General features: G+C 37.2%; 4 protein-coding genes and 1 pseudogene across 4 annotated transcripts; 1 reads left to right on the top strand and 4 right to left on the bottom strand.

Moving 5' to 3' along the window:
• The first annotated feature begins 5,347 nt into the window (after positions 1 to 5,347).
• On the top strand, positions 5,348 to 6,298 carry LOC115525539 (olfactory receptor 52E2). The gene has a single exon (XM_030332775.1). It carries the CDS (start codon positions 5,348 to 5,350, stop codon positions 6,296 to 6,298), a length of 951 nt encoding a protein of 316 aa, XP_030188635.1.
• A 28,083-nt stretch (positions 6,299 to 34,381) lies between these two features.
• On the bottom strand, positions 34,382 to 35,329 carry LOC115525752 (olfactory receptor 52J3-like). Its single transcript, XM_030333114.1, has one exon. It carries the CDS (start codon positions 35,318 to 35,320, stop codon positions 34,382 to 34,384), a length of 939 nt encoding a protein of 312 aa, XP_030188974.1. The 5' UTR covers positions 35,321 to 35,329.
• Positions 35,330 to 46,128: 10,799 nt separating this feature from the next.
• LOC115525721 (olfactory receptor 52J3) lies at positions 46,129 to 47,073 on the bottom strand. The gene has a single exon (XM_030333032.1). The coding sequence runs from the start codon at positions 47,065 to 47,067 to the stop codon at positions 46,129 to 46,131; it is 939 nt and encodes a 312-aa protein (XP_030188892.1). The 5' UTR covers positions 47,068 to 47,073.
• A 5,565-nt stretch (positions 47,074 to 52,638) lies between these two features.
• LOC115526262 lies at positions 52,639 to 53,585 on the bottom strand (annotated as a pseudogene).
• A 17,472-nt stretch (positions 53,586 to 71,057) lies between these two features.
• On the bottom strand, positions 71,058 to 72,002 carry LOC115525971 (olfactory receptor 51G2-like). Its single transcript, XM_030333410.1, has one exon. The coding sequence runs from the start codon at positions 71,997 to 71,999 to the stop codon at positions 71,058 to 71,060; it is 942 nt and encodes a 313-aa protein (XP_030189270.1). The 5' UTR covers positions 72,000 to 72,002.
• Positions 72,003 to 72,089: the final 87 nt, after the last annotated feature.

Here is a 72,089-nt window from a genome sequence, read left to right as displayed (position 1 = left end):
ATGAAGACCCTAAAAGCATTAACTAAGCCACAACAGGTCTAACTTTTGTGATATTATTCGTTAGTTACTGAGGAAGAAACAAAGCAAAAGGACTGTGTGGGACCATACCTGCACCGATAAAGTTTTTATTTTTCATAGAATAAGTAGATCGACTTGAAACATTCAAGACACAGTATTAGCATCTGCTTAAAGTTATTGATTTACAGGGGTGCCTGGGTGGCTCAGTCAGTTAAGCATCCGACTTCAGCTTGAGTTCGAGCCCCGCGTCCGGCTCTGTGCTGACAGCTCAGAGCCTGGTGCCTGCTTCGGATTCTGTGGCTCCCTCTCTTTCTGCCCCTCCCTTGCTTGCACTCTGTCTCTCAAAAATGAATAAATGTTTCAAAAAATTTGAATTATTGATTTACAGTGTTTACAGAATTTCATTACAAAATTTTATGTTAATTTTGCCTTTTGTGTGTAACTCAAAATTTAATCACAATGGTGAAGGTCAATAAAAAGAATTGAAAGAGTAACTGATTACACTTATGAACTGAGAAATAGGTTGGTGCGGTAAAACAGAGGGAACAACTGAAAAATAAATGGAAAACAAAATTATGAGGTTAAATTGTCTGACCAATGCCACTTATCTAATTAAGTGTAAAGAGCTACCAGTAGAACAGCAGTGTTCTGACTTGAGAGCCCTGTTCTTGAACACAAAATTATACTGTCCCCCATAGTGAGAGAATGATCTGTATCAAACATCGTGTGCTTTAACACAGAGCAAGTTACCAAAAGGTTAATGGAGACTCACAAAGTAACCAAGAAACCTTAGTTTTTCCTGCCTTCATTTCCTTAGAAGTCATGTCTTTCCATTCATGACTCAGGACTAGATTAGAAAATAGACTCCTCAGAGACTTTGTGTTTTTTATAAAACTGGTACTAGGGGATTTTCTTCTTTTTTTTTTTTTTTTGATGTTTATTTATTTTGGAGAGAGAGAGACAGAGCATGAGTGGAGGAGGAGCAGAGAGAGAGATACACACAGAATCTGAAGCAGGCTCCAGGCTCCAAGCTGTCAGCACAGGGTCAGACGCTGGGCTTGAACCCACAAACCATGAGATCATGACCTGAGCCGAAGTCAGACGCTTAACTGTCTGAGCCACCCAGATGCCCTGGGGATTTTTCTATTGAAGGCTCCTCACAGGCAAAGAGCAGCACCCTCATAAAGACTGAGCAGGTTGAGATAAAACAGAGACAGGATTCTATCCTGGTGCTCATTCCGGTGAGTCTTCCCCATCTCCCAGCTCACAGAGCCTCCTTATGTCACAGTGATGGCTGAAGGGAAAGAGAGGGATAGGAAAAGAAGAGACAGGAGATAAGTTTCAAAGAAGAAGAATAAGGCTTGAAGCTTAGAGAATGAATAGGATCATGGTCAGAAAGGGCCATATAATTTTAGTAAAAGCATTTGGATTTCAGCCTGAATACACTCAATGTGCATTTTAGAAAAAATCACTCTGCCTGATATCCATGAAATGATGGATAACTAGTAACTTTGGAACATGGTTCGGAGTGTTTTAAAAGAATAATCTATTCTAAAATTAAGGGTTTAATTTTGAAAGGTTTATTTACACTTATTTCTATTTCCTAGATGAAGAAACTGAGGTATAGCAATGTTATAGCTCTTGTGCAAGGCTCACACAGCTAATAAGTAATACTTTATTTACTTTTCTTCAACTCTAGAGTGAATAAGTCATGAAGCTGGTTTCAACACAATTAGTCTCACTACAGAGCTCATGCTCTTCAGCACTAGAAAGCACTGTGCCATAATCAACCCAAGAAATGATGGCTGGAACTGTTCCAGTGAGGATGATGACAACTGTACTGATTTTCAGGATATTTTTAGAAATAGAATCAATAGAGTTTTTTTTTTTTTTAAGAGGTGGAGAAGGGAAGAGGATGATGCTCATATTTCTAAATTGGTCAAATAGTTAAATGGTAATGACATTTACTGATATTAGATAAGAGTGAAAGTAAGATTGAGTTAAAGTGGGAGTCTGGTAGAGACAGGTTTGGGGATTCAATTTTAGGAATATTTTATTTGTAATATTTTGGCAAAAGAAGAGCGAAAGTAATTGCCAGAAGAATTTGGTTTTGAGAACCTGAATCTGATAAATTCTGAGCATTAGCAACTTTTACTTAGGATTTTTCATTGTAAAGATAGCTATCAAAGCAATGGATGTGAGTGGGATTGTTTATACAGATTAAAGTGGATGAGAAAGAGGAGTAACTACAGCTGATGGTTAAGGATCACCAATAGTTAATGAATGGTCAGAAAAATGTCTTTAAAGGAAAATGAGAAGATGCAATCCAGAGAGATGGAAAAACATCAGAAATGTTTAGTATTATAGCATTTATCTTTCTGCAGATTACAATAATGCAGTTACAATGTTTTATATTTTAGTTACAGATGTCAGGATGTGAGGCAGTGTTGGCATTTATAGGGAAGCATTTGACCTTGATACTGAGAAGTGGTACGTACATATGAATCAGAATAATAATTTTGAGAAATTCTACTCTGTATTAACTTTAAGAATAGATTGTATGATTAGATCAAAATGTTGGTGTAGAGTTTCTTTCACTATTGATAGGATAGTTCCATGCATTTATTTATAGAAATTTGTTTCTCTTGCATATCTTTGTTTATAAACATTGCATCAGATTATATATAACATTTTTTATTATGCATGATTGCACAGATCTCAATTTTAAAATGTCTCAGAACAGTTTCTGACACATAAAACACATTCTGTAGTATTTATTTAACAAATGAGTAATGCATACATTAACATGAAACTATTAACAAGAAGATTAGAAAGCAAATTAGTCTGACCCAGGAATTATTTATTATTAACCCCTAATATTTATTACCATTAACAATTTATTAATTATTAATCACTTAAATATTAACTTCCTTGATACAGTAGACTCTGCACGTTTGGTAAGTAGTTTACATTTTAAATTAGATACAGAAATGTAAGCATGAGTGACGCTTGTAATAATGCTGTAATACAAATCTGTATTAGATCCTATAGGAGCACAGAAAGGATCAAGTAAGTCATCAGCACCTTGTATATGGATCTTAAATATGTCTTGAAGGATGCTTTTCAAAAATTTTTGATGGAACTTTCCATTATTGTTAATGCACTTTTGTCCATGAGAAGCTTAGATATAACACTGATGTTTTTATCAATTCAAACACAAGGGAGTCAAGAAGATATCAGGGTATTCCTATGGTAACATCAGATGCATAACATATCTCTGGGAAGGGGTAAAAATTCAAGATGCCTTAAGCACATGATTGTAGGTATTCTTGGCTTGGAAGATAAGAATCAAAGTTACTAGTAACCCTTCCTTTAACACATCCATCTCACTGTAACTTTGCCCCACTTAAACTTTTGTAAATACTAAAGACCTCGTCAACAAGTATAAGACTATCTTTGCTATTCTTTCCCATGTTTATATATTCACGTTGCCCTTGGGGTTTTCCAAAATTTTTTCTTTAATAGTCACCTAAGAAAAACTATTTAATGTCCACAGGAGCATAAAGATTTAATTGTGAGAAATCAGATCTTATTCCTGTCTCCGTATTCCTTATTTCCACTTTAGGTTTTTGTGTCCTTTGTCTATATTTGTCTTCTAGTTGGTTTATTCACACCATTTTCTGACTTCTTATCTCATATTATCTCATACTGCATCATTGTGGAATACAATTGTATGACCAGGGAGACATAGTTTCCCTTATCTTATTTGCAATCACAAAATATAGTACTATTCTCTTAGAAAAACCAGAGGTAGCTTATTTTTACCCTTCGCAATCATATCTACAACTAATGCCCCGAGTAAATTCCCCATTAACTGAGAAACTGTTCTATATGTGTATACTGGAAAAAAGAAAAACAGCCTTTTTTTTTTTTTTTTTTTTTTTTTTTTTTTTTTTTTTTTTTTTTTTTTTTTTTTTTGCTAATTTCCACCCTTGGGCTTCACGGAAACACTTGCCTCTGACTGAATTCTACTTTTACTCCTTTTGTCCATTGTCATACCTTTTAAAAGTATTCACAATTTCACTGTTACGACGTAACTTTACAGAAATAGCCTCTATTCCTGTTGAAACTGCCAGTTTCCTGGCTTTGCTCTTCACATTTACCATCCATATTCAACTGCTCATCCCATACTTTATCACACTTTTTCTGTTTTTTTCCTCCTCCTTATGTCAGAGTTTTCATCATGTCCTGCTTTCTTGCTGAGGATGAGGTCACAATTAGTATTGCTGCCATGGAATCTCCAAATAATCAGAAAAGAGACTTTTTATTATAAAATAATTACCCATATGAATGAATAAATATTTTGGAAATACTGCCCTGTCAAATGCTATAAACAAGCTACATGAAGATGTGTAATACATTTAGGGAACTTAAAAAATGATTGAATTATCAAGCACCTAATTATCCAATATTCCTGTTTTTTTTCCCTCTCACTAGTTTTCTTATTGACATTTTGACATGTGTCTTCGACTCCTAAAGTCACAATTGCCTTAGCTAAAAACAAAAAATAACAATTTTATACAGACAGATGTCGTGAGTTTTAAAAAAGATTTATAATTTGTAGGTATTTGTATGTGTGTGGAGTATTGTGTGCGCATGTGTGGTTGTAGTGTATATAAAAATAGTTGAAGCACATCTTTTCCTTTATTTCCGTTTGCTATTTTCCTTCCTAACTTAATTTTCCAGACCTTCCACTGAAAACATTTTAAACTTCCCGCAAGCCACTTAAACTCTGATCATTAGATAAGTTTTATGTAAAATAAGTAAAATTAATGTTCTTCTTGAAAGGCATTTTTATTTAAATATTGGAGATGATTTTTGCACAGATTCTGACATAAAGCCTTGTAAATAATGGATAGCACCTCACTAATTAGTATCTGATATTACTGTTTTCACTATTATTCCCAATCATATTTTGTAAAAATTATTACTAAATACTAACAGATGAACCAATTTAACCATTTGAGGTAATTTTTAATATTTTGGCATAAAATCGATGCACCTGTGTGTTTTTTGTGTAGTTATTGTTCATCCTGTGTGTTAATCCCGGAGTGTTGTCAATCAACTGGAATTAATTTCCGTCACTATATTTAGAAGCTAGCAAAATCCTAAACTGGTCAAAATTGAAGGGGGATTCTGTTGGCAATGATGGTGATAATGAGAAAAAGTAGCTAATTAAGTGTTCTTACATTATCTTTAGGTCTCTAGTGATACAGAGAACTATCTGGGTCAGCATACATTTCTGAAGGCTTAGGCATTACCAAAAAGAATGTTCCTTCTCAATGACACCCAGTTCCACCTCATCTCCTTCTTGTTGCTGGGGATTCCAGGGATGGAAACATTGCATGTCTGGATTGGCTTTCCTTTTTGTGCTGTGTACATGATTGCCCTCATGGGGAACTTCACTATCCTGTTTGTGATCTGGGTTGAGAGCAGCCTACACCAGCCTATGTTTTACTTCCTGGCCATGTTGGCTGCTATTGATTTGGGTCTGTCCACAGCTACCATCCCCAAGATGCTCGGGATCTTCTGGTTCAACCTCAGAGAGATCATCTTTGAAGCCTGCCTCATGCAGATGTTTTTCATTCACAGCTTCACACTTATGGAGTCAGCAGTCTTGTTGGCAATGGCTTATGATCGCTATGTGGCCATCTGCGATCCGCTTCGATACAGCACCGTCCTCACCAACAAGATTGTCTCTGTGATTGGTGTTGGTGTGTTAGTGAGGGCATTTATTTTTGTGATTCCATTTGTGTTTCTTATTTTGCGACTGCCCTTCTGTGGGAATCATGTCATTCCCCATACCTACTGTGAACACATGGGTCTGGCTCGTCTGTCTTGTGCCAGCATCAAGATCAATATTATTTATGGCTTATGTGCAATTTGTAATCTAGTATTTGACATCATAGCCATTGCCCTTTCTTATGTTCAGATACTCCGTGCCGTTTTCCGTCTTCCTTCCCGTGAAGCCCGACTCAAGTCCCTCAGCACATGTGGTTCTCATGTTTGTGTAATTCTTGCCTTCTATACACCAGCCCTCTTTTCCTTTATGACACATCGCTTTGGCCATAACGTCCCCCGCTATATCCACATACTCCTGGCCAATCTTTATGTCGTAGTGCCACCAATGCTCAACCCTGTCATCTACGGAGTCAGAACCAAACAGATTTATGACCGTGTGAAGAAAATAATATTAAAGAAACAAGGAAAGGAAAAATAATGACACCTAATGCACGTGTGGTTCAATATGAAATTTCATGAAACTTGAATTAGAGAAATTCCTTCTCACAAAAATTATGTTAAAATATATATCTATATTGGCTCTGTTCAGTAAGTATTTAAATGCATTTCATTTCCACCTGCTTTTCAGACCACTTCTCAATATCCATTGCTGCAAACTCTTCGTCCCTTAAAATTTCATTTAGCAGGTCATGTGATTTTCTCTATTCATTTCAATATCTGATTGATATTCATATATCACAAGTTTTGAATGCATCCATTGCCACTAGATTAGTTGATGTTTCATGGAGCTTCTTTCTTCTCCAAATATAATGGTTTTCTGAGTGTATATTTTCATAAGTGCAGGATGCTGGGGACATAATGGTAACTATTCCACTTTACCTGACTTTATGAAATTTACAGAGTTTAAACTTATAAGCAAACTCAACTTACAAACGTCCTTCCTTTTTCTTTCAGCCTTTTAAGATCTTGATATTTAATGTTGTCTCCACTTAGAAATATCAAAGTATTTATATTTAACTCAGTCTGACATCTTTCATATTTCAAATACACTACTAATTTCATGCACATTTAACATAATTATTATTTTTCTAGTAATTAAATCTCAGATTTACTTATTGTCTTTTACCTCAACCTGAGATATAAATATTTCACAAAGATTTTCTTCTGTAGAATTTTTTAATCATTACCATAAGTCTCATTTGCTTTGCTTTGATTTTATACATAATTTCATAGTTATTTTTGCCATTGTCCTACACATGCCCACGCAACTTATCAAATTTTAATCTAAACCAGCAGTCTTACTGCTTTCTATTCATAAAGGGTCTTAATAAAAATTAGTCTCTTTTTCTACTTTCTGAGTTATATATTATTGCTGGTTTAACTTCTTATACATTTTGAAATTTACAAACATAGGATTATTGTTTTGGAAAGTCAATATTCATGTAAATATTTCCAAATATTTACCACTTCTATTGTTATTCATTCCTTATTGCTTCTTTGAATTTCATCTGTAATGATTTTACTCATGTCTGAAGAATAAACTTAAATATTTCCTTGATACAATTTTTCTGGTGAGGTGTTTTCTTTTCTTTGCCTAAAATAACTTTGTTTCATTTCATTTTAAGGTTGTTTAGAGGATATAGGATTATAAATTAACTGGGAATCTCCCCAGTCTTATGGAAATTTGACCAAAACTGTCTATATTTAGCTTGCATAATGTGATTTTTAAAGGTGTACATGTTATGATTTAATATATAAATATATATTTGTTATGAAATGATTACACAATCAAGTTAATTCATACATCCATCACCTCACATACTAACCTTTTTTTGTGGTAAGAATACTTAATATTTACTCTAACACATTTTAAGAATACAATACCATGTTATTAACCGTAATCATCATGCTGTACATTAGATCCCACCGCCTAGTCATCTTCTAATTGAAAGATTTTACCCTTTATCATTATCTCCCTCTTCCCCCCCCCCCCCACTCCCTAGCCACTGATCTACTCTCTGGTTCTATGAGTTTGACTTTTTTTAGATTCCATATAAAAATGAGATCTTATAGTATTTGTCTTTTCAGTGTCTGACTTATTTCACTTAGCATAATGTCCTCTAGAAAAGATTTCCTTCTTTTCAAGACTAAATAATATTCCATTGTTTGTATATACCACATTTTCTTTATCCACTCATTTGTCGACATATATTTAGGTTGTTTCCTTATCTGGGCTACCATGACTAGTGACCCAGTGAACACAGGGGTGTACTTATTTCTTCAAGTTACTGATTTCATTTCCTTCAGATATTTACCAAGAAGTGGAGTTGCAGGATCAGAGTAGTTCTATATTTTTATTTATTTTTAATTTTTTTCATGTTTATTTATTTTTGAGAGACAGTGGGACAGAGCCCGAGTTGGGGAGGGGTAGAGAGAGAGGGAGACACAGAATCTAAAGCAGGCTTCAGGCTCTCAGCTGTCAGCACAGAGCCCTACTCAGGGTTTGAACTCATGAGCTGTGAGATCATGACTTGAGCTGGAGTCGGAAGCTCAACCATCTGAGTTACCCATGTGCCCCATATTTTTTTGAAGAAACTTCATACTTTTTTCTGGAATGCCTGTATCAAAGATATTATAGTAAAGTGGTTAAATTTAAGTATAGTGGAGTCAGAGTGTTTGTATTCCATACCAACTCTACGAATTCCTCACTCTATGTCTTGGGGAGGCTACTTAACTGATCTAAGTGTGCTTAACCTACCTAAGCAATTCAGTAAAGGGAATGTTACTACTTTCTACCTCTTACAGTTACTATGGGTATTATACCTCCATGTAACAAATGCATGTAAAAACATGCATAAATACAATATAAAGTCACTAAACAGAAGTTGGTATCATTATAATTTTAAAATCACACCAGTGTGGTTTTGTCTCTGCTTTATATTCAGAATATCATGAACGCACCATCTTTTACCCTTCTCACATAGACAAATGTATTGATATCTAAAATGGTGTTTCAGAGATTCACCCAATAATTATTTGCTTTACCTCTATGTTACACGTATGATGTTTTACTCATTTAATGTAATCAGAACAGTCAGTACATCTTACTTTTATACTACATTTAATCATATACAACCTTCTGATATCATTGATATTTTATTATATCACTGCCAAATATTTTAAAATCAGAGAAAACATAGAATAATATATAAAAACTTGTACATCTTCCAGCCAACATAAAACTTAAAAATTACATGCAAACTAAGATCATTTCTGTACCCATCACCCTCTCTTCTTTTCTAGGTGTAACCACTATCCTAAACTTGATGTAAGTGATTGACATGCAGCCTTCATTTTTTTGAAAAAGTGAGAGATGCATTCACAAACATATAGCTTGGTGGGTTGTTTTTTTTTTTTTTTTTTTTGAGAAAATTGTATAAAGGAAATCATAATGAATGTACATTTCTGAAGCATCATTTTCCACACAATATTTTTGGTTTGAGATATATTCATATTTATATTTTCCTGGTGTTTATCACTGCATCATATATATACAGCAAGTTTATTTACCATTATCCTCATATTTCATTTATAGGCTATTTTCAATTTTTTAAGCAATGTAAGTTTCTCATCCTTTAGGGGGCAATTCTAAGGTGTGTTTAGTCCTTCAGAGACTCTACTACAATATATTGTTGCCCACAATGGTAACCAGCACAGCAATTTTATAGGAGTTTTTGTCTTTCTTATAGTAGTATTCCACTTCATTACTGTGCTTCCTGGGATCAACGTCCAGATTAACTAAAGGCTCCTAAACCCTTGGCCAAGACAAAGGAGCCCAAGGTAAGATACGGGTATTAACACATGACATTAATTTATTAATAAAGCAGGATTGTTCGATGAAATATGGATCTAATTCTCTCTCAGGTTTGTCTGTGTGTATCTGTGTGAGTATGTGTATGTGTATCTCTCTCTCTAAATGAGAAGCTAATTGTTCTACAATCATTTAATTATTAGTCCATCGTTTTCCCCACTGACAGACAACATAGAAGTGTTATGTATGTATACTGTATTTTGTATGAAGTAAATGGTTAAAATTAAGTGAATCCCTTCAGTCTCAATATGTGGGAGGTAAAATTGTTCTTCTTATTTTTATTTCTGACTATGTATTCTCTTCTCTTTCATAAATGATAATTTAGCCGAGAATCAGTTTTGAAATTGGCAATTATTTTTCTCCAGAATAGTAAAAACAGTATTTAATTCCTGCTATTTTTGTTGTCTTTAAGAACTTTATATCCAGTCAGGTTGTCTTTCCTTTTTTGGTGTCTGAATTTTCTTGTTTATTTGTCCTTTTATTTTCTCTTTATCTTTGATCAATTGAAACTTTAATTTATTTGTGTGATATAATTTTATATTATAGGTTGTAATTACATATTATATTATATATAATAGGCTGGTAACTATTACATACTATTACTATTATACTATTATACTATTACTATACATCAAATAAACTATTGATGCAAATACTTATAATTATTTTTGTAATTAGAAAGTTCTCATTCATAATATTTTTAATATAGCTCCTTCATCCTATTTTCCAGTTTCTTTTTTAAAAAATTCTATAAATACTATTTATTCTTAATTTATACTCCAATTATGTAAGTATTATTCAACAACCTCTCATTGTTTTGCTCTTTTATACTATATCTTTAGTGAATTATTCAGTATTGTTTGGAAATTTTCTGTAGTTATTTCTTAGGATTCTCACTTTTTTATTTGATTTGTATTCAACAATTATAAAGTTCGACTATAATAATCACATGACTATAATAATTTACATGATTCTCCATTTTTTAGTTGGTTGTTTCCTTTTACTCAGTTATTATAATATATATTTAAAAATTTTAATCTTTTGTTTTTGAAGTTGAGAGATATAAATATTTGAAATTGTTTCTCATTTTGTTTGGTTATTTCTATTTTTTCTGGACTGATTTTTTTTTCTTACTGTGAATGTTTTAGTTGACTTTATGTGTTGCATTTTATAGGTTTGAAGATCCCTCTTAAGTGGGATATTTCCCTATTTCCTTTTACTCTCTTTTTAAAATCTCTTTTTTTCCTACTTCCTGTCTCACTTGCTCACTTTATCCTCTCTCCTATAAATTTTACCGTCATTGTACCTACAATCAACTCCTGTCCAGAAATTTTGTGATGGTCTCTACCAAGAGAGCTTCAAGGCAAAAATTTGTCTTCTCATTGGAGCTTCAGGATATCTGAGAGGCAGTGACCAAAAGGTGCTTGGTTCATTTGAGTTCAGAGGTTGACAGTGTGATTTGCAAACTATGCTCATACACCTTCATGGAAGTATGAGCCCCCAAAAATTATCCCTAATAGTTTTTTTTCAGTTTTCATTCTGATGTAGTAAATCACATCCCAGACTTGACTTCCAATAGTAGGGTTTGTTCTAACTCTGGTGGAATGTTTTTGCCTTTATTAGCTCAAAGGAGTAGATATTTCATCTTATTCAGTACCTCTTTTTTCTGAAGTATTTTGTATTTTGTTTTTTTCGTTGTTTTTTGTTTTGTTTTGTTTTTACTTTTTGAGGAGTAACTTACATATAGTAACATGTATAGATCTTTTGTGTACAGTTCCATGGATTTTGGCAAGTGAAGGTACTTATGTAGCAAATGTAAATCTAATTATGCATATTTTTATTTCTCCAGGAAGTTCTCTTGTCTTATCTCCCAAGATAGACAAACATGATTCTGATTTCTATCACAGTAGGGTTGTGTCATCTGTTCCTGAACTTTAAATACATCGAAGCAAACTGTATATAGATTTTTCCTTTTAGCTTATTTCACTCAGAAAAGTGTTCATTTTTAATATTTATTATGTTGTAGTATGTACAGTAATTCTTCTCTTTTTTATTGCTGAGTAATATTTCATTGGATGAATATACCCTGATGTGTTTGTCTGTTGTTCAGTGAAAGTTTATTTGAATTGTTTCCCCTTTGGCAGTAGTATTGTGAATAAAGTTGCCATGAACATTTAAATATTGGCTTTTTTGTGGGTAAACGTTTCCATTTCTCTTGGTAAAATGACCAAAAGTGGAATTTTTGGGTACAGGATAGGTGTAACCAAAGGTATATTTAACATTAGAATACTTTTCACCCCCACCATCAACTTAAGAGGTTTTCGGTTGCTCCCTATTTATATTGTCACCACTTCATATTGTCAATATTTTATTTTTTTTAATTGTACCAATCTTGTATGGCATGAACAGGCATTTCATTAAGGAGTTAATATGTATTCGCCTTACAATTAAAGTTTCTAGGCAGGTTTTATTATATTTATTGAATCTTACATATCTTTATGAGTACATATGCAAATTTTTCCTTACCTTTTATATTGCTTTTTTCATTTCTTAATAAGTAAATCATAGAAGATCTTTATATAGTGAATTTACATTACCTTTGTCAGAACTATTTATTGTTAATATGTTTTTTCTGTCTGTGATTTGCCCTTTAATTTTTGGATAGTTTTTTTTTACAGAATAAAATAAGAAATCTTTTCCTTCCTCAAAGTCTCAAATACATTATCTTATTATGTCTTCTAGGGACCTTATAATTTGAATTTCAATTGGATTAAGAGCTTGGATTTATCTCAAGAAATGCTCAGATTCTGCATTTAATTTGAAGGCACAGTACATACAGTAGCCTGATATGTTTGATGTAGATGGTAAGAGAAAGAGAGGGATCAAGGATGAGTTCATGTTTTATTTTTCTTAGGATATTAGAAATAGGATAGTAATGATCAATAATGAAGATGTGTTATGTGTATGTGTACAGGAGTGTTATGTACAATTAGGAACCTTGTCATTCATTCATTCATTCATTCATTCATTCATTCATTTATATTTTTGAGAGAGAGAGTGCTAGTGAGTGAGAGGCAGAGACAGAGAGGGAGGGAAGGAGAGAGAGACAGAATCCATCAGAGGCAGAAAAAATTACCCCAGAGACAAAGAGAGAGAAAAGCAGGGCTCACCCAAAGCGGGGCTTGAGCTCACCCAATGCGGGATTCAGAACTGTAAGATCATTACCTGGGCCAAAGTCAGATGCTTAACCTACTGAGCCACCCAGGCGTCCCTTAGCTTTTATTTATGAATTAAGTTAAAAAGTGACCAGAAAAAATTTCAAGTATAAGAAATGATTAAACAGTACATATTCAATTTTACTTTGTTTTAATCTTTTTAATTTTTATGGCTAAATGATATTTTATGAAAACAAAAATTATATATGTTCAACATTAAACATTTTATAAAATTAAGAAAATTTCCAGAAAAATAAACTCACTGTCTAGAGATAAATAATTTAAAATCTGGTATATTTGTGAAAATTATAGTTTCTTGATGTTTTGCATGTTGCACATAATTTTATAATTTTCATTTTTTTCCACTTAACACTGAATCATGAAGAGAGTCCAATGCAAGTAAGATATATTAAAGTAAATCTTTAAATGTTATACATCTTATTCCATTATAGCATAGCTGTAAAAATTAAACTATGGAATCACATTGGCTGGCTTGGGATACAGGCTCTATGTCTTACTAACTGTGTGACCTTGGGCAAAGTGCGTCATGTCTGCATGTCTCATTTTCCTGAACTCTTAGAAGATAAAAATAGCACCTGAACCATAGGATTGCTACAATAATGAAATCAAATAATATATGTAAGTATTTGAACTGTGTCTGATACACAGTGAGAGCTTCAGAAGCACTAGCTATTATACAGTTTTGAATAATGTATTTCTTTATTATTAATTCAACATTTAAGATCATATTGATTTCAAATACAGTTTTGATACCCATTCCTAAGTTTGTGGGCACCTCTCTCTTACTCTTGACTTCAAAATGCATCATTATACGTTAAGGATATTAGAGTATCTACTAAAAAATACAGCAGGAAAATTTTTCCAATTAAATTTGGGAATAATGTGAAAGCAATAATGTTCTGTCAGGTGCAAAAAAAATCAAAGCTTCCAGACAATGAAAATAATAATAATCTCTTACAATATTTTAAGTCCATGCTATGTATCAGGTGTAGTATTAACCTTTTGTTCATATTATCTCTTTTCCTCCTAATAAGTATAATCTACCTCCATCTTACACATGAGAAAGCAGAGTTCTAGTGTTGCAGAACTAGTTATTATAATTAAATATCAAATTATTTAACATAGAAAATAAATAGTGCATGATCTGATGTAAACCAGCTTTGGCCCCCACTTCAATCTCTGTATTAACCACACTGTTCTACCTTACATATGAATCTGTAAACCTAAATCAGAGATTTAGCAAATCTCTATGATCCTCCTCATGTGTTCTCTTCTTGAAATACTTTCATATACCTACTAAGAAAGTAGTCCTTGGGAGCAAATACCAATCATTAGCTTGTATCTGAGCATGTATTCGCTTCCTGATTAGACATACAGTAAAATCTTGCATTCCAAGTAACTTGTTCTGCAAGTGTTCCACTAAATGAGCAAATATTTTTTTTTTAATTTTTTTTTCAACGTTTATTTATTTTTGGGACAGAGAGAGACAGAGCATGAACGGGGGAGGGGCAGAGAGAGAGGGAGACACAGAATCGGAAACAGGCTCCAGGCTCTGAGCCATCAGCCCAGAGCCCGACGCGGGGCTCGAACTCACGGACCGCGAGATCGTGACCTGGCTGAAGTCGGACGCTTAACCGACTGCGCCACCCAGGCGCCCCATAAATGAGCAAATATTTCTAAAAAATTTTAACTTGATAAACGAGCAATGTCTTGCAATATAAGTAGTACATCATGCTAAATGTCACATGATCACAACTGAGCCAATGATTCTTGAAATTCTCTTTGATATACAAGTGCTTTGGATTACAAGCATGTTTCTGGAATGAATTATGTTTGCAAACCATGGAGACTCAGTATCATTTTGTAGCTCTATATGTTTCACTTCCAACATATTTCATTGCAGATATTCTGTGTTTTCTTAGCAAACACACAACCAATTTTTGTAAGGCAAATTACTTTTACAGCCAAAGTATACAAGTGGTATCAGGAAACAGGACATTGTTCTTAAAGGGAGGAGAGACATTTGATAGAGCCAAATGTGTTCGTCATTGGCTTCTGAATGAATAGTGTTTCTACAAATGATCTACTGTTAGTGAGGTGGCTATGTATTTATTTTTAAACATAATGAATTTCTAGTATGTGTAAGAATGCATTTTACTTCTGCTTAGTTCCCCAGCCTTCTGCCTTTACTTACACTTCCCCAAAGGCAAGGGAATTAAAAGCAAAAATGAACTATTGGGACCTCATCAAGATAAAAAGCTTCTGCACTGCAAAGGAAACAATCAACAAAACTAAAAGGCAACCGACAGAATGGGAAAAGATACTTGCAAATGACATACCGGACAAAGGGCTAGTATCCAAAATCTATAACGAACTCACCAAACTCCACACCTGAAAAACAAATAATCCAGTGAAGAAATGGGCAGAAGACATGAATAGACACTTCTCTAAAGAAGACATCCAGATGGCCAACAGGCACACGAAAAGATGCTCAACGTCACTCCTCATCAGGGAAATGCAAATCAAAACCACACTGAGATATCACCTCACGCCAGTCAGAGTGGCTACAATGAACAAATCAGGAGACTATAGATGCGGGAGAGGATGTGGAGAAATGGGAACCCTCTTGCACTGTTGGTGGGAATGCAAACTGGTGCAGCCGCTCTGGAAAACAGTGTGGAGTTTCCTCAAAAAATCAAAAATAGATCTACCCTATGACCCAGCAATAGCACTGCTAGGAATTTACCCAAGGGATACAAGAGTGCTGAGGCATAGGGGCACTTGTACCTCAATGTTTATAGCAGCACTTTCAACAATAGCCAAATTATGGAAAGAGCCTAAATGTCCATCAACTGATGAATGGATAAAGAAATTGTGGTTTATATACACAATGGCAATAAGAAAGAATGAAATTTGGCCTTTTGTAGCAACATGGATGGAACTGGAGAGTGTTATGCTAAATGAAATAAGTCATACAGAGAAAGACAGATACCATATGTTTTCACTCATGTAGATCCTGAGAAACTTAACAGAAGACCATGGGGAGGGGAAAGGGAAAAAAAAGTTAGAGAGGGAGGGAGGCAAACCATAAGAGACTCTTAAAAACTGAGAATAAACTGAGAGTTGATGGGGGGGAGGGAGGGGAAAGTGGGTGATGGGCATTGAGGAGGGCACCTGTTGGGATGAGCACTGGGTGTTGTATGGAAACCAATTTGACAATAAATTTCATGTTAAAAAAAAAAGAATCAATAGGAAAGAGATGTTTTTAATTAGCTAGCACAATAAAGCATATTTCAAATGTAAAAAAAAAATTACTGCAGGTCAGGTCAAAGAGGTTGTTGCCAGTTTTCTCCTTTAGGATTTTGATGGTTTCCTGCCTTACATTTAGGTCTTTCAATCATTTTGAGTTTATTTTTGTGTATGGTATAAGAACGTGGTCCAGGTTCATTCTGCATGTTGCTGTCCTGTTTTTTCAACACCATTTGCTGAAGAGACTGTCTTTTTTCCACTGGATATTCTTTCCTGCTTTGTCAAAGATTAGTTAGCAATACATTTATGGTCCATTTCTGGGTTCTATATTCTGTTCCATTGATCTATGTGTCTGTTCTTGTGCCAGTACCATACTGTCTTGATGATTACAGCTTTGTAATACAGTTTGAAGTCCAAAACTGTGATGCCTCCAGCTTTGGTTTTCTTTTTCAGGATTGGCTATTCAGAGTCTTTCCTGGTTCCATACAAATTTTAGGATTGTTTTTTCTAGCTCTGTGGAAAATGCTGGTGTTACTTTGATAGGGATTGCATTGAATATGTAGATCGCTTTAGGTAGTATTGACATTTTAACAATATTTTTTCTTCCAATGCATGAGCATGGAATGTTTTTCCTTTTTTTGTATGTGTCTTTCTTTCCTAAATTTCTTTCCTAAAGTTTCCTATAGTTTTCAAGTGTATAGATTCTTCACCTCTTTGGTTAGGTTTATTCCTACGTATTTTATGAGTTTTGGTGCCATTGTAAATAGGATCGATTCCTTGATCTCTCTTTCTGTTGCTTCATAATTGGTGTATAGAAATGCAACTGATTTATCTACATTGATTTATATCTGTGACTTTGCTGAATTATGGATCAGTTCTAGCAGTTTTTTGGTGGAGATTTTTGGGTTTTCCACATCTAGTATCATGTCATCTGCAAACAGTTAAAGTTTGACTTCCTCCTTGCCAATTTGGATGCCTTTTATTTCTTTTTGTTGTCTGATTGCTGAGGCTAGGATTCCCAACACTATGTTGAATAACAATGGTGACAGTGGACATCCCTGCCATTTTCCCAACCCTAGGCGGAAAGTTCTCGGTTTCTTACCATTGAGAATGATATTACTGGTGGGTCTTTTTCATATATGGCTTTTATGATCTTGAGGTATAATCCTTCTATCCCTACTTTCTTGAGGGTTTTTATGAAGAAAGGATGCTGTATTTTGTCAAATGCTTGTTCATCTATTGAGAGGATCATGTGGTTCTTATCCTTTCTTTTATTAATGTGATGTATCACACTATTGGCAGATATTGAACCAGCCCTGCATCCCAGGAATAAATCCCATTGATCATGGTGAATAATTTTTTAATGTATTATTGGATCTGGTTTGCTAGTATCTTGTTGAGAATTTTTTCATCCATGTTCATCAGGGAAATTGGGTCTTAGTTCTCCTTTTTAGTGGGGTCTTTGTCTGGTTTTGGATTCAAGGTAATGTTGGCATTATTTATTTTATTTTAAAGGTTTATTCTGAAAGAGAAAGGGTGAGGGCAGAGATAGAGGGAGAGAGAGAAGCCCAAGCAGGCTACATACTGTCAACCCAAGCCTGGAACAGGGCTCAAAGCCACAACCATGAGATCATAAGCCAAAATCCAGAGTCAGACACTCAACTGACTGAGCCACCTAGAACCTGTTGTTTAAATGCTTAAGTTCAAAAGCTTTGGGTGTTCTGGAAAATGTTTTAATCCATAAATACAATGATATGGGGGGGAAGGGAGGGATATACTTGAAATTAGTATATTATATAATGGTAGCACTGATTTCAGTTGAGCCTCTTCATTTTAAGACATTTTTGAGTATGTCCTATGGTTCAAAATGTGTGCTTCCTGTCAAGAACATGGAGTGTTAAGACAGGAGGCTGGGATAGATAAGTTTCATTACAATAGCAACCATGTTACAATACATAAATGCATCAAAGTAACAAGTTGTACACCTTAAATTTACACAATGCTATATATCAAATGTATTCCATAAAAAAAAAAGACAGGAGGCTAAAAAACTAGGAGTTAATCACTGTTGGGCAACAAAAAGTTACAGACATGGCAACGAAAGGTTTTCATCAAATAAGTCTTTGGTTTAATCTAAAAAATCTTCTTTATTTAACTTAAAAAATGTTTATACAAAGTTATAAGATGTTGTGAAGATTGAGCTATTTCTATGTTTCTCTATACATACATAAACGTTGTGGTCACAATTTGTTTACCTTCTGCAAATGATAAAGTCAATACAAGTAGTAGTTACACAAATGACTGTTAAGGGATTTTTCCTCCTTGGCTGTTAAGGAGAACCTAAGTTATTCCAAGACCTGGGGAATAATAAATATCTTTGTTAAAATGGATCTTCCATTTCTCACAGATATATTCTAGAGTAGCAGACAATATTAAAAAAAAAAAAACTAGGAGAAAAGGAATACAAAGAGACTCAGATGTAGATTTAAGTAGGTAAAAAAAGAGAGAAAGTAAAATTTCTTGAAGATTTAGAGAGAGAGGAGGAAATCGTGACAGGATACTCTCCTTTACATACCAGTTTTATTTGGAGTGATCATTTAAAAAAATTATATGAAATTGTATTTACCTGTTATTTTAGTCTAATTTATAGACAGCCCTGTAATGTTAAAGAAACTTTCACTTACTTATATCTGTATACTCAAAATGTAGTACGGAGCTGAGCATATTGGGTAAGAGAATTTTTAACACATATTTTAAGAGATTTTATTATTTGTTTGGCTTTTGGTGTTTTGTTTTTTTTAATTTAGAAAGATGCAGAGACAGCATGAGCAGGGAAGGAGAGAGAGGGAGAGTAGAGAGAATCCCAAGCAGGCTGTGCACCATCAGCACAGACCACAAGATCATGACATGAGCCAAAATCAAGTCGGACACTTAACCAACTGAGCCACCCAGGCATCTCATTAAGGGATTTTGTTAAACTGAAGTATAATAAACATACAATGTTATATTCGTTTAAGATGTACAATATAATGATTCAAAAATTCTATACATTACTCATTGCTCATCACGGTTAAGTGTACTCAATGTCCTTCACCCCTCCACCTCCCCTTTGCAGCCACCACTCTGTTCTCTGTATTTAAGAGGCTTTTGGTTTTATCCTCTTTTTCTTTGTTTGTTCCTTTGTTTTGTCTCTTAAATTCCACATATGGGTGATATCATATGGTATTTGTCTTTCTCTGACTTATTTCATTAAGCAGTATATTCCATATATATTCCATTATCTTTTCTCCTTTCTTCCCCTCTGTCTGTCATCTTACCCATCGGCTGGGGAAGTATGTAGCAGACTCACCAAAGTGTGCACCATAAGCGATTCTGAGCCTGTCGTGATCTTTCTATTTTCATACGTACTGAAATAGGGAATGGAGTTTTTATCCTTCATGTGATGCTCCCCAAAGGAGAGCCTCCAAATGAAACTCTCCAGGGCCTCATCTCTGAAGGACAAGAGGGCCCCAAGTTCCCTATTTTGAGCCAGGTCCTACACTGGGTAGAAACATCCACCAGGAACTTCTGCTCTTCTCTAGGGACAAAGATTCCAACTACTCAGAATCAGTGCAGTGATGTGCACCTGAGCCTATGTGAACCAACTATATTCCTTGCCTGAAAGATAAGTCATAACACATCAGGAGAACATTTAGCGCCCTAAAAGCCAGTATTTGAATCTGATCAAGCCCAAGCAGAGTGGATTCTAGTTGCAAGGTCATCCACTTACAGACTGTGTGATTTGAGCAAGCTACTTATTCTCATTAAGACCTAATACTCTTTTTATACGGAGAAGGGGAAATAAAATGGTATCTACTTCATATGTTTCATGTAAAGTAACAGGCAGTGTCCCTGGTAGTATATCTTTTACACAATAAGCATTTAATAAATGTAATAACAACTAGAAAATTCTACTAACTTTGTGAATGTTGCCTATTCATTTTATTTCAAACAAATTCCCTCATGATTCTTCACAAAGTCAAAATAAACTCGAGCTCCCAAATGCAGTTTAAGGTCCCAGCATGTAATTCTCTGCTGCTCTTCGCCATGTAGCATGCAGCTTTCTTACACTTCTCACGAGGGTCTTCCTGATCTCCAGTATCTCCCAAATGTATCATAATTTCAGACTTCTGTAAGCTGCTTTTAACAATTCTTGGTATACAATATTTTTTAATATTTTTTTGAGGGGGTGGGGCAGAGAGAGAGGGAGACACAGAATCCGAAGCAGGCTCCAGGCTCTGAGTCGTCAGCACACAGATGGGATCATGACCTGAGCCGAAGTTGGATGCTTAACTGACTGAGCCACCTAGGCACCCCATTATACAATATTTGAACACAGGAAGACATATAAGTAGGCTGTGCATTAGGTGGTCAGCGCAAATAATAAGACATGGATTAGAATGGAGGCATGTTATGTACTCTTCTCTCTCATTTCCTCATCAGATGTAACTATTACTGTCCCAACTTTAGTGTTTATTGTCATTTAACTTTTTTTCCCCACTTTCTTACACATGAAAAAGTTCATAAACAAGTGGGAACCACTGGTTGGAATTGACCAAGTCCTTGTTTATGTTCCCTAAATGCCAAATTCTGTTAAAATATTGTTCAACTGGCAAAACAATCTAAAGAAAATCTGACTTATCTCTTTAACTATCTTATGTGAGGGTTGACAGACATAATTTTTAAAGAAAAAGTGACCACAAATGCCAAACTTTTTAGATTCTTTTTTTTTCTTTTATTTGCTCCTGCAGCTTCTTAACAGCCATGAGAGCTCTCTGATCCTTTCAAATGAAACTTTAACATTTAATATGTTATAGAGTTTTTTCAGTTATTCCAAAACAGTGTTAATTAACCAAACTAGGTGTTCGTCATCAGAAGAACCACTAATTTTCAAATCTTGTGATGTTTTTCTTTATATTTTTATGTACTTCTAAATGTGTATTTAATGGAGCACCTGGGTGGCTGAGTTGGTTAAGCATTCGACTCTTGGTTTTGGCTCAAGTTATGATCTCATGGTTTATGAGTTCAAGCCCTTCATCAGGCTCTGCATTGGCAGTCTGGAGCTTGCTCTGGATTTTCTCTTCCTCCCTCTGCTCCTCCCCCCTCAAAATAAATAAATAGACTTAAAAAAATAAAACATTTATTTTTTTTATTGAGAGAGAGAGAGAGATCACAAGTTGGGGAGGGGCAGAGAGAGAGGGAGACAGAATCCCAAGCAGGCTCCACGCTGTCAGCACAGAGCCTGATGTGGGGTTTGATCTCATGAATAATGAGATCATAACCTGAGCCAAACCAAGAGTCGGAGGCATAACCAACTGAACATGGAGCCAACCTCATGAACATTAAACCAGAATGTACCCAGCCAGGAATGTAGAGAGGGCCAGATACATGGCCAGAAAAAACATAAGATTCAAGAGGATTCTGTCTATCCATATCATTATCTGAGATGTTACATTGAAAATAAGAGCCAAAATGTAAATGCAACAGAAGGGAAAGGAAATCCAGGCATGGACAGTCTCAAGCCCTGGGATGCCTAAAAGAACAAAGTGCAGATGATGGAGATGGTTACATTTTTATGGGGCATTCTGGAATTGGCTGAAATAGGAGGAGATATGATTCATTCCTAGAAATAATTAAAAAAAGTATAATTTTTTCAAATGCTTAGTTCATATTTTAGTAGAGTGCAAGAGAAGGCAGTGATATTGTTTTTTGTCTATTAAAGAAAGGAAAATTCTTGACACTGAACACAGTTTGAATCTAAGAAACCAAAGTTTTATGACAACTAATAGCATAGCCAATGCCAAGAAATGATAAAATATCCTCTGAAGTTCTGAACTAAAATAATCTGTATTCTGGTACTTTCTGTTGAGCGAAGATTGGTATCTGGATTCATATAAAATGTAAGGACTTCCCCAAATGAGCATGTTAAGGACAAAGACAACAAATCATTAAGACAGAGAAAGACCGATGTGGGTCCCCAAGCATAGCCACACTAACATAAAGAAACATCATATGCCAAGTAACTTAAGTATGTTGCATTTGATACTAATGTTCATGTGAATTCCAATTCAAAAATCACCTCAAAAATCAACAGGTATCCTCATGAAATTACCCAACAAACATTCATAGATAAACACCGTCAAACAAATCTTAAACTGAAATAGATACAGGAAGGTTTAACTAGTAAAAACCAGTCTCAGAGCCAAAATATTTCTTATGACAGCGATGTACATCCCTTTGTTCCTGGGGCGATGAAAGAGCATAAGGAAACAAGGAGGACTTCAGGTTCTTCCCTGTTTCCTATATCTAAGGAGAATATCTAAGAAAGACCGTGCTCAGAGGAGGTGAAAGAAAGATTTGAGGGAGGTACTGATCATGGAAATAGCTCTTCCAGGTCAGGGTGAGGTCATACATTCTTTGTCTTTACCCCAAGCACTATCCATAAGGACAAGGATATTTTCTGATAAGGTAAGTTTTTTAACACAGAAAATCAGACATAGTGAGAAAAGACAAGAAACCTGGAGAGTGAGGAAAAAACAGACTAAGGACATGGGAACATGGAGATGGGTAGAAAGCAGAGAATAAATGAAGCCAAGGGCTGATATTTTTTAAAGCAAAAATTAACAAGCTTCTGTCAGGACTGATTAAGAAGAAGGGAAAAAAAATGAAAGGGAAAAGGAGAAAGACAGAATATGGTTTCTCCATGTCAGGAATGAAGCAGGGTATATCACTCTAGATACTGCAGACATTGACAGTTCCATAAAAATGAAAATGACCATGTAGATCAAATGGACCGATTCCTCAAACTCTACAAATTGCCACATCTTATTAATATGAAATAGATCATTTAAATAGCCCTAGAACTATCAAGTCTCATTTTTAACCTGTGCCTCTTCTTAATTAGCCAGAGTGAAATCCTGAGCAAAAATGATAGCATCACACATGGTCTGCAGACAAGACTATATATTGCAGTATACTAATGGTATCACTATACTATTAGCAATAGGATCTTTGCTGTGAAACCTCGTTCTGAGTGCTTACTTACTACGGTCACTATGATTCCAATGGTCTTGGTAGGAGTTCTTTAGAGAACAAAGCTTGAGTCAGTAAAATTCCATGGAGTAAAATCCGAGAAAGGAGGAGTGGGGTACAAGGGAAAGATGAAGGGAAGGAGGAAAGTCACTTTGAAGGTTTGTTCTCTAGTGTGTGGTTGTTCAGTGCAACTGATCTTGTAGTGACCTTCATACACCCCTACACTGACTAGTGACATTTTGCTTCTCCAGATATTAATGTTGGTTCAGGACCAATGTCTTATAATCACCCAAGATTCTCGCTATTTCTCTTCCCAGTGCATAGTCTTGATAGTAAATGATCACATGTCCCTTTCAGGAAGACTAGTGTATAGTCAGCTGCTCAGCAGGATCCTTCTTCAAGGGGAGATAGCCCACTTCAGTGGGCTCCAGGCTTCAGAGCTGTCTCAAGATTGAAATCAGGAAGAACAGTTTGACAGAAAAAATTCCTGACATCATTCCTACTTGCAGAACTTTTCCTGGTTTCCTAGGTTCTCCTCAGGAATATATTTCTCACAGCCGTGATGAGGAGAGTGTTTTCTAGGCCCTCCAGGATAGACTTAGGGGCTGACTGAGCAGGTATGCATGATAAATAAACTCTAACATTCTGTGTTCCCTGAAGTCTTTGGGAACTTTTTTTTATGGTATTTTTCAGAGAAAGTCTGGCATTTCCATTCATTTTACTGAGGACCATCTTTGAGAACAGGTTTTAGTCAATCATCTAACTGTTGTAACCACTCCCAAATACATTGAATCCAGAATCTCTATTTAATATTCTCATATTACAATTCAGCCTCATACTGTGTCACATTTCTTCTACTCAGATCTAGTACTCAGAGTTCAGTACCACACATGATCCCCAGGCTTCTATCTGTATAAAGTGGCAAAATCTTACAATTCTTTTGGTTAGTATATTTTATCCCCTGGAGCCTGCTGGCATTTAAGTCCAGTTATAGACCTAGAATTGTACTTTCCCACACAGTAGACACTAGCCATATATGATTATTGAACATCGGACATGTGACAAATTCAACTGATGGGATGAATTTTAATATTTAATATAAATATAAAATATTTTTCAATTCAACATAATTTCTTATGTTGCATATTATTTTAGCCATTGATTATTTAGTACAAAAAATAGTACAAAAAGATTAGTACAAAAAAAGATGTGCTTCAAGTGTTAAATACTGGATTAAGAAGACTTACTTTGATAATTTCAATGATATCAAATATTTAATTGATAGGTATATTGATTTTATGTTTAAATAATTTTTGAATAATATTAGGTTAGATTACATATTCTATTGAATTAATTTTACTTTTTTTTTTTAGCTTTCATAACATAGTTAATAGAAAAATTACATAGGTGACCCACATTTTATTCTTATTAAACACCATTATTCTCAGAAACTGTAAGAAGCGGTGGGAACTTTTCATGGCTGAGATTAGGAATCCATTTCAAGTCAGCTACCTCAGGGGAGGTTATTACATTTATTTTGGACAGAGGGAGACTATCTAACTGAGACAAGAGAATAAGAGCTGCTTCTAATGGTAAAAGGGGGGTTGGCAGGATTCAGGATTTGCTTCATTGGAGTCTACCCACATAACATCATTCCAATTTTTGGAGTTCTATTTCTTTCCAATAAACGACCTCGTAGAAGATGATTTTTTTTTTTTTTTAGCATAGTCAAAAATGCTTTATTTCCTTACCTGGACTTCAGCTGGGTATTAAAGCCCTGAGTTCATTGTTGTCTTTATCCAACTTCTCTGGCTTATTTATCATACAAAAAAATCAAGTCTCTAATGTACTCATTCTTATTAAAATCTTTGGCAGAAATACTTGGACACTCAAAAAGGTTTGCCTCCTTTAAGCCCTTGGTTACGGAGAATAATAATACACATAACAGTTTTGTCACTGCATTCTACAAATGACCAAAGTCTCTTTTGCCAATAGCAGCAGGGGCCTTGCTATCCTAAGGCTCATTGGATAAGGAACTAATTCCAAATTCCATCCTTAAGAATTTGTTATCCAGGAACCACTTTTGGTATCTATGTCACTAAGGTTCAGAACTACTAAGAGTATGAAGAATAAAGAATTATTATAGGAGTTAGCTGCGGAGGGGAAGAGCCAAATGACAGAACAGCATGGAAGCTTTTTGTGTGTCTCACATCCATGAAATACAGCCAGACTGACACTAAACCATCCACACACCTAGAAAACTGATTGGAGGATTAACACAACTATATGCACAACCTGACCACAAAATTCAGCAGGTACATGGCGCGGAGACTGACTTGGGGAGCGAGAAGCTGTGAAAGGTAAGGAACTGCTTTTGCCTGCGGAGACAGGACAGAGACTGGGGAGGAAGGGAGAGTATGGGAAAAGCACCCCTCCCCAAAAGCAGCTGGAGAGAAAGTGGAAAATTTGAAACAGCTGCAGGGACTAAACTAAAAAGGGAGAAAGGAGAAAGGAGAGCATTTAAATTCCATTAAGACTGTAAACAAGGGGAACGCAAAGGCTGCAACTCTGCAGCTCGATACCTGGTGGTGCTCTGGTGGAAGAAGCGAATCCCCAGGAACAGAGTGGAGTCTGGGAGGTTCTTGGGCCACATGAAGAAAAGTGGTTCCACTGCTGGAAGGACATTTGAGACTGTTGAAGCCACCTGGTGCCAGCAGACCCTGGAAGGCAGCCGCATTCGCTGGTGCTGGGGCAAGGTTGTTAAGGGTGAAGCCTGGTGCCAGATGTGTGTTGTGATTTTCCATAATCCCTGAAACGCTGCAGCTACTCTGTCTCGTGAACTTTTTCTGGGGCGGGCTGGCACCTGGCCACAGTCTCAGGGCACCGGCAACAACAGGGTCCAGTGGGCATTCCTGGGTGCACTCAATATTCAGCCATTGCTCATTTGGCCATTGCTCAGTGAGACCCTTCCGCAGAGGGGCAGAACGAGTCAAAGCTGCAGTCCTTTAGAAGTAAGGGGCCGGGGGAAAACAGCCGCGTCTGAGACAAAACTTGGGAGAGAGGTATTGCCTTGGGCCTGGTCACAGAGAGTGAAAAAGCGGGGAGTGGACAAGAGTTGAAGACAGAGGACGGTGCACAATTGCTGATCCGGGAGAACAGACCGGGTACCCGGGAGGCGCCATTTTCACCATTCCTGTGCATGCGCATATGCACCAATGAGCGCTGCAACAATCCATCCCAGTAGGCTAGCAGCGCCATCTAGTGGAGAGTGGAGCTGTTACACTGAGCCCCACCCAACTAGGCCATCTTTGCTCTTCAAGTACACAAAACTCACCGCCGGCTTAATTTATGGACTATAAAGAGCTACATAGACTGACTTCTAGGGGAAAACGAAGCAACTTCAGTCCTACTTCAATCTGTTAGCAGGTTCATCTATTCAATTTTCTTTCTTTTTTCTTTTTCTCTTTTACAATTCTTTTCTTTTTCTTGAATACAGAAAGAGAAAAAATTCATTTTTATTTTCAATTTTTATTAAAAATATCTTTCTTTAATTTTAATTACTATATTTTGTACTTTTGAGTAAATTTTTTTCAAATTATACTTTACTTCCATCATTTTATTTTAGCCTACTTCAGTATATTCACCTTTCAAATTTTCAAAGTTTCCTTTTTTCTTTCTTTTTCTTTTTTCTCTTTTAGTTTCTTTCCTTTTATTGAATGCAGAAAGAGAAAGAGTTCACTTTACTTTCAATTTCTATTAAAATATTTTTACTTAATTTTTATTACTATATTTTTTGCTTTTATGCAAATTTGTTCAAATTCTATTTACCTCCATCATTTTATTTTAGTCTACTACAATGTATTCACTTTTTCAAATTTTCAAACGATTTCTTTTTTCTTTTTTCTTTCTTCTTTTTTGTTTCTTTTCTTTTTTCTTAAATACAGAAAATTTAAAAAATCATATTTATTTTTAATTTTTATTAAAAATATGTTTCTTTAATTTTTTCTACTATATTCTTTACTTTTTGTATATTTTTTCAAATTCTATTTTACCCCATCTCATTTTAGTCTACTTCAGTGTATTCATTTTTTCAAATTCTCAAACGATTTCCTCCCCCCCCCCTTTTTTTCTCTAATCTGTCAAAACACTTTCAACACTCAGACCAAAACACACCTAGGACCTAGCATCATCTATTCGATTTGTGTGTGTGTGTGTGTGTGTGTGTGTCTTTAATTTTTAATTTTAATTTTTTTAATTGTATTTTTTAATTTCAATTTTTCTACCTCATTAATTCCTTTTCTCCCTTCAAAATGACAAAATGAAGGAATTCGCCCCAAAAGAAGAGCACAAAGAAACGACAGCCAGGGATTTAACCAACACAGATACAAGCAAGATGTCTGAACCAGAATTTAGAATCACGATAATAAGAATACTAGCTGAAGTCAAAAACAGATTAGAATCCCTTTCTGCAGAGATAAAAGATGTAAAAAATAGCCAGCATGAAATTAAAAATGCTATAACTGAGCTGCAATCACAGATGGATGCAGCGGCGGCAAGGATGGATGAGGCAGAACAGAGAATTAGCGATATAGAGGACAAACTTATACAGAATGACGAAGCAGAAAAAAAGAGGGAGATGAAGGCAAAAGAACACAATTTAAGAATTAGAGAAATCAGTGACTCATTCAAAAGGAACAACATCAGAATCATAGGGGTCCCAGAAGAGGAAGAGAGAGAAATAGGGGTAGAAGGGTTATGTGAGCAAATCATAGCAGAAAACTTTCCTAACCTGGAGAAAGACACAGACATCAAAATCCAGGAAGCATAGAGGACTCCCATTAGATTCAACAAAACGGACCATCAACAAGGCATATCATAGTCAAATTCACAAAATACTCAGGCAAGGAGAGAATCCTGAAAGCAGCAAGGGAAAAAAAGTCCCTAACCTACAAGGGAAGAAAGACCTATCCACAGCAGACCTATCCACAGAAACTTGGCAGGCCATAAAGGAGTGGCAGGATATATTCAGTGTGCTGAATCAGAAAAATATGCAGCCAAGAATTCTTTATCCAGCAAGACTGTCATTCAGAATAGGAGAGATAAAAAGTTCACAGACAAACAAAAATTAAAGGAGTTTCTGACCACTATACTAGCCCTGCAAGAAATTTTAAGGGGGACTTTCTGAGGGGAGAAAAGATGAAAAAAATATATAAAAATAAATAAATACCAAAAGCAACAAAAGATTAGAAAGGACCAGAGAACACCACCAGAAACTGCAACTCTATAAGCATCATAATGGCAATAAATCCATATCTTTCAGTACTCACTCTAAACGTCAATGGACCCCATGCTCCAATCAAAAGACAAAGGGTAACAGAATGGATAAGAAAACAAGGTCCATCTGTATGCTGTTTACAAGAGACACACTTTAGACCTAAGGAGGCCTTCAGATTGAAAATAAGGGGATGGAGAACCATCTATCATGCTAATGGTCAACAAAAGAAAGCTGGAGTAGCCATACTTATATCAGACAATCTAGGCTTTAAAATAAATACTGTATCAAGAGATGCAAAAGGGCATTATATCATAATCAAAGGGTCTATCCACCTAACAATTGTAAACATTTATGTGCCAAATGTGAGAGCACGCAAATATATAAATCAATTAATCACAAACATAAAGAAACTCATTGATGATAATACCATAATAGTAGGAGACGTCATCATCCCACTCACTGCAATGGACAGATCATCTAATCAAAAAATCAACAAGGAAACAATGGCTTTGAATGACACATTGGACCAGATGGACTTAACAGGTATATTCAGAACATTTCATCCTAAAGCAGCAGAATGTCCATTTTTCTCCAGTGCACATGGAATGTTCTCCAGAATAGACCCTATACTGGGACAAACATATACACTACCAAAACCGAATCAGGAAGAAATAGAAAATTTGAACAGACCTATAACCAGTAAGGAAATCAAATTAGTAATCAAAAATCTGCCAAAAGACAAGAGTCCAGGGCCAGATGGCTTTCCAGGGGAATTCTACCAAACATTTAAGGAAAAGTTAACACCTATTCTCTTGAAAATGTTCCAAAAAATAGAAATGGAAGGAAAATTTTCAAACTCTTTCTATGAAGCCAGCATTACCTTGATTCCAAAACCAGAGAGAGACCCCACTAAAAAGGAGGACTATAGACCAATTTTCCTGATGAACATGGATGCAAAAACCTTCAGCAAGATATTAGCCAACCGGATCCAACAATACATTAAAAAAATTATTCACCACAACCAAGCGGGATTTATACCTGGATGCAGGGCTGGTTAAATATCCACAAAACTATTAATGTGATTCATCACATCAATAAAAGAAAGGACAAGAACCATATGATCCGCTCAATAGATGCAGAGAAAGCATTTGACAAAATACAGCATCCTTTCTTCATAAAAACCCTCAAGAAAGTAGGGATAGAAGGAGCATACTTCGAGATCATAAAAGCCATATATGAACGACCCAACACTAATATCATCCTCAATAGGGAAAAACTGAGAGCTTTCCCCCCTAAGGTCAGGAACAAGATAGGGATGTCCACTCTCACCACTGTTATTCAACATTGTATTGGAAGTCTTAGCGTCTGCAATCAGACCACACAAAGAAATAAAAGGCATCCAAATTGGCCAGGAGGAGGTCAAACTTTCACTCTTCACAGATGACATGACACTCTATATGGAAAACCCAAAAGCTTCCACCAAAAAACTGCTAGAACTGATTCATGAATTCAGCACAGTTTCAGGATATAAAATCAATGCACAGAAATCGGTTGCATTCCTATACACCAACAATAAAGCAACAGAAAGAGAAATCAAGGAATCGATCCCATTTACAGTTGCACAAAAAAACATAAAATACCTAGGAATAAATCTAACCAAAGAGGTGAAAAATCTATACACTGAAAACTATAGAAAGCTTATGAAAGAAATTGAAGAAGACACAAAGAAATGGAAAAAGATTCCATGCTCCTGGAAACTAACAACAAGTATTGTTAAAATGTCGATACTACCCAAAGCAATCTACATATTCAATACAATCCCTATCAAAGTAACATGAGGATTCTTCACAGAGCTAGAACAAATAATCTTAAAATTGTATGGAAACAGAAAAGACCCTGAATAGCCAAAACAATCTTGAAAAAGAAAACCAAAGCAGGAGGCATCACAATCCCAGACTTCAAGCTATACTACAAAGCTGTAATCATCCAGAGACTATGGTACTGGCACAAGAACAGACACTCAGATCAGTGGAATGGAATAGAGAACCCAGAAATGGACCCACAAACATATGGCCAACTAATCTTTGATAAATCAGGAAAGAATATCCAATGGAATAAAGACAGTCTCTTCAGCAAGTGGTGCTAGGAAAACTGGACAGAAACATGCAGAAAAATGAACCTGGACCAATTTCTTACACCATACACAAAAATAAACTCAAAATGGATGAAAGACCTAAATGTAAGACAGGAATCCATCAAATCCTCGAGGAGAAAGCAGGCAAAAACCTCTTTGATCTTGGCCACAGCAACTTCTTACTCAACACATCTCTGGAGGCAAGGGAAACAAAAGCAAAGATCAACTAGTGGGACCTCATTAAAATAAAAAGCTTCTGCACAGCGAAGGAAAAAATCAGCAAAACTAAAAGGCAACCGACAGAATGGGAGAAGGTATTTGCAAATGACATATCAGATAAAGGGTTAGTATCCAAAATCTGTAAAGAACTTATCAAACTCAACACCCAAAAAACAAAGAATCCAGTGAAGAAATGGGTAAAAGACATGAATAGACACTTCTCCAAGGAAGACATCCAGATGGCCAACCGACACATGAAAAAATGCTCCACATCACTCATCATCAGGGAAATACAAATCAAAACCACAATGAGATACCACTTCACACCTGTCAGAATGGCTCACATTAACAACTCAGCCAACGACAGATGTTGGCGAGGATGCTGAGAAAGAGGATCTCTTTTGCATTGTTGGTGGCAATGCAAGCTGGCAGCCACTCTGGAAAACTGTATGGAGGTCCCTCAAAAAACTAAAAATAGAACTACCCTATGACCCAGCAATTGCACTACTAGGCATTTATCCACGGGATACAGGTGTGCTGTTTCGAAGAGACACATGCACCCCCATGTTTTTAGAGCACTATCAACAATATCCAAAGTATGGAAAGAGCCCAATGTCCATCAATGGATGAATGGATAAAGAAAATGTATATATAAAATGGAGTATTACTTGGCTATCAAAGGTATAAATCTTGCCATTTGCAACTACGTGGATGGAACTGGAGGGTATTATGCTAAGTGAAATTAGTCAGTCAGAGAAAGACAAAAATCATATGACTTCACTCATATGAGGATTGAAGAGACAAAATAGATGAACATAAGGGAAGGGAAACAAAAATAATATAAAAACAGGGAGGGGGACAAAACAGAAGAGACTCATAAATGTGGAGAACAAACTGAGGGTTGCTGGAAGGATTATGGGAGGGGGGATGGGCTAAATGGGTAAGGGGCATTAAGGAATCTACTCCTGAAATCATTGTTTCACTATATGGTAACTAATTTGGATGTAAATTTTAAAAAATAAAAAATAAATAATAAATAAATATAGGAGTTAGTTGCAATTGTGGGAGGAGCTAGGGGGAAAAATAGATCCCAAAACAAATTTTCTAGTCAGATTAGGCCTGCATGAATAAGGTGATGTTTGCAGAAGACTAGGTACTTTCAGGGGTGCCTGGGTGGCCCAGTTGGTTGAGAGTCCAACTTTGGCTCAGGTCATGATCTCACAGTCTGTGAGTTTGAGCCCCACATCTGGCTCTGTGCTGACAGCTCAGAGCCTGGAGCCTGCTTCGGATTCTGTGTCTCCCTCTCTCTCTGCCCCTCCCCCGCTCACACTCTGTCTCTCTATCAAAAAATGAATAAACATTAAAAAGAAATGAAAAAAAAAAGACTAGGTACTTTCAGCTTCTGGGATGGAATCATAAAGGAGTGAGTGTCGAAATTTAAGGTAGATGGTTGTTATTCCTGGCTACTGCCTCTGTGTGTACAAGTAAAATACCTGGTGGTAGATTTGTGATGGCTGTTGGTCAGCAGGTCAGTAGGCATGGAGAGCTGTGCATGAAGCTTAGGGATACGGGGAGAAATTAGAATCCTCTAGTATTGCTGTGTTTCTATCACTGCCTGAAAACAATATTGAGCCACAGAAAATAATGGCTGCTGTTTCACATTTCCTCCCACGGCTTATGCATTTCTTATGTGACCAACTCTCAACTGGAAACTTACAGGGAAGAGAATTCTGGGAAACAGAGTGCTAACAGGGTAGTCACAGAACAGTCACAGATGCACATTTTATCATCTGTGCTTATCAAAATGAGGAGCATAATTAAGTCTCAGTTAATATTTCAAGGAATTAATAACACATTGTTTAATTGATTGATAGTAAATAAGCCAAGGAATAAGTGAACTCAAAATTCCATCAGGATATTTTTAACTATAGCAAAATGACAGCATTTCATCTTATTGTTCTACAAATTAGCTTAAAGAACAAATGAAGAGTGAGAAAAGTACAGGAGGATAATCAGCTTTAAAAGTCATTAAAATGTAGTTCTCTAGTGATGACTGACACTGATTCAAGAACAAACAGCAAACCAACTATATAAATGAAAAGCAAACTCTTGTACAAATTGAAATTTAATATGAAGAAAGAAAAAAATGCAAATCAGTTCTGAAGTGATGAGTTCTTAAATCAATTATGTTATTAAACAGATTAGAAATAGAAACAGAAAGGTGTTTAATATTCTTACACCTTACATCAAAATAAGTTGCAAGTAGATTAGAATTAAAAGTAACACTTAATAAACACACACACCCCAATAACAATATAGATGTTGGGATGTCCATATATAATAAAGCTGTGCAAAAGCCCTAAGTTTCAAAGGGATAAAATGCTGTGTTATAGATAATATTATCAGTACTGATTTCATTTAAAAATTTAATCTGCGATATGAAAATAAGGTATTAATTATAAAGGGTTTATAGAAAGGTGTTAATATGTCAGGTGTAATCAAAAACTCATGCTATGAGATTTTTAAGAAGCTGGGCAGAAAACTTGGGGAGGGCACAAAGAAATCACAGTAAATAACCACAATAAAAATAAACAAGAATGTGACCTGTTCCATCAGTAACCTACTATCTGACAGTCCTCCTTGTAAGTGTAGAACCACTAGAAAATTTTCAAATATGCACAAAAACAATTCATAAAGATGTCACAACATCGATTTGGAATTAAAAATAAAATATTACATACATTCATATTATGAAAAGATAAAATGCAAATTACAGATTTGAGTATATTTAAAAAGGAATATTGTATCCCATATGTATAAACACAAACAGATCTCTAAGTTTAATATTAAGTGAAAAAATTGCCTATGAAATGATACAGTATATTACCATTTACATGAAGTAAAAAATTATAATCCCAACCCCCACAGAGAAAACTGAACTTAAAATGATCTGTTTAGACTCCAAGAAAGAAGAAAGTCATGTGATGGTCATTCCTGTCTCTGAGGATAAGAAAAAAATGGGAAGTGGTTTGGGGTACGAGTCATAGGTCATTGCAACTTAACTGTCTCATGTGTTTGATTAAGAATAACATTAAAGATAAATAAGTCTCAGTAATAATAGTTTTTAATTTCATGTTGTGGGAACAAAGGTATTAGTTATGTTTCCTTGTCTTACTTTTGTTGAACTGAGGGAAAAATAAAGAACTTAAAAACAGGGGAGAAAAGAGCACTGTTAGCAAATGTAATGATGGGAAGTGTCATTGCTTGGACTGTTCATTCTCACACAAAGTGAAATAATGAAAACAGTACTTGCTTCCACAATAGGAATTAGTCCTTGAACCTGAGACATTTTGAAGATTATTCAAATCATAGAATCAATAACAGGCCCGATCAAAACCCCTGGAATATCATCTTGTGGCACTAAATGTACACAGAGAAAAATCTCCAGAAAGAACACACATTTTCCTTGCTAGATCAAAATGTTTGGTAAACAAAGGCAAGAGTATCTACTTTTTAGCAAAGACACAGAGCACTCGCTCTCGTATCTGTTTGGTCCTTACACCATAAATGATGGGGTTGAGCGAAGGTGGGATAACCAAATAGAGGTTGGCAACAAGAATGTGAATGTAGCGTGGTATGTTGTGTCCAAATCGGTGAGTGAGGAAGGAGAACACTGAGGGGATATAGAAAACGCAGATGACCCCAGTGTGAGAGCCACACGTGCTTAGGGCTTTTAACCGAGCATCATGTGATGGGAGGCGGAAGACAGCTCGGAGTATGTAAATGTAGGAGATGCCAATAAGGAACAGGTTCAGAAGAAAGAGAGACACCACAAAGAGCCCATAGATGGCATTGATACGGATGTTTCCACAGGACAGTTTTGCAATGCCCATGTGTTCACAGTAGGAATGAGCTATTACACGAGCCTGACAAAAGGGTAGGCGGTAGATGAGATAGATCATGGGAAGTGTAAACAGAACAGGACGAATCACAATGCACATGCTGATGCCCACCAGCACCCGGGATGTCAAGATGGTCCTATAGTGGAGTGGAGCACAGATCGCCACATAACGGTCAAAGGCCATGGCTACCAGGACCTCAGCCTCCATGCCAGTGAAGGCATGGATCAAAAACATCTGGGCTACACAAGCCCCAAAGTTAATCTCATGAGCATCAAACCAGAAGATACCCAGCATGCGGGGCATAGAGGTTGTGGAAAGGGCCAAATCGATAGTTGAAAGGAGGGCCAGAAAGTAGAACATGGGCTCTCTCCGCAGGGTCTGCTCCATCTTGATGACTAGCAAAATGGTGGCATTGCCCAGCAAAGCCATAAGGTAGACAGAGCAGAAAGGCAGGGAGATCCAGGCATGGGCCCCTTCCAGCCCTGGGATTCCAACGAGGAAGAATGTATCTGGGTGAAAAATGCTCCTGTTGGGATAAAACATCCTCCCAAGTGACAGAGAAGGAGTTGCCATTCCTGGAAGGAGGGAAAAAGAAGCTTGAATAAGATGTGGTTATGAAAATGATTAGCTTAGTGTTTCAATATGTAATGAAAATGAAAAAGACTGCTATTTGAAAGGGCTTGTTAATGTATATCTTTTATTATAAACTGAGCCATACTTATTTGAATGGGCCAGTCTCAAAGAATTTATTACTCATTTTTGTTTAACACATGAGGCTCATCAGCAAGCCTATGGCAAAGTTATAAGACACAGAACTTGATATTAAGTATGGATCATTTTGTATGCCCTGTACCTTTTGTAAAGCTCTCATCTGAAGAGGGGCACATGAAAAATCAAGGATGCACACATGGAAATGCAGATATAATCCAAAAGGAGATAAGCCAGCTAGAAAGTAGAGTGGCAGGCACATATGTACAAGACACTCCTGTAATTGGGAAGTGCAGAAATTATCTAATGATTCATGTATCACTTCTGGACATAGAGAAAATGCCAAGATCCAGCCAAATATCCTGTCAAAAAGAGAGAAACACAATATCAGAAGTACACATTATCACAATCAAAAGCACAGACACTCTGGGATGCCTTCCCAGGAGCACGTACCAGCTGGGTCATATACCTCTACACTTGAAACATCCCAGAAAGAAAGATAATGATAAACCTTATGTTTATTTTCATTCATGTCCTTATTTTCCCAAGACCATCCCATTTCATAGCCCACTGCATTTTAGAGTGTTCAGGGAATGGTGGTTTCTAGTGGTATTTGAAAGCTTCTTCATTTACCCTCCACACCGCACCAGTTCCTCTGGGAAAGCCTGCCGATTTCACCACTGCTAAGGAACTAGCATGTACTGAGTGCACTCCTTTTGCCTAACTGGGGATGTGGGTAAAAGACTGCCTGGAAGGCTTCAGGTGGCATGCACCTGAAGAAGGCATTTTTGAGCAGCACAGAACTGTCTGTGTCTGGAACAACAAAGTCTGGTTGGAGAGGCAACTGCCTTCTGTGATTGTGTAAAGGACACAGGGAAGGGTGCTTTTGCAATCCCTTAAAAACAATGAAGAAGCACCTAATCACTTATAAACTCAAATAATGAAATAAAGGAATGTTCTCTGGGTCTCCACCTTGAGGCAGAGGGATTCAAGATCAGGATGAAGTAGCATAGACTCCATTTTTTATCCTTTATATAGCTCCATATTTCTTGGGGAAACATAGCCAGGTAAAAAAATAAAATAAATGCTATATCCATTCTAGGATTAGAGGGGTGTGTGTGTGTGTGTGTGTGTGTGTGTGTGTGAGAATAAGAGAAACAGAGAGGGAGAGAGAGAGGGAGAGAAGAGTTGTGTTTTTTAACACAATTTGTGTTTTTTATTTTGTGTTTATTTGTGTTTTTTAAGGACTGAAACTCCAGGTAACAGCCACCATCCAGTAGCAGGATGCTGGCCAAGAACAAGCCTTTTAATACCCTGATGCCTACCTTGGGTTTAACTCTGAAAATAGACTCTCAGTAGTATGCTACCGCTCACCTCAGGTATTCGCCGTGCTACAGAAGTCTATTTCATTCATTCCCTATAACCCATGGAAGAAACAGAAATTATACTTTATCAACCAACTGTATGCTCATTTCATAGATGGATGTTAAAAGACTTGGATCTTCCTAGATATTTGTAAGGAAACCTATTCTCCATTTAAAAGCTGCAAGATTAAACTGGCAACATTAACAAAACAAAAACAAAACCAAAACAAACAAAAAAAAAACTGCAATGAAAAAAATAAAATTTTCAGTAAAAAAAAAAAGTGCAAGGTTTTTCTCCATTAGATTCAGAAATTGGACCACATGATGCATATCCTATCATATTAGGCCAGCAGTTGTCAGCCACAGTTGACCATATCTCTTTCACTTGACTGCAGTACATACCCAAATCAAAAGAAAACTCATCTTTGATGCTTCATTCCTCCACAGGAATAGAGATATAAGGCAAATATCAAGCAGCACAGCTCTATTTGCCTTTTTTGAAAAAATACATCCAAGGAGAGTCATTGTATATTAAGGCTTTAGCTGCTTCTAATTTTAGAAAAATGAGTTAACTCCATTTTCTACTATAAATTGTGCCCAGGGATCGAATCCTCTGAGATTGCTGGCAAAACTCCTAGACTATGATTTAGATCAACAGAAGCCTAAGGGGAAAAAAATGACATAGATAGGAATTTATAGAAGGAAAATTACACATGTGGGGCAAAACCCCACAAATATTATCATTTATATATGACATAAAGATAGATACATTCCATCTCCCTCTAAGTAATATTTTGCAGCCTAATTCTATGGATTGTTGTTTCCTAGATAAAATAGTACTTAATCCATATTCTAAGCTCAAACATAATAACCTGGCATAGGAGACGCATTTTCAACCTGAGCTTTCACTATCCCCATGCACTGGCCTGACCATGTGTTCTAGGTTCGTTGAATCCTTAGCTATGGGGATTGACATCTCTGAGGTTTTGGTCCCACTGTCCTTTGTTCATGACCGATCTCCTCAGTCTTCCCCCTTGACAATTTTTCATATCTATCTCACAAAGGCCATAGGGATAAGTGGTAAAAATATCCAATCCTGGAGTCGGTCTGATTCAGTTCAGATACTGGATTTCTCAGTAGATTTCCTTCTCATATGGTTTGGAAGCACGTGTACAATGTTGTGAGATATTAAGTCCTCTTTATACATATAGTGGAGTGAAGATATCTGTACCTAGGTTTTTCATTATAGGAAATATTTGATTACTAGCTCAATTACAAGTGTCCATTCAAATTTTATTTTTCATCTTCAGTTATCTATAAAGACATTTTGAGAGAAACAAAAACTGACAGACTTCATTGCCAGCCAGGCTGTACAACAAGAAATGTTAAAGGATTACTAGCAGCTGATGGGAAATGGCAGAAGTTTTTAAATGGCTGTAAATGAAGAAATAAGGATCATTGGACATATGGAATAATTATATTATCTATTTCAAATATAAAATGAGCTTTGCACACAAAAATATTTTTTTTAATTTTTTTAATGTTTATTTATTTTTAAGAGAGAGAGAGAGAGCATGAGTGGGGGAGAGACAGAGAGAGAGGAAGACACGATCTGAAGCAGGCTTCAGGCTCTGAGCTGTCGGCACAGAGCCTGACGCGGGGCTCAAACTCACAAACCATGAGATCGTGACCTAAGCCGAAGTCGGGCACTCAACCGACTAAGCCACCCAGGCGCCCCAAAAATATTTTTATTATATGGCTTTGATGATTGCAAAAACAAAATAGGTACTTAAGTAGACAGAAGAGAAATAACCCAGTGAAGAAATGGGCAGAAAACATGAAGAGACACTTCTCTAAAGAAGACATCCAGATGGCCAATAGGCACATGAAAAGATGTTCAGCGTCGCTCCTTATCAGGGAAATACAAATCAAAACCACACTCAGGTATCACCTCACGCCAGTCAGAGTGGCCAAAATGAACAAATCAGGAGACTATAGATGCTGGAGAGGATGTGGAGAAACGGGAACCCTCTTGCACTGTTGGTGGGAATGCAAATTGGTGCAGCCGCTCTGGAAAGCAGTGTGGAGGTTCCTCAGAAAATTAAAAATAGACCTACCCTATGACCCAGCAATAGCACTGCTAGGAATTTACCCAAGGGATACAGGAGTACTGATGCATAGGGGCACTTGTACCCCAATGTTCATAGCAGCACTCTCAACAATAGCCAAATTATGGAAAGAGCCTAAATGTCCATCAACTGATGAATGGATAAAGAAATTGTGGTATATATACACAATGGAATACTACGTGGCAATGAGAAAAAATGAAATATGGCCTTTTGTAGCAACGTGGATGGAACTGGAGAGTGTAATGCTAAGTGAAATAAGCCATACAAAGAAAGACAGATACCATATGGTTTCACTCTTATGTGGATCCTGAGAAACTTAACAGGAACCCATGGGGGAGGGGAAGGAAAAAAAAAAAAGAGGTTAGAGTGGGAGAGAGCCAAAGCATAAGAGACTGTTAAAAACTGAGAACAAACTGAGGGTTGATGGGGGGTGGGAGGGAGGGGAGGGTGGGTGATGGGTATTGAGGAGGGCACCTTTTGGGATGAGCACTGGGTGTTGTATGGAAACCAATTTGTCAATAAATTTCATATATATAAAAAAATAAAAAAATAAAAAAATAAAGCTACCTGAAAAAAAAAAGTGCATTAGGAATCTACACATAATGTACATACTTTTGTTTATAAATGTACATGAAACATATAAAATAATATATAATTTCAGTGAATAAGTCAAAAATACAGAAAAATGTATTTTGAAATAGCATCACAGTGTCAAAATGTTTTAGGGTCATTGCAATACAGATACCATCAATTCCTCTCATTCTACCATGTGGAGTTTAAAATGTTTAATGATCATACAACAATTTAACAATGAAAACTATCATAAATGAATATTAACTGAAAAAATGACTTCACTCAGATCTATTGTCAAATAGGATATACTAAAAAAATAGGTTTCCCATGCTTTTAAAAAATAATGTGACAGTTTCTATTAACAAGGTGGCAGCCTATGTAACTATTGTCATTCCTCCCACCCCCGAAATCTTTAGATATGTTAAAATTGATGTTAAAACTAAGTGGTTTTTATATATACCTTCCAAAGCAATAGGAACAGTTATTAAAGGACAAGAATAAGCAGCCTAGAGTATACCTGCAAACGCAAGACGTAGTTATATTTCAAAGACAGGGTTGGGGGTGGGGGGACGTGAATGTTTCTCTGTCTTGAGATTTTCAGAAAAGCCAGAGGCAAAAAGCAACAAAAAGCAAATTCCTAAAGAATTAGGTGGAGTTTCACAGTAGTGTCTCCACTACACAAAACTCTTACCCTAGTTGGGTTTTACAGTGGATGCTACAGGGTGTCATCCTTAACCCATTTTCAGATCTGAAGTTCTCAATCACCAAACCACTGTAATGTGTGCCTCTTTGCTTCTTCTCTTGCCTAATGGACCTTCTTCACCTAAGATCAAATCCTCCTCCCAGAGAGCCCCAAAAATGACTGGTTGGTAAAGCAGCATAAAGCTTGCCCGATTCACCCCAATCAGGACAACTATGAAGGGCCATTCCAGCTCCAAAGACTCCTGTATAAATATCTGGCTGAAAGGGGTACCTGGATGGCTCAGTTGGTTAAGCATCTGACTTCAACTCAGGTCATGATCTCACAGTCAGTGGGTTCAAGCCCCACATTGGGCTCTGGGCTGACAGCTCAGAGCCTGGAGCCTGCTTCAGATTCTCTCTCTCTCTCTCTCTCTCTCTGTCTCTCTCTCTCTCCCTCCACTCACATACTCTTTCTGCCTCTCAAAAATAAATAAACACTAAAAAAAATTAAACGTCTGGCTGACACTTTCGTTGCCATTTCATTAAAAATCATTTTCTCCCTCTCTTTTCATCCATCTCACCCAGGTGCTGATCTTGGGAGCAAAGCTGTATTAGTTTTCTAATGCTGCTCTGATACATTACCATAAATGGAGTGCCTTAAATCAACATAAATTTATCATCTTGCAGTTCAGTTTGTTAGAAAGCTGATGCATACATATCTCACTGAGCTAAAATAAAGTGTTCAGCAAGTCTGCATTCTTTTCTAGAGACACTAGAGGAGAATATGTTTAGTTGCCTTTTCCAGCTTCCGTAGGCTGTCCACATTCCTTAATTCATGGCTCTCTTACCCATTTTCAGAGCCAATATAATGACAGCTTAAGTCTTACACATGTGATATTGCTCTTACTTTGCTTTAATTGTATAAATGCACCCTGATGTTTATAGCAGCATTATCAACAATAGCCAAATTATGGGAAGAGTCCAAATGTCCATCAACTAATGAATGGATAAAGAAGATGTGGTGTATATATATATATATATATATGTACACAGACACACACACACAATGGAGTATTACTTGGCAATCAAAAAGAATGAAATCTTGTCATTTGCAAAGACATAGATGGAGCTAGAATGTATTATGCTAAGCAAAATAAGTCAGTCAGAGAACGACAAATGACATACAATTTCACTCAAATGTGGAATTAAAAAAATAGAACAGATGAACATGGGGGGGGGGGGGAAAGAGGAGAGAGGCAAACCATAAAACAGACTCTCCACTATAGAGAACAAAGAGATAATCACTAGAAAGGAGGTGGGTGGGGGGGATAGGTTAAATAGGTGATGGGTATTAAGGGGGGCATTTGTTGTCATGAGCACTGGCTATTTTATGTAAGTGATGAATCACTAAATCCTATACCTGAAACTAATATTATACTCTATGTTAATGAACTGGGATTTAAACAATAACTTGGAAAAAAGAAATGCGTAAATAAGTATGCAATTGAGTCATCATGTTTCCTTCTCTGACTCTGTCTTCTATTTCTATTATTGTCTGCCTTCAAGGACTCATGATAACACTGGCTCCACCTTGATAGTCCAGGACGATCTCCCTATCTTAAACAACCTTAATCCCATGTACAACTTTAGTTCCTCTTTGCCATGAAACTGAACATATTCACAAATTCTGAAGATTAGAATGAGGACATCTTTAAGGGGGCATTATTCTGACTTCATGAAATTTTCCATCTCAGGATGTGGTTTCTAAGAAATCCAACCTGCAAACACTGCTTAGCCAGGGTCTTTGAAGAGCCTACCAAGAAATCACATTGGCAAAGAAAAACTCACAGTAAATAGTACCAAATATCCAAAGATTAGTAACAACATTTAAAAAAAAAAGCTAACAAGATAGTGTGAAATAAAATAAAAACTAAACCACTTCAGGGATGCCTTGGTGACTCAGAGAGTTGAGCATCTGACTCTTGATTTCAGCTCAGGTCATGACCTCAGGGTCATGGGATCAAGCCCCATATTGGGTTCTGTGCTGAGCATTGAGCCTATTTAAGATTCCCTCTCTGCTCCTCTCCCCCCCACTTGTACATGAGACCTCTCTCTCTCTCTGTCTCAAAAAAAAAAAAAAAATCAAATCAACCACTTCAGGGATTTAAAATATATATGAAGTTAGGAACCTTAAAGAGATAAGAGAGAGGGTCACCCTGGTGCCTTAGTCAATTAAGCATTCGACTCTTGATTTTGGCTCAGGTCATAATCTGGTTTGTGAATTCAAGCCCCATATCGATGCAGAGTCTGCTTGGGATTCTCTCTCTCTCTCTCTCTCTCTCTCTCTCTCTCTCTCTCTCCTCTCTTTTTGCCCCTCTTTCAGTTGCTTTCTCGCTCTCTCTCTTCCCCTCAAAGTAAATAAATAAAATTTAAGAAAAAAGAGATGAGACAGGAGAGAGAATTATAATCATGAAGAAAGCACAGGTTTTGTTGTTATTATCAAAAAGATCAAACATAGGAAATCTAAGTGTTGAAAATGGTGATATCAAGGAACTAAAAATAGAATGGAAATTGCTGAAAATAAAAACTTGGAGTTTTAAGAGTAGATGGATATATTTTTAGGTCCATAGTAAAATAAATAAATGATGGAAGGAAAGAAAAGGTAAAATGCATGGAATAAATATATGGCATTCAAACTTTATTTTAAAGTATTTACAGAAGAATATGGGGGGAATGGGGAAGGAAATATTTAAAGAAATAAGGTTTTGGGGCACTTGGATGGCTCAGGTGGTTAAACATCCGAGGTCAGCTCAGTTCGTGATCTCATGGTGGGTGGGTTTGAGCCTCGCGTCAGCTCTGTGCTGACAGCCCAGAGCCTGGAGCCTGCTTCAGATTCTGTGCCTCTCTGTATCTGTGCCTCTACCCCAATTGCGCTGTCTCTCTCCCTCTCAAAAATAAATAAACATTAAAAAATATCTTTTTAAGAAAGAAAGTTTTAAAAGTAATAGATATAGAAGTATCTAGATATAGAAGTATCTACATATTATATATGTATAATATATACATATATATATATATACATGCACACACATATATAGTGTATATCATATAAGAAAATAAGGACTGACTGAACACTGAACATGACTTTTTAAAAAACTTATGAATCTATGGGACACCTGGGTGACTCAGTCAGTTAAGTGTCCGATTTCAGATCAGGTCATGATCTCACAGTTCTTGAGTTCAAGCCCTGAGTCGGGCTCTGAGCTAACACTCAGAGCCTGGAGCCTGCTTTAGATTCTGTGTCTCCCTCTCTCTCTGCCCCTCCCCCACTTTCATTCTGTCTCTCTCTCAAAAATAAATAAACCTTAAAAAAATTTTACAAATTTATAAATCTAGAACATTAAATTTAGAACATTAAATATCAGAAGATTACAATTAAGGTGATTCTAAAAATATATATATACTTTCAAAAAAGTGGAAAAATGATTGGCATATGTTCCATTAATAGCATTAGCTATAGGAAAACAAAAGGTTGAACAAGAAATTCAGAAAGCTGGTAGGATAGAACTTGGTTCCAAAATCCTATGAATTTTTAATTCATTATTCAAATATGAGGGCAAATGAGGATGTATTTAGACATAAAGGTACAATTAAATATTGCAACACTAGATGGGATTGTAGCTAGTAGGAAAAATAGATATTCTCCACTAAGAACTGTGAATTTCAGAGCTAGAAGATATTCATGAAGATTTATTGCAGAAAGATCATTAAAAATATATTTGATCAGGCGCGCCTGGGTGGCGCAGTCGGTTAAGCGTCCGACTTCAGCCAGGTCACGATCTCGCGGTCCCTGAGTTCGAGCCCCGCGTCAGGCTCTGGGCTGATGGCTCGGAGCCTGGAGCCTGTTTCCGATTCTGTGTCTCCCTCTCTCTCTGCTCCTCCCCCGTTCATGCTCTGCCTCTCTCTGTCCCAAAATAAATAAAAAACGTTGAAAAAAAATTAAAAAAAATATATATTTGATCAAATAAAAACGGGCATTTAAGAAGGCTTTTTAATCCTGGAAACACAATTCCAGACAATTCCAAAATGAGAGATATATGTACAAGAAGAACAGGAAAAAGCAAAAAAGGGCTAAAATTTTTGTTTTGTTCAGAGTATGGTAGTTACAAATTACTATAAGTAGAAAACTAATATTTAACTAATGTTGGGAAACAAAGTTAAATTAAGAAAGCAAGCAAGTTAGGAAAAAGGAAAGTATTGGAAAATGTGAAAATTTTAAGAAGTGATCAAAAACAAAGATCGAGAAAATAGAAATATGTCCAAATTAATTACAATTCTGCTACTCAATAATTTTACCCCAAATTCTAAAACCTGGATAAACTGTCTTAACATAAATGCAAGGAATAAACAAATCCCAACAAATAAATGCCAGGAAATGCAGTATTTTTCAAATTAAAAAAATAATATGAATATCTATTAATAGATGAATATATAAATATCAATGTTGTGAAACAAACCAAAATATTTTAATCTATATAAATTAATAACAAATGACCTAACTAAAATATTGTGACTGGTTGTAAAATTAAAAGTTTCTGTTCTGTGTGTCAGAAACACAAATGATACATTTTGATCCTGGAAAAATAGGAGAAAATCTGTGTTGAGGCATTGTTGAAAGCCATTTCCACTGTAATTCTATATATATTTTTATTAAGCATTTTATTTGAGATGAGTTGCAATGTTAAAAGTTGTTAATTCATAAGTTGTAGGAACAATGCTCTGTGTTATACTTTAGTTTCTCTTTTAAAAAGTCTGAAAAAACATTTAATGTAAAGCAATATGACAAGTTTGATGATGCAAAAAGCCATTGCTTGCTCTATGTGAAATATTATTATTGAATCAACAGAAAGCGCTCAGTAGTCTACAAAAAAAGTGACTATTCATAGGCTGGTGTAAATGCTTGTACATTAAAGTAAGTGGAGGAAGTAGAGATAGATCATGGGTCTAGGATGAGAGGCCTTCTATTTGGGGATGGAGAATCTTAGAGTCAAATGTAGATTGAGAGAACAAAAGTGAATGAAGTGATAGGCAGAGGCCTGCATGCATCATGTAGATAGAGAGAAATATCATACATAATTCAATTATGACTACACTGTGCTTATGCTATGGGCCTGAATACAGAGAGATATTCAGTGATATAGTACTCTTGATATTAGTAAGAAATAGTTTTGAAATTACATGTTTTCTTTGGCTATCATCCCACTGAATCTTACATGTTTGGCAGATCATTCCACTTCAGGCTACAGATTTGGCAATGATTGTTTTTGAACCCATGAACTTGGCTTTGTAAAAAGAATATAACAGAATGCAAGCTCCTCAGGGCCAGCCATTTTGTGTTGGTTAGGTTTATGGGTTCATCCCTAGCAATTAGAATGATTCAAGACATACAATAAACACAAAATGAATGTAAATTAAAGGAATAATAAAATGAATACATACATGCATGAATGAATGAATAAATAAATGAACCAACACATGAAGTAGGATAGGGTCAAATTTCTGGTGCCACATTTGTCTAATTTCAGAACTCAAAAAACCGAATGTAATATGTTCTTTACCCAGAAAAAGAGTAGCCTAATGTTATGAAGGACTCTGCATGAAGACATACAGACAGAGGCCACACAGCTCCTTCCAAGATACCCCATTAGCCCTTTGACTTGAGATCCAATGATGTTTCCACAAGTCTCAGAATCCATTAGTCAGCATCTAGGAACAAATCAACTTGTATCTCAACCTGGCAGCAACAGATTAGGACCAGGAGATGTTTGTTGAAGTAAGAACACACAAGTCTTTCTACATGGATCAAAATCCTTAGTACAAGAATGTGTCATGAGTCTTATTTTTGAATAAAAACATGGAGTACTCTCTCTCGTATCTGTTTGGTCCTTACACCATAAATGATGGGGTTGAGTGAGGGTGGGATAACCAAATAGAGGTTGGCAACAAGAATGTGAATGTAGCGTGGTATATTGTGTCCAAATCGGTGAGTGAGGAAGGAGAACACTGAGGGGATATAGAAAACACAGATGACCCCAACGTGAGAGCCACATGTGCTTAGGGCTTTTAACCGAGCATCCTGTGATGGGAGGCGGAAGACAGCTCGGAGTATGTAAACGTAGGAGATGCCAATAAGGAACAGGTTCAAGACAAAGAAGGAAACCACAAAGAGCCCATAGATGGCATTGATACGGATGTTTCCACAGGACAGTTTTGCAATGCCCATGTGTTCACAGTAGGAATGAGCTATTACACGAGCCTGACAAAAGGGTAGGCGGTAGATGAGATAGATCATGGGAAGCGTAAGCAGAACTGGACGAACCACAGTGCACATGCTGATGCCCACCAGCACCCGGGATGTCAAGATGGTCCTATAGTGGAGTGGAGCACAGATCGCCACATAACGGTCAAAGGCCATGGCCAGCAAGACTTCAGCTTCCATGCCAGTAAAAGTATGGATCAAAAACATCTGGGCTACACAAGCCCCAAAGTTAATCTCATGAGCATCAAACCAGAAGATACCCAGCATGCGGGGCATAGAGGTTGTGGAAAGGGCCAAATCGATAGTTGAAAGGAGGGCCAGAAAGTAGAACATGGGCTCTCTCCGCAGGGTCTGCTCCATCTTGATGACTAGCAAAATGGTGGCATTGCCCAGCAAAGCCATAAGGTAAACAGAGCAGAAAGGCAGGGAGATCCAGGCATGGGCTCCTTCCAGCCCTGGGATTCCAACGAGGAAGAATGTATCTGGGTGAAAAATGCTCCTGTTGTGGTATATCATCCTATTACTGATCAAAGGAGGTGAATCTGCTCCCTCTCTAGGGGAAAATGAGAGAGAGGGAGAGGGAGAGATCAGAGGAGAGATCAGAGAGAGAAGGAGAGGTCATATTAATTGCTAGCTCAGTGTTTTAGCATAGAGTTGATGTCATGTTTAATACATAGTAGGTCTGTTACTGAAGGACATATATGAGACATCACACAGCCACTCCCAGGTCAAGGTCATATCCAGAGTTTTCATTCAGCCTGCTAATTGAGTTCTAATCCCAAACATGGAGGCTTACAGCAAGCTCTGTGAAGATTTCTAATAATTAGAGCTTATCATTCACTTTGAAGAATAGCATGTGATTTCATTCTGGGAAACACACCCTGGTGAGGTGACACTGGGAACCTCAAGACTATAGATGAGATCAAGTTAATACACTACAGAGGCAGTCAGAAACACCTTTAAGCTAAATAGATAAATAAATAAATAAATAAATAAATAAATAAATAAATAAATAAATAAATTTAAGCAATCCATAATGAAAATAAATTATAGATCCAGGTGTATAGGTACTCACACAATTAAAACCTGAATTCTTCTGACTATATGTAAAAACTCTGACGCAAGCCCAGCAGCCTCTCGCAGACACTAAATCAGATAATAAGGGCTGGCCCCCTGAGATGCCTGGCCAGGAGTTGAAACAGCCATTGTTTATGATTTATGGACTGTGCAGATCAGTTGGGAAAAGGAAACGGAGGGCTCTCTGATGCTATTTTCACACTTTTCATTCACTCTCCATAGCATATCCACTACTCTCTGAGCACCTATGAATTTTATGTGTTAACTCTGCCACTGTGATGGAGCCAACTTTTGCCTGGCTGCTACTCCTACCAGCTGAAGGCACCAGAAATCTGGGCCGAAAGCCTCAAATGATTTTGGTGCCAGAGAAGGTATTTTTTGTAGCTCTCTGGGTCTGTTGTATGTCAACAGAGAAGAATCTACTTCTGCAGTGGTCTGAAAGGAATGAGAAAGACACTTGAGTAACGCCTTCAAAATGCTACAGGATGAGTCATACCACTCTGAAGGAGGTAAAGAAACTTACCCTGGAAAGTAGGGTACAGCGGTTGTAACTAAAAAAAAAAGCAGAGATGTCCCTGTTTTTGTTTTTGTTATAGCTTCACTTTCTTATCATTTAAAAATTGTTTTCTAATATAGAAAACATACCGAGGTAAAAAAAATTAATAATTATTTGTGAGCTCAGTCCAATAGAGAAAGAATAAGTACTACAAGGTGCCCTGACTCTTATTTGCCTCCGAAAACATAAACAACCCAGCCAATTAAGAAACCATTGCCTAGAGAGGTGATGGCTAAGGCCAAAGTGAAGAGCGTCTGTTGTTTATTGTGGAGAAACACTAGGAGTATACTCTCAACGGCAGCTCTTCACTGGCCTCATTCCTTCCTGCTGACATAGAAATTTATTTCATCCAATGCAACGGACAGGATGATATTAAATTCATTGGATCTTCCTGAGACTTTTAAAGATAATCTTATCACCTTTCAAAGATATAACTTTGTTTTTTTCCTGCCTGGTGCAGGTGGCCACTTGATCCAGTTCTCAGCCTGCTCTGCCCACATATCTCTGCATTTACGGCCACGACTATTCACCAGATCCCAGCAGCTGATTCACCTTTTTCTTCCATAGGAATAAAGACTCACAGACAGCATCAAGCAGCACAACCCTTATATTCTTCTGAGCAGTACATGGAAGGTGCCTTTATGCTAGGTTTCTAGCACCTAAGGGATATTTCTAGGAAAACATCCCAGTTTAACCCCAACTTAACACAGTGATCTGGGATAGAGTCCTCGGAGACTGCTCACAAACCTCTATATTCTACTCCCCAAACAGAAAACCCTAAGGAACATAGAAGCACAAGGAAGTGTATATAAATAAAAGTTGAAGAGTGGGGACAAAACACAGTTATTGTCATCATTACTTGACACATGTGACAACAGATACACTGTATCTCCATGTGAACGTGACTATGTGGCCCAGTTCTATGGCTTAGTGATCGTCTACATATAGAAGAAGCTAGCTAATTTCAGCTCAAATATTTGAACTAGTATAGAGAGCGTTTTTTATGGCTTTAAATTTTACTATTTCTCTTCACTAAATTTTTACCAGCCTCCTCTCATATAACTGCTTTGAGTTTCCCCAAGTAGCACTAAACGCATAGAGCCATGATCCATTTTCCACACCCTTTTCTGGGCATGAATTCTCTCCCACAACCACAATTTCACCTGGACAGATTGCAAAAGACCTATTGATAAGTGCCTAAATTTCAACCCTGGAGCCAGAGTGCTCGTGGTCAAGTTCTGGCTATGCCACATGCCAGCTGCGTGACTTTGGGTGACAGGTATTATTTCTGTGCCTCAGTTTCTTTAACTATAAAATGAAAATCAAAATAGTTTATTCCTCATTGGGTAGATTTGAGGTGTAAATTAAATGTCTTTGAGGCATTTAGAACAGTGTCCTGAACATAGCTGTACATAGTAAGTGGTCAATTATAGTTTGTTCCTTTTTCCCCTTGTCCTGCCCCTCCTCTTCTCTCCCCTTCTTTCCCTTCTCCTCCTCCTCTTCCTCCTTCATATTCTTATTCTTATTCTTATTCTTATTCTTATTCTTATTCTTATTCTTATTCTTATTCTTATTCTTATTCTTATTCTTATTTCAGCTCACAAGAACAGTTCCATAGATATTATTCATGCAGGGCAACTTTAGGAATCACTTACCAATCGCTACTAACTCTAGAGCCATTTTCTTCTAACAATATTAGATATTTTCTACTCAAACTGTAGAGTCAATCATGTAGATCCCCTTAGAATGTGATTTTTTGGATTGAAAAAAAAAATATCTCTTGGGGCACCTGGGTGTCTCAGTCCATTAAGGATCCAATTCCTGATTTCAGCTCGGGTCATGATCTCACAATTTGTGAGCTCAATCCCTGTGTGAGGTTATTTAAAAAAAAAAAATTCTCTGTGAGGAAAGGCTTGTCCACCGGGAGGGCACCATGTAATCCAGGCAGGAGGCATGGAGCAGACACTTTCCACAGCCCTCAGAAGGCAGTGGCACTGCTGACGATCTCAGGCTTACAGCCTCCAGAACTGTGAGGAAATAAATCTCTGTTGCTTAGCCACCCAGTCTGTGATGCTTCGTTACTACAGCCCTAGCAAACTGATGCAGTTATCTTGGTTGCAGATGATTTTATAAGCATGATTACACCTATCATCCATCATCTATACGGTAATCAAGGAATCTGATACCATTGTAATTCCTGTTTCTTTTAGGTAACCTCTTGTGATATTTCTTTCCCCTTTGAAATATATTAGTGTTATATCTTTAAATTTCTAAACATGCATCTTCATTTACTAAAAGAATTGTGCCTTTATAAGGTATGGATCTATGACATTAAAAGACAATTTTCTTTGATTTAAAATCCTTTGATTATCCTTTTCTTCTTTCTCTTAATGTAACTTCTTTTTTTGGCAACCGGTTTTCTAGATGGATCTTTTATGTATACTTTTCTTTATTGCATATTTTAATCATTGTTTCTCTTCTTCCTAATATTGTGAGATATTTCTTCGAATTTATTTCCCCATGCTTATACTGGTTTTTTAAAAATATGTGTGGCCACTTATGAAGCACTCCAGAATTTAAAAACCTTTTCTCCTATCTGAGTTCCTGAGTTCTGAACCAAATGGAGGGATCTTTTAAAATGTCAAACAAATGAAGACAAAGGAGTTTATTATTGATAAGCTGATGACTGAGAATCTTGTTTAAGTGTTTTCTACAATGAAATTCCTAACAGATCCACTGAATTAGGTAGTCCTACTAGCCCCATCATAGTCTGAGAAGAGGCATCTAAACATATAGTATATTCCTATAAGATATAGCAGGAAGTATAATTTGTGCTCTTTCTAGGCTGTTGGTTTCCACACACAAACAAAAGGCACAAATTAACTGCACTCATTTTTTTAATTTCTCTAAATATATATTTTACCTTTATTCTTATGTATCATAAAATGATACATAAGCTTTACCCCTTCCAAGACTTTTCTTGGTGCTTTGTTAGAAAAGACCAAATATAGCTTTCAGCCTGGGAATAATTCACCCCATTACTAAAGTAACACTCTTCCAAGTACACAGCCAGACGTTCTGTTCCTCTACACTCTCTGTTAAGAGTAAGAACTCTTTTCAGGGTGCATGGGTGGTTCATTGGGCTAAGTGTCTGACTCTTGATCTCAGCTCAGGTCTTGATCTCAGGGTCATGAGTTCAAGCTCCATGCTGGGCTCCACACTGAGCTTGGAGCCTACTTAAAAAATAAAAAGAAGAAGAACTCTTCTCAGTCACATATAAGATCTGAGAATTGTTCCATCTGTTCCTTTCTGGTGACTATTTCCTTGGCCTCAGTAGTTTCTTGACATACATATACTGACCAGTACACAACTGAAAGCTTCTGAGGAATGTCCTGAGGTCATGTGTGTCAGTCTCCATGCACCTCTCTCCTCTATGGTGTTCTTGTAATTCAGGGAGATGGTCAGACTCTTTGGGTTCTCTGCCTTTATCCATGACTTGATAAATTTCCAGAGAGTAAGTCAGGGAAATCTTTGGGCTCTTCTCATTATGCCCCCCTATTTTTAGAGATCATTGTCATTGGTTTCTTTTACCCAGTTTCTTAGAACAATTGTTCTATAAACTTACCACTTTGTTTTTAGTTATCTAAGGCGAGAGACTAAATCTGATAGCTGTTATTCCATCATGGCAATAAACAGAAATAAAATGTTTGCTTTGTATTTAATATTTGAATGCTTAATTTTTTTGTCCCAAGTTATAATCTGATTATGTGGGTGAACACACTCCAAAACCATCAATATTCTGGATTAATATCATCCTCTTCATCTCAGTGGTGTGAATGCACATCTGCTTCGGTTTTTCCACTTACTATATGTTGACTTCAAGTCAGCAATCATGACTTATGTGCCTATCTCAACACTGGCAGTTGATTATGATTCTAATAGCTCTATAAGGGGGGGGGGACACTAAGATAAATGGCAAAGGATGAGGTTAAGAAGTCGGTTATAGTGATGATATTCAGCAGGGCAAAGATTGGGTCTGGCAGGGTCTTTCAAATTTCAGGTACAATATAGGACAAGTCTACTTTGTTGAAACAAGTTTTTCCACAAAATTCTGGCCCTGGGCAGGTGAATAACCAATCACAGACTAGCAAAGATAACCTGATTTAGGTCTTTGGATTATTAAGAGATCTCAATTGTATTATTATTTTCAAATACAATAAAATGTGTCATTAATAAGGTTACATTGCTATATTAAACACCTCATAAGGTATTATTCACAATGATCTTCATAAAATACAGGGAGATGAAAGAGCAATGACAAAATTTCAAATTTACAAAGAAGAAGCATAGAAATTAAAGAGATTTAAGGAATTCACCTAAGTTACATATGCAGGAAGTTGCACAGTTAAGAATCTGATGGAGAAAGTTTTCCTCCAAATCAATGCCTGGTGTTTCTAAAGCCTCCTACTTTGTCTAAGCATGTAGAAAACTGCAGGATGAATCTCCTTGGTCCTGACACTGTAGATGATGGGATTAAGTACTGGTGGGAGAAGCAGGTAAATGTCAGCCATGACGATATGGACGATGGGACGCAAGTGTTTCCCAAAGCGATGGACCATGTATGCCCCTGTTAGAGGTACAAAGAAGATAAGAACCACACATACCTGGGACAAACAAGTGTTGAGTGCCTTTAGTCGCTCTTCAAAGATGCAATGCCCAGAACAGCATGGAGAATTATGACGTAGGAAAGGAGTGTGAAAACTGAGTCTGCACCCAGTGTGATAATGACCACACACAATCCATAGATGTTGTTGACACTGGCATCAGAGCAGGATAATTTCAGAATATCCTGATGCAGACAAAAGGGGTGGCTGAGCACATTAGCCTGGCAATAATGATAGCGCCGTAGCAATATGGATGTAGGCATCATGACTCCTGCGCTTCACAGCAAGCAGCCCAAGCCAGTCTTGCCAATGACATCACTGGTAAGGACGCTTGAGTAGTGCAATGGACGACATATAGCAATGAATCTGTCAAAGGCCATGGCCAGCAGCACTGAAGACTTCAAGAACGTGAAGGTGTGGATGAAAAAGAGCTAAGCAAAGCGAGCTCCTACTTTGATTTCCTGGGCTTCCCACCATTACACAGCCAGTATTGTGGGGAGTGTAGAGATGGACATGCCCAGGTTAGTTACTGACAAGATGGACAGCAGATAATACATGGGCTGGTGGAGTGAAGACTCATTCCAGACAACAGAGAGGATGGTCATGTTGCCTATAAATGCCATCAGGTATGCAAGACAAAATGGAATTGAGAGCCAAGCATGAACAGACTTTAGCCCATGGAAACCTCCTAAGAGAAGGATGGGTTCCATAGCATCATTGTTATTCCAGACCACCATGGTGGCCTTCAGAAGCCTTTTGGGTGTGAGAGATGCTGACAAAGTCACAGACTATTCAGATTGGTGAACAAATTCTACCATATTCATGTAAAATCAATCTTTAGTGTTATTCAAATGACTTACACAAATGTGAGTATGAAGAAAGACATCCCAGGCATCTGAATCATCAGTTCAGGAACAGTTTATAAAATATGAAATTTGGTCACAACTGTATACCGGGACATGTGAGCACTGCTAGGATGCTATCAGGTTTATACCACAGCCTTGAAAAAATTCAATGTACAGGCAAACTAGAGAAATGTAAACCTTTAGATAAATTGTGTAATTAATACAACAAAATCTAAGTGAAAATAAAGAAGCTGTATTGCTCTCCTTCAAATCAGCCTGCAGATCATTTCTCAATCTTATTTTTATTTTTCAGGGTTACCCTTATACCTTTAGTCTGATTGTTTTTCATATATTTTTTTCTAAAAATTAACATATATGTTCTATGAAAGTGCAACACAATGAAGAAGAGAGAGGTCATTAATTTTAACATTTGATAACCTTTAATTCATTGAAATTTTGTAAAACTGGAAGCTCCAGTTGCGAGAGAAGCCAGGACTGATTTATTAAATCATCATGAAAAAAGAAAATCTGAGAATAGGTCACAAATGACCCTCTGAAATCTAATTAAACACACGTTTTCGCTCATTAAAACCTAATAGTAAAGGACAAAATATTAGTGGCATATTTTACTAATAATAAGAATAATAATTTATTATACTTTTATTTCTTTTTCTTTTTTTATGAAATTTATTGACAAATTGGTTTCCATACAACACCCAGTGCTCATCCCAAAAGGTGCCCTCCTCAATACCCATCACCCACCCTCCCCTCCCTCCCACCCCCCATCAACCCTCAGTTTGTTCTCAGTTTTTAACAGTCTCTTATGCTTTGGCTCTCTCCCACTCTAACCTCTTTTTTTTTTTTTTTTCCTTCCCCTCCCCCATGGGTTCCTGTTAAGTTTCTCAGGATCCACATAAGAGTGAAACCATATGGTATCTGTCTTTCTCTGTATGGCTTATTTCACTTAGCATTACACTCTCCAGTTCCATCCACGTTGCTACAAAGGGCCATATTTCATTTTTTCTCATTGCCACATAGTACTCCATTGTGTATATATATCACAATTTCTTTATCCATTCATCAGTTGATGGACATTTAGACTCTTTCCATAATTTGGCTATTGTTGAGAGTGCTGCTATGAACATTGGGGTACAAGTGCCCCTATGCATCAGTACTCCTGTATCCCTTGGATAAATTCCTAGCAGTGCTATTGCTGGCTCATAGGGTAGGTCTATTTTTAATTTTCTGAGGAACCTCCACACTGCTTTCCAGAGCGGCTGCACCAATTTGCATTCCCACCAACAGTGCAAGAGGGTTCCCGTTTCTCCACATCCTCTCCAGCATCTATAGTCTCCTGATTGGTTCATTTTGGCCACTCTGACTGGCGTGAGGTGATACCTGAGTGTGGTTTTGATTTGTATTTCCCTGATAAGGAGCGACGCTGAACATCTTTTCATGTGCCTGTTGGCCATCTGGATGTCTTCTTTAGAGAAGTGTCTCTTCATGTTTTCTGCCCATTTCTTCACTGGGTTATTTGTTTTTCGGGTGTGGAGTTTGGTGAGCTCTTTATAGATTTTAGATACTAGCCCTTTGTCCGATATGTCATTTGCAAATATCTTTTCCCATTCCGTTGGTTGCCTTTTAGTTTTGTTGGTTGTTTCCTTTGCTGGGCAGAAGCTTTTTATCTTCATAAGGTCCCAGTAATTCACTTTTGCTTTTAATTCCCTTGCCTTTGGGGATGTGTCGAGTAAGAGATTGCTACGGCTGAGGTCAGAGAGGTCTTTTCCTGCTTTCTCCTCTAAGGTTTTGATGGTTTCCTGTCTCACATTTAGGTCCTTTATCCATTTTGAATTTATTTTTGTAAATGGTGTGAGAAAGTGGTCTAGTTTCAACCTTCTGCATGTTGCTGTCCAGTTCTCCCAGCACCATTTGTTAAAGAGGCTGTCTTTTTTCCATTGGATGTTCTTTCCTGCTTTGTCAAAGATGAGTTGGCCATACGTTTGTGGGTCTAGTTCTGGGGTTTCTATTCTATTCCATTGGTCTGTGTGTCTGTTTTTGTGCCAATACCATGCTGTCTTGATGATGACAGCTTTGTAGTAGAGGCTAAGGTCTGGGATTGTGATGCCTCCTGCTTTGGTCTTCTTCTTCAAAATTACTTTGGCTATTCGGGGCCTTTTGTGGTTCCATATGAATTTTAGGATTGCTTGTTCTAGTTTCGAGAAGAATGCTGGTGCAATTTTGATTGGGATTGCATTGAATGTGTAGATAGCTTTGGGTAGTATTGACATTTTGACAATATTTATTTTTCCAATCCATGAGCAGGGAATGTCTTTCCATTTCTTTAAGTCTTCTTCAATTACCTTTATAAGCTTTCTATAGTTTTCAGCATACAGATCCTTTACATCTTTGGTTAGATTTATTCCTAGGTATTTTATGCTTCTTGGTGCAATTGTGAATGGGATCATTTTCTTTATTTGTCTTTCTGTTGCTTCATTGTTAGTGTATAAGAATGCAACTGATTTCTGGACATTGATTTTGTATCCTGCAACTTTGCTGAATTCATGTATCAGTTCTAGCAGACTTTTGGTGGAGTCTATCGGATTTTCCATGTATAATATCATGTCATCTGCAAAAAAGCAAAAGCTTGACTTCATCTTTGCCAATTTTGATGCCTTTGATTTCCTTTTGTTGTCTGATTGCTGATGCTAGAACTTCCAGCACTATGTTAAACAACAGCGGTGAGAGTGGGCATCCCTGTCGTGTTCCTGATCTCAGGGAAAAAGCTCTCAGTTTTTCCCCGTTGAGGATGATGTTAGCTGTGGGCTTTTCATAAATGGCTTTTATGATCTTTAAGTATGTTCCTTCTATCCCGACTTTCTCAAGGGTTTTTATTAAGAAAGGGTGCTGGAGGGGCGCCTGGGTGGCGCAGTCGGTTAAGCGTCCGACTTCAGCCAGGTCACGATCTCGCGGTCCGTGAGTTCGAGCCCCGCGTCAGGCTCTGGGCTGACTGCTCGGAGCCTGGAGCCTGTTTCCGATTCTGTGTCTCCCTCTCTCTCTGCCCCTCCTCCGTTCATGCTCTGTCTCTCTCTGTCCCAAAAATAAAATTAAAAAAAAAAAAAAAAAAAAAAGAAATTTAAAAAAAAAAAAAAAAGGGTGCTGGATTTTGTCAAAGGCCTTTTCTGCATCGATTGACAGGATCATATGGTTCTTCTCTTTTTTTTTGTTAATGTGATGTATCACGTTGATTGATTTGCGAATGTTGAACCAGCCCTGCATCCCAGGAATGAATCCCACTTGATCATGGTGAATAATTCTTTTATATGCTGTTGAATTCGATATGCTAGTAACTTATTGAGAATTTTTGCATCCATATTCATCAGGGATATTGGCCTGTAGTTCTCTTTTTTTACTGGGTCTCTGTCTGGTTTAGGAATCAAAGTAATACTGGCTTCATAGAATGAGTCTGGAAGTTTTCCTTCCCTTTCTATTTCTTGGAATAGCTTGAGAAGGATAGGTATTATCTCTGCTTTAAATGTCTGGTAGAACTCCCCTGGGAAGCCATCTGGTCCTGGACTCTTATTTGTTGGGAGATTTTTGATAACCGATTCAATTTCTTCGCTGGTTATGGGTCTGTTCAAGCTTTCTATTTCCTCCTGATTGAGTTTTGGAAGAGTGTGGGTGTTCAGGAATGTGTCCATTTCTTCCAGGTTGTCCAATTTGTTGGCATATAATTTTTCATAGTATTCCCTGATAATTGTTTGTATCTCTGAGGGATTGGTTGTAATCATTCCATTTTCATTCATGATTTTATCTATTTGGGTCATCTCCCTTTTCTTTTTGAGAAGCCTGGCTAGAGGTTTGTCAATTTTGTTTATTTTTTCAAAAAACCAACTCTTGGTTTCGTTGATCTGCTCTACAGTTTTTTTAGATTCTATATTGTTTATTTCTGCTCTGATCTTTATTATTTCTCTTCTTCTGCTGGGTTTAGGCTGCCTTTGCTGTTCTGCTTCTATTTCCTTTAGGTGTGCTGTTAGATTTTGTATTTGGGATTTTTCTTGTTTCTTGAGATAGGCCTGGATTGCAATGTATTTTCCTCTCAGGACTGCCTTCGCTGCGTCCCAAAGCGTTTGGATTGTTGTATTTTCATTTTCGTTTGTTTCCATATATTTTTTGATTTCTTCTCTAATTGCCTGGTTGACCCACTCATTCGTTAGTAAGGTGTTCTTTAACCTCCACGCTTTTGGAGGTTTTCCAGACTTTTTCCTGTGGTTGATTTCAAGCTTCATAGCATTGTGGTCTGAAAGTATGCATGGTATAATTTCAATTCTTGTAAACTTATGAAGGGCTGTTTTGTGACCCAGTATATGATCTATCTTGGAGAATGTTCCATGTGCACTCGAGAAGAAAGTATATTCTGTTGCTTTGGGATGCAGAGTTCTAAATAGATCTGTCAAGTCCATCTGATCCAATGTCTCATTCAGGGCCCTTGTTTCTTTATTGACTGTGTGTCTAGATGATCTATCCATTTCTGTAAGTGGGGTGTTAAAGTCCCCTGCAATTACCACATTCTTATCAATAAGGTTGCTTCTGTTTATGAGTAATTGTTTTATATACTTGGGGGCTCCGGTATTCGGCACATAGACATTTATAATTGTTAGCTCTTCCTGATGGGTAGACCCTGTAACTATTATATAATGTCCTTCTTCATCTCTTGTTACAGCCTTTAATTTAAAGTCTAGTTTGTCTGATATAAGTATGGCTACTCCAGCTTTCTTTTGGCTTCCAGTAGCATGATAAATAGTTCTCCATCCCCTCACTCTGAATCTAAAGGTGTCCTCAGGTCTAAAATGAGTCTCTTGTAGACAGCAAATAGATGGGTCTTGTTTTTTTATCCATTCTGATACCCTATGTCTTTTGGTTGGCGCATTTAATCCGTTTACATTCAGTGTTATTATAGAAAGATACGGGTTTAGAGTCATTGTGATGTCTGTATGTTTTATGCTTGTAGTGATGTCTCTGGTACTTTGTCTCACAGGGTCCCCCTTAGGATCTCTTGTAGGGCTGGTTTAGTGGTGACAAATTCCTTCAGTTTTTGTTTGTTTGGGAAGACCTTTATCTCTCCTTCTATTCTAAATGACAGACTTGCTGGATAAAGGATTCTCGGCTGCATATTTTTGCTGTCTAGCACCCTGAAAATCTCGTGCCAATTCTTTCTGGCCTGCCAAGTTTCAAAAGAGAGATCAGTCACGAGTCTTATAGGTCTCCCTTTATATGTGAGGGCACGTTTACCCCTTGCTGCTTTCAGAATTTGCTCTTTATCCTTGTATTTTGCCAGTTTCACTATGATATGTCGTGCAGAAGATCGATTCAAGTTACGTCTGAAGGGAGTTCTCTGTGCCTCTTGGATTTCAATGCCTTTTTCCTTCCCCAGTTCAGGGAAGTTCTCAGCTATTATTTCTTCAAGTACCCCTTCAGCACCTTTCCCTCTCTCTTCCTCCTCTGGGATACCAATTATGCGTATATTATTTCTTTTTAGTGTATCACTTAGTTCTCTAATTTTCCCCTCATACTCCTGGATTTTTTTATCTCTCTTTTTCTCAGCTTCCTCTTTTTCCATAACTTTATCTTCTAGTTCACCTATTCTCTCCTCTGCCTCTTCCATCCAAGCCGTGGTGGTTTGCATTTTGTTTTGCATTTCCTTTAAAGCGTTTTTCAGCTCCTCGTGACTGTTCCTTAGTCCCTTGATCTCTGTAGCAAGAGATTCTCTGCTGTCCTGTATACTGTTTTCCAGCCCAGCGATTAATTTTATGACTATTATTCTAAATTCACTTTCTGTTATATTATTTAAATCCTTTTTGATCAGCTCATTAGCTGTTGTTATTTCCTGGAGATTCTTCTGAGGGGAATTCTTCCGCTTGGTCATTTTGGATAGTCCCTGGTGTGGTGAGGACCTGCAGGGCACTTCCCCTGTGCTGTGGTGTATAACTGGAGTTGGTGGGCGGGGCCGCAGTCAGTCCTGATGTCTGCCCCCAGCCCACCGCTGGGGCCACAGTCAGACTGGTGCGTGCCTTCTCTTCCCCTCTCCTAGGGGTGGGATTCACTGTGGGGTGGCGTGGCCCGTCTGGGCTACCTGCACACTGCCAGGCTTGTGATGCTGGGGATCTGGCGTATTAGCTGGGGTGGGAAGGCAAGGTGCACGGCGGGAGGGGGGGCAGGCTTAGCTCGCTTCTCCTTAGGTGATCCACTTCAGGAGGGGCCCTGTGGCAGCCGGAGGGAGTCAGATCTGCTGCCGGAGGTTTGGCTCCGCAGAAGCACAGAGTTGGGTGTTTGCGCGGAGTGAGCAATTTCCCTGGCCGGAACCGGTTCCCTTTGGGATTTTGGCTGGGGGATGGGCGGGGGAGATGGCGCTGGCGAGCGCCTTTGTTCCCCGCCAAACTGAGCTCTGTCGTCCGGGGGCTCCGCAGTCACCCTCCCTTTGTCCTCCAGCCTTCCCGCTTTCCGAGCAGAGCTGTTAACTTATGACCTCCCAGAGGCTAAGTCGCGCTTGCTGTCGGACACAGTCCGTCAGGTCCCTCCGCTTTTGCAAGCCGGACTCGAGGGCTCTGCTTGGCTGGCGAGCCGCCCCTCCGCCCCGGCTCCCTCCCGCCGGTCCCTGGAGCGCGCACCGCCTCGCCGCCCTTCCTACCCTCTTCCGTGGGCCTCTCGTCTGCACTTGGGTCCGGTGACTCCGTTCTGCTAATCCTCTGGCGGTTTTCTGGGTTATTTAGGCAGGTGTAGGTGGAATCTAAGTGATCAGCAGGACGCGCGGTGAGCCCAGCGTCCTCCTACGCCGCCATCTTCCTGCGCCTCTATACTTTTATTTCTTTAGCATTCCTTACTTCACAATGATTTTCAGTTTTAAAAAAGGTGCTCATATTTATGAACACATTTCTCAGATAAAGCAAATGATTTATCTATTAGTTCTTTTATCTACATATCAAACAATTTCAAATTTCTAATCATTTATTCCTTTTTCCAGGAACCTGACTAGTCCTGCCTATGTGGTCCCAAAGCACACAATGGACCTTCTTATACATGTGTCTCTTTGATATTAACAATTGTAGGATTAACTGTAAGTCAGAATTTTTTGCCTTTCAATTTTATTTATCTTTCCCAATATTTGATGATGATAATTTTTAGGCTTTTCTATTTGTCATCCATCTGACTTAGACAAATATATAACAATCCCAAAATGAATTATTTAACTCCCAGATAAATTTGAATTGTGCATACTAGAATATAAATTCTTTGGTATTCCAAGACTTTACCCAATTGGAACAGATAATCAGAGAGGATATGCAGCTTTATATTCATTATTTTTGACCTCTATATTATTTACCAGTGTATTTTTATTTTTTTATGTAGTTGTTGATCTAATTGTGTAAATGCTATTATATTCCTTTGTCATTTTATATAATGTACTATCTCTATATTCTTAAATAATCTTCTAGGCCACTATTTTTAGCACCTAACATTGCATGGATATCTTCATATGATTTTTCATCATATTTTAAGGTTTTCCACAGCATGGATTTTCAGAAAGGGGTACACTGAATCAAATAATATAACATTTATATATACTGATGTATATTGCCCAATACAAATTTAAAAACAATATTTAAAATTAGACTATCATTTCTTGAATAATATTGCACTGATCCCTCTGTTAAATATATACACTTTATCTTATTTAGTTACTGTAGTAACCATATAAAAACAAAGTAAAACACAGAAGTGTCTACTTATTTGTTCAAGGTCACATAACTGATAAGTAGAATAGCCAGGAATTCACGTGTCTGTCTTTTTTTTTTAATATGACACTTATTGTCAAGTTGGTTTCCATACAATACCCAGTGCTCATCCCAACAGGTGCCCTCCTCAATACCCATCACCTACTTTCCCCTCCCACCCACTCCCCATCAACCCTCAGTTTCTTCTCAGTTTTTAAGAGTCTCTAATGGTTTGCCTCCCTCCCTCTCTAACTTTTTATTTCCTTCCCCTCCCCCATGGTCTTCTGTTAAGTTTCTCAGGATCCACATAAGAATGAAAACATGGTATCTGTCTTTCTCTCCATGACTTAGTTCACTTAGCATAACACTCTCCAGTTCCATCCACGTTGCTACATAAGACCATATTTCATTCTTTCTCATTGCTAAGTAGTATTCCATTGTGTATATAAACCACAACTTCTTTGTCCATTCATTAGTTGATGGACATTTAGGTTCTTTCCATAATTTGGCTATTGTTGAAAGTGCTGCTATAAACATTTCTATACAAGTGCCCCTATGCATCAGCACTCCTGTATCCCTTAGGTAAATTCCTACCAGTGCTATTGCTGGATCATAGGGCAGATTTATTTTTAATTTTTTGAGGAACCTCCACACTGTGTTCCAGAGCAGCTGCACCAGTTTGCATTCCCACCAACAGTGCAAGAGGGTTCCCATTTCTCCACATCCTCGCCAGCATCTATAATCTCCTGATTTGTTCATTTTAGCCACTCTGACTGGCATGAGGTGGTATCTGAGTGTGGTTCTGATTTGTATTTCCCTGATGAGGAGTGACATTGAGCATCTTTTCATGTGCATGTTGGCCATCGGGATGTCTTCTTTAGAGAAGTGTCTATTCATCTCTTCTGCCCATTTCTTCACTGGATTATTTGTTTTTCAGGTGTGGAGTTTGGTGAGCTCTTTATAGATTTTGGATGCTAGCCCTTTGTCCAATATGTCATTTGCAAATATCTTTTCCCATTCTGTTGGTTGGCTTTTAGTTTTGTTGATTGTTTCCTTTGCAGTGCAGAAGCGTTTTATCTTCATGAGGTCCCAATAGTTCATTTTTCCTTTTAATTCCCTTGTCTTTGGGGATGTGTCAAGTAAGAAATTGCTGCGGCTGAGGTCAGAGAGGTCTTTTCCTGCTTTCTCCTCTAGGGTTTTGATGGTTTCCTGTCTCACATTCAGGTCCTTCATCCATTTTGAGTTTATTTTTGTGAATGGTGTTAGAAAGTGGTCTAGTTTCATTCTTCTGCATGTTGCTGTCCAGTTCTCCCAACACCATTTGTTAAAGAGACTGTCTTTTTTTCCATTGGATATTCTTTCCTGCTTTGTCAAAGATTAGCTAGCCATACTTTTGTGCATCCAATTCTAGAGTCTCTATTCTATTCCATTGGTCTATGCGTCAGTTTTTGTGACAATACCATGCTGTCTTGCTGATTACAGCTTTGTAGTAGAGGCTAAAGTCTGGGATTGTGATGCCTCCCACTTTGGTCCTCTTCAATAGTGCTTTGGTTATTCGGGTTCTTTTGTGGTTCCATAAAAATCTTAGGATTGCTAGTTCTAGCCTCAAGAAGAATGCTGGTGCAATTTTGATTGGGATTGCTTTAAATGTGTAGATTGCTTTGGGTAGTATTGACATTTTGACAATATTTATTCTTCCAATCCATAAGCACGGAATTTTTTTTTCCATTTCTTTGTATCTTCCTCAGTTTCCTTCATAAGCTTTCTATAGTTTTCAGCATACAGATCTTTTACATCTTTGCTTAGGTTTATTCCTAGTTATTTTATGCTTCTTGGTGCAATTGTGAATGGGAGCAGTTTCTTTACTTGTCTTTCTGTTGCTTCATTATTAGTGTATAAGAATGCAGCTGATTTCTGTACATTAATTTTGTATCCTGCGACTTTGCTGAATTCATGTATCAGCTCTAGCAGACTTTTGGTGGAGTTTATTGGGTCTTCCATGTATAGTATCATGTCATATGCAAAAAGCAAAAGCTTGACTTCATCTTTGCCAATTTTGATGCCTTTGATTTCCTTTGGTTGTCTGATTGCTGATGCTAGAACTTCCAAATATGTAAAACAATTAATCACAAACATTAGCAACCTTATTGATACGAATGTGGTAATTGCAGGGGACTTTAGTACCCCACTTACAACAACACCACACCTAAAGGAAATAGAAGCAGAACAGCAAAGACACCCTAAACCCAGCAGAAGAAGAGAAATAATAAAGATCAGAGCAGAAATAAACAATATAGAATCTAAAAAAACTGTAGAGCAGATCAACAAAAACAAGAGTTGGTTTTTTGAAAAAATAAACAAAATTGATAAACCTCTAGCCAGGCTTCTCAAAAAGAAAAGGGAGATGACCCAAATAGATAAAATCATGAATGAAAATGGAATTATTACAACCAATCCCTCAGAGATACAAGCAATTATCAGGGAATACTATGAAAAATTATATGCCAACAAACTGGACAACCTGGAGGAAATGGACAAATTCCTAAGTACCCACACACTTCCAAAACTCAAACAGGAAGAAGTAGAAAATTTGAACATACCCATAACCAACGAAGAAATTGCATCAGTTATCAAAAATCTCCCAACAAATAAGAGCCCAGGACCAGATATTACTAAATATTTATAATAGTGATCACAGTATAATCCTGGCTAGAGAGGGATGTTAGTTACCAGTATCCTACCTTTCCATGACTAACTCTCTCTTTGTGTCCCTATCAACTTTTAATTTCCTGAATGCTATGCTGTTTCAAGTATTTTGCTTTTATCTGTAATAAAAATGCTCATCTTTTTCTCATTGGTCTTTGTCCAAATCCTAAATTTGGTATCATGTCCTTTAGAATCCTTTACTGGAACACTTCTCCACCTTCCACCCAAGATAGAATATGTTTTTCTTTGTGACCTTTGGCACATTAATTATATAGACATTTATTTGACATTTATTTCACATCTGTTCCTCCTACTTGACTGATCTCTTTGTGGCCAGGGTATATTTTGTGTATATCTTGATGTTCCCTGATGCTTTCACCCATTTGATCCTCAATAAATATTTGCTGGATAAGTATAAATGATCTTTCTTAACTAGAGGCTAAAGGAATGAAGGACTAAAATGAAATATATTAGGATAACTGCTACATGTGGGTGACTGCCTCAAGCTGGCAATGATACCTCAAACCTTGGCTTACTATCCAATCCATATGAGTGAGGGAATCCCAGAGAGTCCATGTTAGTTATAAGTGGAAACATTTAAGTAAGAGAGACACATTTAGATATAATTGGTGCCTGGCTATCACTCTGTGTGAAGATTAAAGCAATATTATTGAAGATAACTTGTTGATATTATTTAAAGAAACTTAATATTCGAAGGTGTTAAAAGGTACGTTGCAAATAAACATAAATTTAACACACATGATTTGCTTTTATACCAATTCCTGATCACTAGGGAATTGATACTATCCCATAAAGTGATATACAGGCCAGTTGTTTATTATACTGCTTTGTTTGCCTTGTTCTCTTCTTGTCCTCTCTTGCTCTCACATATGTTGCAAAAGTCTCATGGATATCTTTTGTATATGATCAGTATCAACCATTGTTGCCTCTCTTTTCTAAACATGCTTCACCTCTCATTCTTGCTTTCATGCTTTTCTCCATTCCTCTCTTTTTCTTGCACATATTGTGTGTGTGTGTGTGTGTGTGTGTGTGTCTCCACATCACTCTCTGGTACGCCTTTCTTACCTCTAGCCTCACAATCCATAAACTGCTGCACATGCCTGATGCATTTCTGAGCTGCTACTTCTGTGACCACTTTTGTTGAGCTTTTGAATATATTCCCCTGGGTTTAATTCCATCTTTGTAGATTGAATTCCTTGCTTAGTTTAGCTTCCGTCTCTATGTCACCTATTAACAATTAAGTGATAAATATATCACAGAAAAATTCAGTTTTGAAGTAAATGGATGTAGAATAATAGTCTAAATAGCGGAGAATACAGAGCAAGTTCTAAATGCAGTTATCACACTAGAAGAAAACAAAAACCTTACAAGCAGTTGATTAAATGGTTATTACATTCATGTTTGGGAGACACTCACCACCAATATCAAGGAGGCCACATTTGTGTACAGGTGTTAGAACATGTCTTTGTGCCAGCTGCCAGATTTGTCTTTCTGTAATGTTAGTCATTCTATTTCTCTCAGAATAACCCCCACTTCCCAAGTCAAATACCTTGGCTGAAATGCAAAGCTTTGCCTTCTCTCCTATTAGGTATATACACTTCCACTCTCTTGGACTGCCTTTTGGACTCAGGTCCCCTATTGCTACAGCTTAGTTGATTAGCCCCTAAACACACATATACTCCTTGCTTCCAACTTATTGCTTCAGAAGATAATCTGAATTATTGCAAACAATAATTTCTTTAAAGGATGCATATTTTTATGTAATAGTATAACATTTTTATTTTACATAGAGGAACCTAGGATAGAATTTGACATTTTCAATATTACAAAACTTGAGCAACACTCGTTTTTTTCTCCTGCTTGGAATACCAGTTGTTGTTTGTTGTTGTTGTTTGTTTTAACCCTGCCTACCTAGTAAACACAAATTAATCCAAACTTTAGGTCCAGGCCTAACTCACTAATGAGGATAATAGTAACTCAGGGCATAGTGTGCTCTTGATGATAATATTTCTGCTTTTCATCCTTTCTGTCGCTTATGGTATCCTATGTAATCATATATCATTTTAATATACACTGAAACTCAGTGAATGAATGAAAGATCATATCATTAACTTGGAGGCCTCCATATTAAAATTAAATTATTAAATGGAATTTGTTTAAAAAAAAACCATCCGCACATGATTTATGAAAATCCGTGAACTCATAGATAAGACAGTTTTCCCTTCCTAATATAGGATGGTGTGATCCAATCAGGGCAGGGCCTGAATAGAACAGAAAGGGGGAGGAAAGAATGATTCAATCCTTCCTGCCTGATTTTTTGAGCTAGGATATCAATTGATTTTTTTTCCTGCCATTAGCACCCTGGTGCTCAGGTCTTCAGACTCAGGCTGAATTACACCAACTTTCTAGGACCTCCAGCTTGTAAAAGGCAGATTGGGGGACTTACCAGCCTCCATATATAATCCTCAGCCCCCAGTACATATCCTATTGCTTCTGTTTCTCTGGACAACTCTGACCTATACAATGGTATTGCCAAGGTCTTAAGTATATCTTGAGATTTAAGCAGGTATTATTAAATAGTAAAATATTAACAGTTTATCAAGGAAACACCTTATCCATCTTAATGTTCTTCACTGATGATATATAATAGGAACAATAGGGTTTTCAGGTATTTACCAAGGTGTGCCATTAGGGCTATACCTCAGGCACTATATATATGACAAGAATGAAGTCAGTCCAATCCCCCAATCCCAGTCTCAGGTACACGGGATTATTATGACTTTCTGATACTAGTCTTTCCTCCCTGATGCTTTGTTAGTGGACTTTGGGAATGATTACACCGGAGGCTATACCCAGAAGGACTACAAAGCCCAGTCGAATACTTTAATGAATCCTTAAGTGTTAAGTGAGACTTACTCAACTGAATTCCCATAATGCAAATGATTTAGTCATTTTGAGGGGCCTTAAAAAAAGAATAGGAGAGTGTCCCAGTCCCATTATGCTGAATTGCTTCCTTACCTACAGCTTCAGAGCATTCTGGTTTTGGCTCTTTCCCAGCTGTAGTCACATTGCATTATTCTATGTCATTATGTCAGTGATACTACGTTTGAGCTATTGGGTTTTTTAATTCTTAAAGGAACAGATTATTTTTTTTAAAGACAAGGGGCCCCTGTGTGGCTCAGTTGGTTGAGCGTCCAACTTTGGCTTAGGTCATGATCTCATGGTTTGTGGGTTCAAGCCCCACGTTCAGCTTCATGCTGATAGTGTGAAGCCTGCTTCAGATTCTGTGTCTCCCTCTCTCTGCCCCTCCCCTGCTTGCACTCTGTCTCTGTCTCTCTCTCCCTCAAAAATAAATATAAACATTAAAATAAACACTTTAAATAAATAAATAAATAAATAATAAGGGGATAGTATTTACTTTTAAAATACTATATTGATTTTGAAAATAAATAATACTGACATGTTTAATACAAAAGTGAATGTTGGCCTCTCTTTTCCCCTTCACCGATAACCAAGGATAATCTCCATTGACCATTTGAAATATTTGATTCCATGAATCTCTCTCTTAACATACACACAGACACATACACTACACACACACATGTTTTGTTTGAATTAGTTTTTTTAGAATTGAAATAATTCTATATGCACTGTTATTCAGCTGTCTTTTGCAACAAATCAAATATAAAATGTGTATCACTGCATATGCATCCACATTATTCCCTTTGGTTGCATGATGTACATTCCATAAACAGATTTTGCTTTTATTTTAAGCAAAATCCCTCCTCTACTGAGGTTTAGGTGGTGCAGGTAGTGATTCACATTGTGCAGAAATGGGAGTATCCTGAGGTTAGAACATGTACAGAATCATTGGCAGTGGTGAATTAGGGCTGGTTAGGAGACTGACAGGAAAAGATTGAAAGACCAGAGTCCAGGAGATCTGGGGTGGTAGAATTATACCGGTATATATCTTGAAGATCTTTGCATCACATGTTAGTGCCCACCAGAGAGTATCCACCACGGAAATGCAGCCAACCTTATAGAAAAGCATGACCAGTTATCAGTCATCCTCTGTTTTCAGCCATCACAGTGCTTGAACAATGGGTACATGAACTTGGAGGCCATAGAGGATGCAAGGGTTTGACAAAGGTTGAACACTATGGAATCCCACATAGCTAAGACTGATCTAGCTACTGCCACCGCTAAATGTCAGACTTCCTAGCAATAGAGACTAATGTTGAGGATTGGATATGGCATCATTTCTCATGGTTACCAACCAACCACTTCATGACAAGTTGACCACATTTGTCCTTTGAATCCTGCAATAGGGGCCAGTTTGATCTTTACAATTTTTGTCTACTAGTTTCTGGCTTGTCTAGTTTCTGACACTATGTCTGAGGCACAGAATATTTTAATGTCATTAAATCTAACTTATCAATTGCTTCTTCTTAGCTAATGGTTTAGCGTTATAGTCAAATGTAGGCTAAAAGTCCGTGCTTCAAGATTGTAATTTGAATCTACACACACACACACACACACACACACAAAATAAACACAAACACCAGTAAAGGTAATTTTGTAATTATAAAAGACAGTTTAAATGTATATTTTATCTCTTTTCTCTTCTTAACAGTCTTAAAAAGCAATTTTATAAAGTAACATGCATGCAATCCACTGCTGGCCTTATAACATATAGAAATACAATGTGTGTATAATATATTTGAGAGTACAGCACAAAGGAGGTAGGCAGACGCAATGCTATATTCTTAGAAATGTTGGGGCCTCTGCGTGACTCAGTTGGTTAAGCTTCCGACTTCGGCTCAGGTCATGATCTCACAGCTTGTGAGTTCGAGACCCATGTTGGGCTCTGTGCTGAAAGCTCAGAGCCTGAAACCTGCTTTGGATTCTGTGTCTCCTTGTCTCTGCCCTCCACCACTCGGTCTCTCTCTCAAAAATAAACAAACATTAAAATTTTTTTTTAATAAAAAAGAAATGTGGACAGATGCAGGGTGCCTGCACTTTGGCTCAGGTCATGATCTCATGTTTCATGAGTTCCAGCCCCAAATGGGCTCACTGCTATCAGTGCAGAGCCCATTTCTGATCCTCTGTCCCCCTCTCTTTCAGCCCCTCCTCCGCTGGTGCTTTCTCTCTCTCTCTCTCTCTCTCTCTCTCTGAAAAGTAAATAATTAAAAAAACATAAAAGAAAGAAATGTTGACAGATGGTAAATTAATAATTAAAACAATAAATTTTGGCATTGTGACATTAATGGATGTATTGTATATAACAATACCACAAATAAAGGGGAAATGGAAGACAGCTATATTGGAGTAATAGCTTAAATAGTCCTATATATCACTGAAATTAAGCTAGTGTACCTGTGAAGCTGATTTTGGCAAGATGATTTTGGTAAGCCCTATTATAATCACTGAGGAAAACCATCATAAATATATAGTGAAAAAGTCACTAAAGAAATTAAAATGCTATGTAGGGCAATATTAATTTAAAGCAAAAGAAAGTAGCAAAAGAACCAACAGAGAAATTTAAAAATAAAACATGAAATCTGAAAACAAAAAATTAAATGGCAGATGTAAATCCACCTTACCATTCTCAATATTACCATTGAATGTAATGGAAAATGGATTGAGAATTCCAATCAAAAAGCAGTTTGTCAGACTAGATAATAAAACATGAGCCAACCATGTGCTTTCTGTAGAGGACATATACAAATGGATTGAAAGTAAAAGAATGGAAAACAAAATATGCAAATAGCAACTACAACAAAGCTGGCTATACTACATCAGAAAAAATAGACTTCGAAACCAAAACAAAAAACAAAAAAACAAACCAAATAGTATATAGTACAGTAGACTATACTATATACTATAGTATAGTAAAAAAAAGATACTATATTATAAGTAAAGAGGTCCGTTTTATAATGATAAAAGGGATCAATCCACCAGGAAAGTCTAACAATGATAGGCGTATACATACATAATAACAGATCAGCAACATATATGAAGCAAAAATTGGCAGAAATGAAGGGAGGAATAAACAGAAGCTTAAGATTTTAATACCCCACTTTCTCACTATCAATGATGAACAGAACAACCAACTGGACAGAAGATCCAACAAGGAGATGGAAGTATATATATATATATATATATATATAATATATTAACGAAATAATTAATTTTAATTTATTAAATTTATTAATTAATAAATATTAATATATTAATAATATAAATATGTATTAATATTTATTTATTGCTGGTTATTAAAAGATAAGTTATATACTTCTGCTAAGAATAGCTTAACCTGGGTTTAGTGACCATATTCCCTAGTATGTCAACATACATACAAAACAAAACCATGCCTTTATTATCTATGCTGAAAATACAGGATTTGCACATATATTTTTCTAAACAACAAGCATTTACTTCTCAGTTCTGAAGGCTGTTAGTCCAAGATAAAGGTGCCTACAGATTTGGTGTCTGGTGAAAGCCCACATCCTGGTTCATAGATGGCCCTCCTTTCACTGTGCCCTCACACGGCTGAAGGGGCAATGGAGCTCTGTAGCCCTTTTATAAGACCACTAATCCCACTTATGAGGGCTCCACCTTCATGACCTAATCACCTCCCAAAGGCCTTAACTTTTTTTTTTTTTTTTGTAATTCCAGTATAGTTAACATACAGTGTTATGTACTTTCAGGTGTTCAACAGAGCTTACTATTATTGAGGTTTATATCTACTATCTTAAAAACAAAATGTTATTAGTAATATTTAAATTCAAAATTCTACATTAATATGAAATTCATTCATAAGTATAAAGGGACTGGGAGGGAAGTTATATTTTAGAGTCTCTTTCACCTAAAATTTCTGTTGCTTGAATTTCTTGAGGATTCTATCCCGAATCTGCTTGGTCTTGACACTGTAGACAATGGGGTTCATGAGGGGTGGGACCAGCAAGTAGACATTGGCCATGAGCACATGGACAATTGGGGACACATTCTGCCCATAGCGATGGATCATAGATAGCCCAATCATTGGTGTATAGAAAGTGAGCACAGCACAGATGTGGGAGATGCAGGTGTTGAGGACTTTCACCCTCTCCGTCTTGGAGGCTATACTCAATACTGTGCCAAGGATGAGGATATAGGAGAGGAGAAGGAGCACTGAATCAAGTCCCATGGAGCAGATGACCACCATGAGGCCATAGATGCTGCTGACCCGACGGCTGGATACAGTTGCCTTTATAAGGTCCTGGTGCAGGCAGAATGGGTAAGAGAGAATATTGACAGAACGATATTGAAGCCTCTTTAGGAGAAAGGAAGCTGGAAAGACCAGAGCCAAGGCCCTTCCAGCAATTGCCAACCCAATCCCAGTGATCACACCATTGGTTAGAATGGCCACATAGCGCAGGGGCTCTCGGATTGCTACAAAGCGGTCAAAGGCCATGGCCAACAGCACAGCTGACTCAATAATTGAGAAAACATGAATGAAGTACATCTGGACCAGACAGGCATTAAAAGAGATCTCCCGGGCATGGAACCAGAAAATGCTGAACATCGTAGGCAAGGTTGTAGTAGATAGGCCCAGGTCAGTAAGTGCCAGCATTGATAGAAAGTAGTACATTGGTTGGTGGAGGGAAGGCTCAGTTCTGATGATAAGTAGGATGGTGATGTTTCCTGCAATTGAGGTGGCATACACCAAGAAGATGGGGATGGAAATCAAGCTGTATCTGCTTTCAAGGCCTGAGAGGCCTGTCAGGAGAAAGCGAGGGTACAGGGCAGAGCTATTGAAGACAGACATTGTTGTGATGGAGGTGTCTTCAGTCTAAGTGGGAAGATGAGAACCTGGAACAATTCGGGTACAGTCAATATTGCAAGAAACAGCAATGCT

Source organism: Lynx canadensis, chromosome D1, assembly GCF_007474595.2.
Source record: "Lynx canadensis isolate LIC74 chromosome D1, mLynCan4.pri.v2, whole genome shotgun sequence".
Taxonomy (NCBI): domain Eukaryota; kingdom Metazoa; phylum Chordata; class Mammalia; order Carnivora; family Felidae; genus Lynx; species Lynx canadensis.
The sequence above is the reverse complement of the archived record's forward strand: the minus strand, read 5'-3'. Positions and strand labels throughout refer to the sequence as shown.

What these genes read in the sequence shown, in the direction of transcription:
- LOC115525752 (XM_030333114.1), bottom strand. Translation starts at nt 35,320, where the DNA reads ATGTTTTATCCCAACAGGAGCATTTTTCACCCAGATACATTCTTCCTC.
- LOC115525539 (XM_030332775.1), top strand. Translation starts at nt 5,348, where the DNA reads ATGTTCCTTCTCAATGACACCCAGTTCCACCTCATCTCCTTCTTGTTG.
- LOC115525721 (XM_030333032.1), bottom strand. Translation starts at nt 47,067, where the DNA reads ATGATATACCACAACAGGAGCATTTTTCACCCAGATACATTCTTCCTC.
- LOC115525971 (XM_030333410.1), bottom strand. Translation starts at nt 71,999, where the DNA reads ATGTCTGTCTTCAATAGCTCTGCCCTGTACCCTCGCTTTCTCCTGACA.